Here is a 72,089-nt window from a genome sequence, read left to right as displayed (position 1 = left end):
ACAGGTTCTCTTTGGATTAACTGTTAATGGAAAAAGATGTCCTCAACTTAATAAGGGTTGATCACAGCTCTTACCATCCTTCAAAATTATGGCTGTTGGGATGATCTCTGCAGACCTTCCTGCTATAACACTTTGTGACCAAGTGTAAGAGACCAAGGTCTCATGGGCAAGGCCTGGAGCCCTAGCCCCAGCACTGTGGTCCAGGCTATCCTGGGTGGTCCCATGTTTGAGCTACTCTTCTTCCTGTTTGTGTACCTACTTCCAAGAGAGGAAGTGTCTGGCTTATGCTTGTGTGGGTCTTTCTCCCTAGATTTGATTGTGCTCTGGAGATTCTTCAGGAAGGGATGAGTCAAATCACCTTTCTGGTCCGAGAGGCTGAGATTCCTTGAGATGCTTGTGGGTAGAAGAGAAGCCAATAAGTGTCCCCACTTCGCAAGTGGAGAACATGAGATCCGGGAGGCACAAAAGAACTCATTCTGGGATTATAGTAAATATATGGGAGGGGTGAAAATAGGTCCCATAATCCAATCTGCTGAGGATGGATGGTGGAGGGCTAGACAGAACCAGCAAAAAGAGACCTGAGTCTCCGGGCCAATATCTTCATTTTATGGGATCTTGAAATTCAGAGAGGAGTAGTGATTTGCTCTCCTATGCTAGTGAAAGTCTCTGTGTGTGGATTCAATCTGATCCTTTGTGCTTCTACTAGACATATAGTCAGCCTATTTCCAAAACAACAGCATTCCTTCCAGGGTCCTATAAAGCCAAGGGACATGGGCAGGGCCAATATTACCTTCCCCACACCCATCTGCATCAACCCCATATCCAAAGTCCCCAAAAATCAGGTCAGCAAATAAGTAAATTTCATCTAAGTAAATAATCACAAGGTGTGTATTTTAAATTCCTAGGCCAGGAAGGTCACAGAATAATCTAGAGGGAAGACACTAAGCAGAAGCAAATGCCATATAGCTGGAATAATTGACCAACTATAAGAAAGAAAAAATAAATCCCAGATTGCAAGTCCATATTACCCAAAGGAGGATCTCATTGATGTAAACAAAGTATATAGTTTTTCTCTAATCACGTTTTTCTGTTTGTTTCCTTTCTGGTGAACATTTCCATCCAGTTGATCACATGGTTCATGAAAGCCCAGCTTTAAGACAGATTCCTGGCCTCCACTTCCAAAATTGGTGCCCCTAAGATCCTCTTCTGTAGAAAGTCTGGAGTCACCACTATAAGGAAAACATGTGGCACACTCTGGTGCTCTGGGGAGTGGGCTAGGGCTGTGCTCGTTGGAAGAGTGTTCTGGAAAACGTTCATTGAAACTCAAGATGTTTGTGCCATTCGGACCAGGCTATGAAAATCAGAGGGACTCTCCATACTCATGTCATTAAATATAAGCCCTAGTACTGACAGAAGCCCCCTAAAGCTGGTTGACAGCGAGCAGGAGTTATAAAATTCCCCCAGTGACCTCAAGATTCCTGCCTTGAAGAACACAGCACCCAACTTGGCTCTTTGTCCGACTTTCCTAATGGCATCTGTTCAGAAGAAGCTTTCTTCTGTCCTGCCAATTAACAGGGCATGTTGCCTGTTGGGGAAATTTACTCCCGGGCGCTAGGCAGTGAGAGACACAGGGTCAGCTCATATTGGGTGTGAGCATTTCAGAACCTCGATTTACAGTGTCTGGTGTCTTTGGATGGAGGAATGCTCTGTAAATCAAGCCCTTCTCACTTTGTCAGCCCTGTGTCAGTGTTTGCTGAGGCCTCAAGTCAAAGGCAAGTTGGAACAGTGTGGAGACTTTGGCAAAGGGCTTGCTCCCCCATCTCTAGCTCCCCATTCTAATGAAACAATTCTAGGGTGAGGTTGGCCCTAGGAATTATTTCTCTGACTCATATTCCCTTTGCGCTTTTCACACACTCAGAATGCAGCTACTCTGAGTCCCTCATAGCCCAGGGCAGAGAGAGGCCAGGGTTCGGGCAAAGCCCTCTTGGGGCCCACTCCCAAGGCTGAGAGGACATACAGGGAGGTGTCTCTCCATGCCAATTTCTTTCAGCACCCCCAGCCATTTGGGGACACCATTGCCACACATTCCGTGAAGAAGCCACAGACTGGTTCTAGCTCTCAAAGGTGGGAATAGGCCTACTTGCGATTTTATTTACACTTAAACATGTTTGATGGAAATATTACAATAATTTCACATTGCCTCTCATTACTGAAGCCACGAAGGGTATCCCTTTTGTAATGCAAGCCGTAATTTCTTTTATCATGCAGAAAGGTATGCTTGTTATTACATTCGTAAGTAGAGACCAAAGCTGCTAGAGAATTGGGCCAAGCAAGAAGGGATGGGGGTGGCTTGGCTTTGGCCCTTGTTGCTGGAAAGAGGAGTGGGAGGACCCCGCAACCTTAGAGCTTTAGGTGAACATGAGAGACACAGATCCTGGCCCAGAAAAGCAGCTGAGTCTGGGGGCATCTTCTTCCGTGTTTCGTCTTTGATCATCTAATTCAGCAAATGTTTCCTGTCTTGGCACAGAGAGTACAAAGATGGTGTAGACAAAGTACCCATTTTGAAGCAACTCACAGTTCAGTGGGGGAGGCATACACAGAACAGCTTCCCTGTGATGGCTAAATGCCGAGGCAGGTGTGTTCATGGAGCACTGGCTTTCCCTTCCCAAGTACACGGGCGGTGACACATCATGCACAGGCACACACGTGTGGGCACCACACATGCTCACTCAGAACACAAACTCTGTGGTGTTAAATATCCCCCTTCATGACTGGAATGGCAGGAATAATGCAGGTGGAGCAAGAGAAGTTCTGGCAACCTTGAGAAGGAGAGTTTGCACAAAAGCCACCTGTGTTCTGCCACTTTCTTGGAGGTGTTCCCACTCCTGAAATTGCACAAGTGCTGGCTCCGTCCGAAACAAAAAAGTGAGTGTATCAATCCTGTAAAATGCACCACGCACTGCCTCCATGTGGCAGCTGCCCTGTTTGCCCACGCTCCCTGGAGAATAGAGACGACAGGTCATCAGCTCTCCAGGGCTCAGGATTCCCAAATTCTCTGCCCTGCTCCTTGACTGACCTTCTATGACCTTGAACAAGCCTCTGCCTTACTGTGCCTTAAGAGTTCTTTGAATAACGAAGTGGAGAAGTGGGGTTTTATCGGAAAGCAGATGTGGAGTATATTAAGAAGATGAGGCCAGGTGGCATTCATTCATTAACTTGTTCTCTCATTATATTTGCATTTCACAATTATATTTGGGCGTGTGTTCTGTGTTAATATGTTGGTGCACAAGTCATGGATGTGCAGAAGACAAAGATGAATAAAATGTGCCTGCCCTTCAAGTAGTTTGCCCTCAGTGTGAGAGGCCTAAAGTTAATCAATGTTCAACAGTCCGAGGAGGAATGACATCAGTGCTTTAATAAAAATGCATCAGTAGAATTTCTGGCAACAAAACTTGATTGCACTGACTTGGGCTCCCTGCCCCTCATTTCATCTACACCTAGAAATGCTATCTAAACAAATGAACAAGAGAAGGAACTCAAACCCAGAGAGGGGGAAAAGTGGGAGCTAACGTCATAATGGTCCAAGAGGTTCTTCAGGCCTGCATTTAGGCCCCAGAAACTGTGGACGCATGTTTTTGTTTTTTTTTTTTCGTGTTTACACTGGTATAGTTTAAATGGTCTTGAGCGTGCATAAATTTGGAAACTACAATTGAATTCCCATCCCCTTAAAGCCCAGTGACCTAAAGAGCTTCCCAACTCCTGGAAAAGGAGCTAGGAAAACATCCATCAACCTTGGAAATGGCAAGGGGCCTTGACATTCTCTTGAGGCTTTGCTGGAGTTAAACAAACAAACAAACGTCATCTATGAGAAGACTCCAGGCCTGTGCCGTGTCAGTGTGTGAGGTCTAGACGGATGCTATATATCTAGCTAGAAACCCCAAACCAAGACATCAGCATAACATAAGACATACATTTGACACCATTGAAATCCCTGTGGCTCCAGTAGAAGCAACTGAAAAGTCACTTTATAGAAGCACTAAAGCCAGAGGAGATAAGATTCCTCTAGGGGAAAAAAGTTGTGCTAAAGATAAGCTCATAACCAAAATTTATAAACCATATGAAGAAACAAATCACCATGGGGTGAGGGAGCATATTGGTGTTAAGCACATGCACCAAACAGACTTAGCACCTCAAGAACTGGAATGATTACACAATTTGAAAAAGATGATAATAGATGGATGTTTAAACTGATCAGACAGATAAGAATGGAAGCTATAATCACAGCAGAAGACAGTTTGGAAACAAAAGTCAGTTCAATAAAGAACTACATAATGTTCTTATGAGTGAGAAATACAGTCCCTGGGGCACCTGAGTGGCTCAGTCGGTTAAGTGTCTGACTTCGGTTCAGGTCATGATCCCACCCTTCACAAGTTCAAGCCCCATAACAGGCTCTGAGCAGACAGCTCAGACAGCCTGGAACCTGCTTCAGACTCTGTCTGTCTGTCTGTCTGTCTCTCTCTCTCTCTCTCTCTGCTCCTCCGCCATTTGCACTCTGTCTCTCTCTCTCTCTCAAAAATAAATAAACATTAAAAAAAATTTTTAAAGAAAAAAGTACAGTTCCTGAAAATTAAAAACTCAATGGACAGGTTGCTTTTAATAACCACATAGGAAAAGAGTGTGCCACTCTCTCGAAAGCTGACATTCCCATATTCTATATCTCAGTAATTCCATTTCTTGGAGCATAACCAAGAGAAACCCAGGAGACACGAACGATGATGTTTTCAGTAGTGCTGCTCATAATAGCAAAAACCTGGAAACAACCCAAATGCTTGTTGACCAAAGAGTGGATAAATAAACTGTGATATAATCACACGATGACATAATGGAACATTATAATGTAGTCAAAACAAATGAATTATAGCTACAGGCAGCACACTGCATGAGTCTTACTTTTTTTTACCTTTATTTATTTTTGAGAGACAGAGACTGAGCACAAGTGGGGGAGGGGCAGAGAGAGAAGGAGACACAGAATCCCAAGCAGGCTCCAGGCTCTGAGCTGTCAGCACAGAGCCCAACACAGGGCTCGAACCCATGAACCGTGAGATCCTGACCTGAGCCAAAGTCGGACACTCAACTGACTGAGCCTCCCAGTCACCCCCTCATGAATCTTAGTAACATAATTGTGAATGAACAAGTCCCAGAAGACTATTTTAGTATAGAACCATTTTTATAGTTACACCACTAAAAAAAAAACGAATAATACACTTTCTAGGGATCCCTTTATTCTTAAAATTTGATTAAAATTTTTTTTTAATATTTATTTTTTGAGAGAGGGAGACAGGGCACGAGTGGGGGAGGGGCAGAGAGAGAGTGACACAGAATCCCAAGTAGGCTCCAGGCTCCGAGCTGTCAGCACAGAGCCCGACACGGGGCTCGAACCTCGAACCCAAGAACAGTGAGATCATGACGTGAGCCGAAGTCAGAAGCTTAACTGAGTGAGCCACCCAGGCGCCCTTGATTAAAAATTTTTTTAAGTAAAGGAATAATAAGCACAAGATGCAGGGTAGTGGTTTCCTTGGTTGAGAGGAAAGCACTAGAACAAAATTAGGTGGAAGTGCTTAGGTAGATTTAAGTTGTTGCTAACATTCTAGTCCCTTTGTGTTTTTTTAATATTATTAATGAATAGATACATATATAAATAAGCAAAAGAGGGCCAGGTATTAACAAATGAAGAAAGTAGGTAATGAACCAAGAATTAACATAACCTAGTTCTGTGACCTGAGATTTTTTAAAACCCGTAGTCAATTAGACACAGCTAAAGACACCTAGAGAATAGAAGCATAGTTGAAATTATACATACAGAAATAAGAAATGAGATAGGGATCGAGAGTGACATGGAGTGGGGTGGGGGGGGAATGCAAAAGGCAGTTGGGATTTGGAGAATAGGATGAACAGGTGAACACTATCAGGCATTCCAGAAGCATAGAGATACCAAAGCATGATGTAGAGAATAAAGGGAGAGAGAAAATGTTCAAGGAGATTATAGCTGAGAATTTCCGAGAATTGAAGAAAAACATAAGACCCTTGGTTGGGGGTGCCTGACTCTTGACTTCGGCTCAGGTCATGATCTCACGATTCAAGGCCCCCTTCAGGCTCCGTGCTGACAAAGCAGAGCTTGCTTGGGATTCCCTCTCTCTCCCTCTCTTTCTGTTTGTGCTTTCTCTCTCTCAAGATAAACATTAAAACAAACACCTTAAATTGAAAAAGTATACCAAATTCCACACAGGATAAGTAAAAGCCAATACTAACTTAGATGTTTAGTAGTGACTTTATTTTTTTTTTGAAGTTTATTTATTTTGAGAGTGAAAGAGAGAGAGAGAGAGAGAGAGAGTATGGGAGGTGCAGAGAGAGAGAGAGGGAGGGAAAGAATCCCAAGCAGGCTCAGCACTGTCAAGCAGAGTCTGATGCAGGGCTTGAACCTATGAACCGTGAGATCATGACCTGAGCCGAAACCAAGAGTTGGATGCTTAACCGACTGAGCCACCCAGATGCTCTGGTAGTGATTTTAAAGGGCATCAAAGACGAAAAGAAAATCTTCAAAGGAGAGTTAACACACCCCTCTTCACAAAGACAGCTAGAACAATAAAGAAACATTAATAGCTGTGAGAACCCAAAGAAAGAAATAATTGTCCTTTTGCCTTTTTTTTTTTAATTTTTTTTTTTAATTTTTTTTTCAACGTTTATTTATTTTTGGGACAGAGAGAGACAGAGCATGAACGGGGGAGGGGCAGAGAGAGAGGGAGACACAGAATCGGAAACAGGCTCCAGGCTCTGAGCCATCAGCCCAGAGCCTGACGCGGGGCTCGAACTCACGGACCGCGAGATCGTGACCTGGCTGAAGTCGGACGCTTAACCGACTGCGCCACCCAGGCGCCCCTGTCCTTTTGCCTTTTATCAAATATGCCAGTGTGGCGTGTGGGCACCCTCAGGTAAGAAAAAGGCCCACTCAATGCCATCTGTGAATATATTTACTGTACCAGCCTTTCAGAGCAGTAAAATCTTGACTGCAGTTAATGATTTGGGGTCCATGTGACCACAATTCAGAATATCTGAAGGGGGTCTTATACTTGAGGCTTTGTAAATAAGCATAAAGGGTTAGACGATAATGATTGACTCCCTACAACTAAAGAATTCTATGTAATATACTATCCTTTTAAAAATTAAGGTTATCCGGGGGCGCCTGGGTGGCTCAGTCAGATAAGCAGCCGACTTCGGCTCATCATGGTTCATAAGTTCAAGCCCTGCATTGGGCTCTGTGCTGACAGCTAGCTCAGAGCCTGGAGACTGCCTTTGGATTCTGTGTCTCGCTCTCTCTCTCTCTGTCCCTCCCCTGATCTCTCTCTCTCTCTCTCTCTCTCTCTCTCAAAAATAAAACATTAAAAAAAATTTTTTTTTAATCAAAGTTATCTCAGGGTGCCTGGGTGGCTCAGTCGGCTGAGTGCCCAACTTCAGCTCAGGTCATGGTCTCGCAGTTTGTGAGTTCGAGCTGCACATCAGGCTCTGTGCTGACAGCTCTGAGCCTGGAGCCTGCTTCAGATTCTGTGTCTCCCTCTCTCTCTCTGCCCCCTCCACCACCTGCGCTGTCTCTCTGTCTCTCTCTTTCTCAAAAAGAAATAAACATAAATAAATAATAAACAAATAAAATTAAGGTTATCTCTACAATAAATCTGAAGAGACATGCAAGATGGGTTTATGATTAATTCCAATCCCTCCTCATTAAGAAACTAGTTAAACTCAGCCGGTGTTTCTAGCTCTGTCAAGATCTCCCCTTGCTTCCTCCTGCCTTGCCTGCCAATCCTATTCTGTGCCCTGTGATGAGAGTCAACATTAGTCTGCACTGGGCTCAGCATTTCCATATATTAGACTGTTGACCAGTTGCAGAAAATTATCATTTTACAGTCTGCAATTTAAGCCCTCAGTTTAAATAAACACAAATGCAACAATAGTATTTTTATAGTCTCAGTTTGTGATTCGATTTTAGAACCTCACACATAGGCGCGATGCCGGAACAAAGGAGACTGAATTCCTGGTGTGTTTTTTGTATTACCCCACGAATAGCTTTTTTCTCCCCTGATTTTCTAAGAAATGGTGGAAGAGGTTTTTGGGGGGGGTTCCTTGACTTCTGTCAGGATATAACTGACGTTCAGGTTGAGTACCACCAAGGCTGAATACAAGACTGTGAAGCAGTCAGATATGCGATGTATCAGCACCAGGAAAGCTCCAGATGAGGCAAGGAATTACTCGTGTAGTGCGACAGAAGGACCATCCCCAACACATCTCTTCTGTCGATATCATTTAATCTGCTTCTTCTGACCTGAAATTCCTGCTACTTGAGACAATGGGAGACAGGACCACCTTGTAACTTCACAAGCATACCTCAGAGACATTGCTGGTTCTGTTCCAGATGACTGCAGTACATAGAATATTGCCATGAAGTGAGTCAAATACTTTTTTTTTGGTTTCCCAGTGCATATAAAAATTATGTTTAGGGACACCTGGGTGACTCCGTCAGTTGAGCATGTGACTCTTGATTTCTGCTCAGGTCATGATCCCAGGGTTGTGGGATAGAACCCCATGTTGGGATCCCTGCTGAGCGTGGAGCCTGCTTAAGACTCTCTCAGGGCACCTGGGTGGCTCAGCTGTTTAAGCGTCTGACTCTTGATTTCGGCTCAGGTCATGATCTCGCAGTTTGTGTGTTCAAGCCCCACCAATGTGGGCTTTGTGGTGACAGAGTGGAGCCTGCTTGGGATTCTGTCTCTCCCTCTCTCTCTGCCCCTCCCCTGCCCACTCTCTCTGTCTCTCTCTAAAAGTAAATAAACAGATAAACTTTAAAAAAAAAAAAGACTCTTTCTCTTCCCTTCTGCCCCTTTCTTCTGCTTGCGTGTGCGCTCTCTAAAAAAAAAAAAAAAAAAAAAAAAAAAAAATTATGTGCAATAGCACGATATCTAAAAGGCAGTGTAAATACCTTAATTTAAAAATAACCTATTTGGGGATGCTGGGATGGCTCATCAGTTAAGTGACTCTTGATTTCAGCTCAGATCATGATCTCAGGTTTCATGAGTTTGAGCCCCGAGTCAGGCTCTGTGCCTGAATCCCTGATGGGGATTCTCATTCTCTCTCCCTCTCTCTCTGCCCCTCCTCCACTTGCACACACACACACACACACACACACTCATTCTCTCTCAAATAAATATACTTTTAAATAAATAAATAAATAAATAAATAAATAAATAAATAAATAAAATATTCCTAAAAATTGCTAACCATCATTTGAGCTCACGGTGAACTGTGATCTTTTTGCTGGTGGAGGGTCTTGCCTGGATGCTGGTGGCTGCTGATTGTTCCGGGTGGTGGTTGCTGAGGGTTGGGGGGAAGCCATGGCAGCTTCTTAACATAAGACAACAATGAAGGTTGACACATCGATCAACTCCCTTACATGAACAATTTCTCTATAGCATGCCATTTTTGGTAGAAGAGACCTGGCTTCTTTCTTGCTTTTCGAAATGCCTTCCTCACTAAACAATCATTAATAGCTCTTGATTTAAAGTGAGAGACAGGTGACTCTATGTTTCACATGTACACTTAGGGGCCACTGTAGTGTTACTAATTGGCCTAATTTCAATATTGTTGTGTCTCAGGGAATAGGGAGGCCTGAGGAGAGGGAGAGAGATGGGGGAACAGCCAGCTGGTGGAGGAGTCAGAACACACACATTTACCAATAAAGTTCACCATCTTACACTGGCGTGGTTCATGGTGCTCCAAGATAATTGCAGTAGTAACAGCAAAGATTCCTGATCACAGATCACCATAGCAAACATAATAATGATGAAAAAGTTTGGAATGTTGGGAGAATTATCAAAATGTGACACAGAGACATGAAATGAGCAAATGCTATTGGAAAAATGGTACCGATGGACTTTCTCAATGCAGAGTTGCCACAGATTTTCAATTTGAAAAAAAAAAAAAAAACAACAAACAAAAACCCCACAATATCTGCAAAGCACAATAAGGCAAAATGCAATGAAACCAGGTATGCTTGTATATTAGAGCCTTGTTATATGACACTTAATCTTGACTTTTTCCCCAAGGCTATTAGGATCTGGAATTTCAGCAACTCTAAGCGCCTTTAAGAGAGGAGTCTGCTGCAAGAAAAAAAAGTTCTGTAACTGTATGGTGACAGGTGTTAACTAGATTTATTGTGGTGATCGTTTTGCAACATATACAAATATCAAGTCATTATGTTGTACACCTGCCACTAATATAATGTTGTATGTCAACTATACCTCAATAAAAAGAGAGAGAGAATGAAAAGGAGAGAAGTCTGAGACCAGAGGCCATGCTGAACACACCATAAAACTTAAGGCCTAGATGGTACTTAAGAAATGATCTGTTCTAGCTTAACCTTTTTGGTTTATAGGTAAAGGAGCTAAAGTCTGGACAGGCAAGTGGTGTATCATTCTTTTCATATATTTCAGAATTTCATTTGCTAATATTTTGTTAAGGATTTTTGAGTCTGTGTTCATGGGGAATATTGCTAGTTTTCTTATAATGTCTTTGCCTAGTTTGGGTATCAGGGTGATTCTGAGTTTACGAGAATAAAAACGAGCTGGAAACTGTTCCATCTTTTTCTGTTTGCTGAAAAATTTGTGTTGAATTCAGAGTATTTTATCTTTAACTGTTAGAATGCATATATGAAACTGTGTGGGCCTGGGGTCTTCTTTATGGGAAGATTTTTAATTACAAATTCAACTTATTTAATAGTTACAGGCTCATTCAGATTTTCTATTTCTTATTGTGTCCATTTTGATAATTAGTGTCTTTAAAGGAATTTGTCTCATTTAGGTTATTAAATTTATTCCAATGAAAGTATTCAAAATATGTCTCATTGCCCCTTTATCATCTCTAGTATTTTCATGATGTTCCCTTTTTCATTCCTAATATTGGTCATTTGCGCCTTTTCTCTTCTTCACCAGTCTAGCCAGAAGTTTGCCAATTTTACTAATCTTTTCCAAGAAATCACTTTTGATTTCATTAATTTTTCTTTTCCATTTCATTAACTTCCACTTTTTGTTATTTTCTTTCTTATATTCACTTTGAGTTTAATTTGCTTGCCTCTTGCTTTTAAAATGGGAGTGTAGCTCATTTCACACCTTCTTATTAATAGCTGAATTTCTTTGTAAGTACTGCCTTAGTGACGTCCCCACAGATTTTTAGGTAGTGTTCTCATTTTCACTTAATTAAAATTTTTTTTCTAATTTCTTCTGTGATTTCTTCTTTGACTCATAGTTTCCTTATTTTTTAAAATGTTTATTCATTTTATTTCTGAGAAAGCAAGAGAGAGAGAGAGAGAGAGAGCATGTGCACACAAGTACGAGAGGGAGAGAGAGAATCCCAAGCAGGCTCTGCACTGTCAGCAGGGAGCCTGACTCGGGGCTAGATCTCACAAACTGAGAGATCATGACCTGAGTGGAGATCGAGTCAGATGCTTAACCAACTGAGCCACCCAGGCACTCCAACCCATAGGCTCTTTAGAAATATGTTGTTTAGGGCCCTTGGGTGGCTCATTTGATGAGCATGGGGCCTGCTTAAGATTCTGTCTCTCAATCTCTCTCTCTCTCTCTCTCCCTCTGCCCCTCTCCCCCGCTGGCACTCCCTCTTTCTCTCTCTCTCTCTGTCTCTCAAAAAAAAGTATGTTGCTTAATTTTTAGATATTTTGGGGAATTTTTCAAACATCTCTTTGTTATCGAATTATAATTTTAATTTTGTGATCACACATGATTTCAGCCCTCTTAAATTTATTAAGAATTGTTTTATCAGCATATGATTAATCTTGATGAATATTCCATGTGAACTAAAAAAACGTGTATTCTACAGTTGGATATATTGTTTTTTAAATATCAATCAGGCCAAGTTCACAGCTGGCACTGTCAGGGCTCCTACATTCTTAGTGATTTTCTGTTTACTTGTTCTGTCAGTCACTGAGAGAAGAGCTCGAAATCTCCAACTATAATTGTAGATTTACCTATTTCTCTTTCTGTTCTGTCAGGTTTTGCCTAATGTATCTTGAAACTCTGTAATTAGGTGTATATAAATTTAGAATTATGTTTTTTAAAAACTAATTTGCACAGTTATCATTATTTTGTCCTGAAATTATTTATTTCATTGTCCTGAAATCTACTTTGTCTGTTGGTAATATAGCCAGCCCAGCACTCCTATGATCAATGTTTGTATGGTATATATTTTTCTATGCTTTTGTTTTTTAGCCTCTTTTTTTAAAAAATAACATTTTAGGGGTGCATGAGTGGCTCAGTCGGTTAAGCATCCGACTTCGGCTCAGGTCATGATCTCACAGTGAGTGAGTTCGGGTCCCATGTCAGTCTCTGTGCTGACAGCTCAGAGCCTGGAGCCTGCTTCGGATTCTGTGTCTCCCTCTCTCTCTAAAACGTTAAACAAATTTTTTAAATAACATTTTATTGAGCTATGATTACCATACAAAAAGCTATACATATTTAATTGTATACAACTTGAGTTTGGAGGTAAGTATACACCCATGAAACCATCATCACACTCTGTGCCATAAACATGTCACCTCTAGGTTTCCTCCTGCCCTCCTTATTTATTATTATTATTATTATTATTATTATTTTGTGGTAAGAGCACTTAACCTAAGATCTACTTTCTAAGCAAACTTTAAGTCTGCAGTATTAACTATAGGCTCTATGCTGTACAGTGGATCTCTGGGTGCTGTTCCTCTTATATAACTGAAACTTTATACCCTTTGACCAATACCTACCTGTTTCCTTCCCCTGTCCCCCAGGCTCTGGAAGCTGCCCTTGTACTGTCTGCTTCTATGAGTCTGACGATTTTAGACTCCTCGTGTATGTAATGTCATGGTATTTGTCCTTCCATGTCTGGCTAATTTCACTTGGCATAATGTCCTCCGGGTTCATCTATGTTGTCACCAATGGTAAGATTTCCTTCTTTTTTAAGGCTGAGTACTATTGTTTGTAGACTACATATATTCCATTTTCTTTACCCAGTCTTCTTCAGCGGTCATAGATTTGCTTTCATGTCTTGGCTACTGTGAATTAATGCTTCAGGGAGCACAGGGCTGCAGATATCTCTTTAGGATCTTGATTTCAGTAACCTTTTTTCTTTATATTTGAGTACATTTTCTTTGTATCTGAGTACATTTCTTATAGGCAGGACATACTTAGGTCCTGCTATTCTAACAAGTCTGACAACCTGCCTTTTGTTTGAACCAGTTTTGGACCTTTAGTCGGTGAGGGGCACTGGAAGGGGAGGGTGTTAGTGCCTCTGTCTCCTAGCACTTCCTCACCTTCCCTGGTCTGTGTATCAATGTTCCTAACACTTAACTTTCATCCTGAGAGTTTTCTCAACACGTATGACATCCAAATGTGTTAACCCAGCCTGCACTAATGACCACATTGGTCTTTTCCTGTGTACACGGGGCCCTAGAAGGCCTAGAGAATATGAGCTGTGAATTACTCCCGCTGAGCACATTCTTGTATCTTTCTGGTGCACAAGAATAGATACTAGCCTGAGTTGCTCAAGGCTAAGAGAGGCTCTGCTTCTAGCCAGCTGTGTCCCCTCTGGCAAGTCCTTGACACTCTAGATCTGACTGTCCTCAAATGTAAAATGAAGAGGTTGCACCAAAGGACCTCTAAAGCCTCTCCCAGCTCTCATCTTCTATGGAATATTAATTCTTCTTAAGGATCAGTGTAGGCAGGGAACATGAACTAGAAATTTCTGAGAATCAGCTAAGAGAAGTGCTACAGAGCCACCAGTGAGGCTAGGAGTTGGGCCTTCTCTGCCCCATCGCCCCTAGGCTTCCTTTTTCTACACTTTGGCTCAGTGGCATCTGTGACATCAGGTTCTTGCCAAGGTAGTTTGACATTGACACCAGTACATCCCTGGGAATTGGATGAGTTGGGCTCAGTATCTCCCTCCTCTTTTTTTCTTCTCACTCCATCCCTGCCCTTATCCCACTAGAACCGTGCATACAGTTATTGGAAAAAGTCTTAGGAAAGTAAGTCCAGGTTTCTTAGGCCTTGAGGTAGAACCCATTGGAGAAGCTAAATTACTGAATAACCTGTATCGAGCTGCACTTTCTAATGTGGTAGCCACTGGTCGCATGTGTCCATTGAGCTCTTAAATTATGGTTAGTCCATAGCAGAACGGATTCTCCGGAGCCAGGCGCAGACGACAGGACCATGGAAGAGGGTAGGAAGGGCGGAGAGGCGGTGGGTGCTACACTGACTGGCGGGAGGGAGCCGGGCGGAGGGGTGGCCCGCCGGCCAAGCAGAGACCCTGAGTCTGGCTGGCAAAAGCGGAGGGGCTGGATGGAATGTGTTCAGACAGCAAGTGGAACTTAACATCTGGAAGATTATAAGTTAACAGCTCTCCTCAGAGAGCGGGAAGCCTGGAGGACAACGGGAGGGAGGGTTGTTGAGCCCCGGACAACAGAGCTCAGCTTGGCGGGGAACAAAGGCGCTTGCCAGCGCCATCTCCCTCGCCCATCCCCCCGCCAAAATCCCAAAGGGAACCAGTTCCTGCCAGGGATCTTGCTTGCACCGCACAAACACCCAACGCTGTGCTTCTGCGGATCCATCCCTCTGGCGGCGGGTCTGACTCCCTCCCGCTGCCACAGGGCCCCTCCCGAAGCGGATCACCGAAGGATAAGTGAGCTGAGCCTGCCCCTCCCGCCCCCATGCACCTTGCCAATCCACCCCAGCTAATACGCCAGATCCCCAGCACCACAAGCCTGGCAGTGTGCAAGTAGCCCAGACAGGCCACGCCACCCCCACAGTGAATCCTGCCCCTACAAGAGGGGAAGAGAAGGCACACACCAGTCTGACTGTGGCCCCGGTGGTGGGCTGGGGGCAGACATCAGGTCTGACTGCGGCCCCGCCCACCAATGCAAGTTATTCAAGACAGCACAGGGGAAGTGCCCCGCAGTCCCACACCACTCCAGGGACTATCCAAAATGACAAAACGGAAGAATTCCCCTCAAAAGAATCTCCAGGAAATAACAACAGCTAACGAACTGATCAAAAAGGATTTAAACAATATAACAGACAGTGAATTTAGAATAATAGTCATAAAATTACTTGTTGGGCTTGAAAACAGTATAGAGGACAGCAGAGAATCTATTGCTACAGAGATCAAGGGACTAAGGAACAGTCAGGAGGAGCTAAAAAAGCTATAAACGAGCTACAAAATAAAATGGAAATGACCACGGCTCGGATTGAAGAGGCAGAGGAGAGAATAGATGAACTAGAAGATAAAATTATGGAAAAAAAAGAAGCTGAGAAAAAGAGAGATTAAAAAAAATCCAGGAGTATGAGGGGAAAATTAGAGAACTAAGTGATGCACTAAAGAGAAATAATCTACACATAATTGGTATTCCAGAGGAGGAAGAGAGAGGGAAAGGTGCTGAAGGTGTACTTAAAGAAATAATAGCTGAGAACTTCCCAGATCTGGGGAAGGAAAAAGGCATTGAAATCCAAGAGGCACAGAGAACTCCCTTCAGATGTAACTTGAATCGATCTTCTGCACGACATATCATAGTGAAACTGGCAAAATACAAGGATAAAGAGAAAATTCTGAAAGCAGCTAGGGATAAACGTGCTCTAACATATAAAGGGAGACCTATAAGACTGGTGACCGATCTCTGTACTGAAACTTGGCAGGCCAGAAAGGAATGGCAGGACATCTTCAATGTGATGAACAGAAAAAATATTCAGCCGAGAATCCTCTATCCAGCAAGTCTGTCATTTAGAATAGAAGGAGAGATAAAGGTCTTCCCAAACAAACAAAAACTGAAGGAATTCATCACCACTAAACCAGCCCTACAAGAGATCCTAAAGGGGATCCTGTGAGACAAAGTACCAGAGACATCACTACAAGCATGAAACCTACGGACATCACAATGACTCTAAACCCATATCTTTCTATAATAACACTGAATGTAAATGGACTAAATGCACCAACCAAAAGACATAGGGTATCAGAATGGATAAAAAAACAAGACCCATCTATTTGCTGTCTACAAGAGACTCATTTTAGACCTGAGGACACCTTCAGATTGAGAGTGAGGGGATGGAGAACTATTTGTCATGCTACTGGAAGTCAATAGAAAGCTGGAGTAGCCATACTTATATCAGACAAACTAGACTTTAAATTAAAGGCTGTAACAAGAGATTAAGAAAGGCATTATATAATAATTACAGGGTCTATCCATCAGGAAGAGCTAACAATTATAAATGTCTATGCGCCGAATACGGGAGCCCCCAAATATATAAAACAATTACTCACAAACATAAGCAACCTAATTGATAAGAACGTGGTAATTGCAGGGGACTTTAACACTCCACTTACAGAAATGGATAGATCATCTAGACACACGGTCAATAAAGAAACAAGGGCCCTGAATGAGACATTGGATCAAATGGACTTGACAGATATATTTAGAACTCTGCATCCCAAAGCAACAGAATATACTTGCTTCTCGAGTGCACATGGAACATTCTCCAAGATAGATCACATACTGAGTCACAAAACAGCCCTTCATAAGTATACAAGAATTGAGATCATACCATGCATACTTTCAGACCACAATGCTATGAAGCTTGAAATCAACCACAGGAAAAAGTCTGGAAAACCTCCAAAAGCATGGAGGTTAAAGAACACCGTGCTAAAGAATGAGTGGGTCAACCAGGCAATTAGAGAAGAAATTAAAAAATATATGGAAACAAACGGAAATGAAAATACAACAATCCAAATGCTTTGGGATGCAGCGAAGGCAGTCCTGAGAGGAAAATACATTGCAATCTAGGCCTATCTCAAGAAACAAGAAAAATCCCAAATACAAAATCTAACAGCACGCCTAAAAGAAATAGAAGCAGAACAGCAAAGACAGCCTAAACCCAGCAGAAGAAGAGAAATAATAAAGATCAGAGCAGAAATAAACAATATAGAATCTAAAAAAAAACCAAGAGTTGGTTTTTTGAAAAAATAAACAAAATTGATAAACCTCTAGCCAGTCTTCTCAAAAAGAAAAGGGAGATGACCCAAATAGATAAAATCATGAATGAAAATGGAATCCCTCAGAGATACAAGCAATTATCAGGGAATACTATGAAAAATTATATGCCAACAGACTGGACAACCTGGAAGAAATGGACAAATTCCTAAACACCCACACACTTCCAAAACTCAATCAGGAGGAAATATAAAGCTTGAACAGACCCATAACCAGCGAAGAAATTGAATCAGTTATCAAAAATCTCCCAACAAATAAGAGTCCAGAGGGGAGTTCTACCAGACGTTTAAAGCAGAGATAATACCTATCCTTCTCAAGCTATTCCAAAAAATAGAAAGGGAAGGAAAACTTCCAGACTCATTCTATGAAGCCAGTATTACTTTGATTCCTAAACCAGACAGAGACCCAGTAAAAAAAGAGAACTACAGGCCAATATCCCTGATGAATATGGATGCAAAAATTCTCAATAAGATACTAGCAAATCGAATTCAATAGCATATAAAAAGAATTATTCACCATGATCAAGTGGGATTCATTCCTGGGATGCAGGGCTGGTTCAACATTCGCAAATCAATCAACATGATACATCACATTAATAAAAGAAAAGGTAAGAACCATATGATACTGTCAATCGATGCAGAAAAGGCATTTGACAAAATTCAGCAAACTTTCTTAATAAAAACCCTCGAGAAAGTTGGGATAGAAGGAACATACTTAAACATCATAAAAGCCATTTATGAAAAGCCCACAGCTAACATCATCCTCAATGGGGAAAAACTGAGAGCTTTTTCCCTGAGATCAGGAACACGACAGGGATGTCCACTCTCACCGCTGTTGTTTAACATAGTGCTGGAAGTTCTAGCACCAGCAATCAGACAACAAAAGGCAATCAAAGGCATCAAAATTGGCAAAGATGAAGTTAAGCTTTCACTTTTTGCAGATGACATGATATTATACATGGAAAATCCGATAGACTCCACCAGAAGTCTGCTAGAACTGATACATGAACTTAGCAAAGTTGCAGGATACAAAATCAATGTACAGAAATCAGTTGCATTCTTATACACTAATAATGAAGCAACAGAAAGACAAATAAAGAAACTGATCCCATTCACAATAGCACCAAGAAGCATAAAACACCTAGGGATAAATCTAACCAAAGATGTAAAAGATCTGTATGCTGAAAACTATAGGAAACTTATGAAGGAAATTGAAGAAGATATAAAGAAATGGAAAAACATTCCGTGCTCATGGATTGGAAGAATAAATATTGTCAAAATGTCAATACTACCCAAAGCTATCTACACATTCAATGCAATCCCAGTCAAAATTGCACCAGCATTCTTCTTGAAGCTAGAACAAGCAATCCTAAAATTCATATGGAACCACAAAAGGCCCCGAATAGCCAAAGTAATTTTGAAGACCAAAGCAGGAGGCATCACAATCCCAGACTTTAGCCTCTACTACAAAGCTGTAATCATCAAGATAGCATGGTATTGGCACAAAAACAGACACAGACCAATGGAATAGAATAGAAACCCCAGAACTAAACACACAAACGTATGGCCAACTAATCTTTGACAAAGCAGGAAAGACTATCCAATGGAAAAAAGACAGTCTCTTTAACAAATGGTGCTGGGAGAACTGGACAGCAACATGCAGAAGATTGGAACTAGACCACTTTCTCACACCATTCACAAAAATAAACTCAAAATGGATAAAGGACCTGAATGTGAGACAGGAAACCATCAAAACCCTAGAGGAGAAAGCAGGAAAAGACCTCTCTGACCTCAGTCGTAGCACTTTCTTACTTGGCACATCCCCAGAGGCAAGGGAATTAAAAGCAAAAATGAACTACTGGGACCTTATGAAGATAAAAAGCTTCTGCACAACAAAGGAAACAACCACCAAAACTAAAAGGCAACCAACGGAATGGGAAAAGATATTTGCAAATGACGTATCGGACAAAGGGCTAGTATCCAAAATCTATGAAGAGCTCACCAAACTTCACACCTGAAAAACAAATAACCCAGTGAAGAAATGGGCAGAAAACATGAATAGACACTTCTCTAAAGAAGACATCCGGATGGCCAACAGGCACATGAAAAAATGCTCGACGTCGCTCCTCATCAGGGAACTACAAATCAAAACCACACTCAGATATCACCTCACGCCAGTCAGAGTGGCTAAAATGAACAAATCAGGAGACTATAGATGCTGGAGAGGATGTGGAGAAATGGGAACCCTCTTGCACTGTTGCTGGGAGTACAAATTGGTGCAGCCACTCTGGAAAACAGTGTGGAGGTTCCTCAGAAAATTAAAAATAGACCTACCCTATGACCCAGCAATAGCACTGCTAGGAATTTACCCAAGGGATACAGGAGTACTGATGCATAGGGGCACTTGTACCCCAATGTTTATAGCAGCACCCTCAACAATAGCCAAATCATGGAAAGAGCCTAAATGTCCATCAACTGATGAATGGATAAAGAAATTGTGGTTTCTATACACAATGGAGTACTACGTGGCAATGAGAAAGAATGAAATTTGGCCCTTTGTAGCAACTTGGATGGAACTGGAGAGTGTGATGCTAAGTGAAATAAGCCATACAGAGAAAGACAGATACCATATGGTTTCACTCTTATGTGGATCCTGAGAAACTTAACAGGAACCCATGGGGGAGGGGAAGAAAAAAAAAAAGAGGTTAGAGTGGGAGAGAGCCAAAGTATAAGAGACTCTTAAAGACAGAGAACAAACTGAGGGTTGATGGGGGGCGGGAGGGAGTGGAGGGTGGGTGATGGGTATTGAGGAGGGCACATTTTGGGATGAGCACTGGGTGTTGTATGGAAACCAATTTGACAATAAATTTCATATATTGAAAAAAAATTATGGTTAGTCCTGAGATGTGCTATAAAACGTGAAATACACACCAGATATATAAGACTTAATGTGAAAAACTATGTAAAATATGTCAATAATTTTTATATTAATAGCATGTTGAAATGATAATATTTCTTATATATCAGGTTAAAATATAGCATGAAAATTAATGTCTTCTGTTTCCTTTTCCTTTTTAAATAAGGCTACCAGAAAAATTTAAATTATGAATATACCTCATAATTCTCATTGGACAGCACTACTCTCTAGAGTACTGAATTTAATACCTTTTGGTGAAAATAATAAATCTATTTACAAAGGGAATCATCCTGTAATTGGACACTTATTATCCATTATGTAACTTCAGCTAACTCTATAAATTTTTTTCATCCCTCTCTCTGATAGAATTAAAAGAAAAAAATCAACCCAGCCAAAGTGAATAAATCTTTTCATGTTTCTTTTTTCTTTCAAATCATTGGGGATTTGGGGCAAAGACAGTGATAGCAGGATGCTGGATATGTTAGCAAAGACTGCGCCTTGGGAGAAGTTTGGATTTGCTTGTTATCTAGGACAGGGAAATTTGGCCAGGAGCCATTTGTTCACCCAGAAAATAAATTGCAAAAGCACCTGTATACACCTATAGCTTCCCCATCTGTACTTTGCTGAAGTTAAAGACACACATATACACATTTAATTGATGATGTCATATATCAGTGTGAGGCAATTTTCCTCCTGCCTCTGTGTTCCCTATTATCATTATCATTGATACCGCTTCTCCTGTCCTTTCTGTGTCTTGCAAATTTTGTGAACCAGACACATGGTCCCTCACACTGCAGCTCCTTTAGAAATCACAAGGCTTGCGGGAAAGGAATTTGAAACTGGATTCGCATCCTGAAGTGTTAAGAAAGTAGAACGTGAGGGAGAAATGGGACGTGAGGGGGCCTGAGGGTAGGAAGAACAATTTCTAGTTCTCTGGTTAAGACGTCTTTGGGGCTAGAATGACTTCTGTGTCCAGAAGGAGCTCTCAGAATGATGAGTGTTGACTCTCTTTCATTCTGACAGAAACACGGTCTTGGGTGAACATAAACCCTTCAGGGAGGTGTCTCATTCCCGATCGCAGGGAATAGCGTTGGGCATAGTTAGCGGGCACCGTCTCCTCCTCTTCCTCTTTACCCTAATGACATGTTCACTCCTTCATCACAAACGTCCAGAACAAGGCAGGCATGGGCTCACTAGGTCTGGGAGGAGAGAGCAAGACACTGGCTGTTACCTAATCCCTTTGAGCGCTCTGTGGGGGCAGAGCTACGAGAAGTCCACCCAGTCTGTGCTTCCAGGGAGAACTGACTACTTCCTGGTGAGAAGCCAGTCTTTGCTTGGATTCTCACCACATTCCCTAGGGACTATGGCAAGGGCCCCCGATCTGGTTGCTCTGCCTCCAGTATAACCCACTCTGAACCACCCGTTACAGTGGACTCAGAGGGATCTGTGAGGGATTTGGTCGTATCATGCTTGAAACCCTTCAAACAAGCCAGTATAAGTTTTAGGGAAAAGTGTGAAACTCATAACATGTCTGACTAGGCCCTCCACATCTGGTTCTTTTCTATTTCTCTAGCATCGACTCTCACCCCCTGCCGCAGCCTTCCATAAGACACCTTTCTCTCTTCCTCTGGCTTTTTCTGATACTATTCCTTCCCCCTGTATGTTTGGTTCAATTTTATAGGCACTTATTGAGCATTTATTATGTCTCAGGCACTGTTCTGAGGCCACCAAGATGAAGAGGACAAGGCCCCTGACCTCAAGAAGCTTATAACACCCAAAATGTTCTTTCCTATTCATCCAGCTGACTATAGCCAGGCATCTTGAAGGCCCACCCTGTGTCACACCAGCCTTAAAGGCTTTCCTGGTCTTGCTGAGACAAAACTGTCTCTGTGCTTATTTCTACAATATCTAGAACAGTGCTGCACAAAGAGCCAGCCCCCTGTGAAATAAGGAGCTTGTGCCAGAATTTAAATCAACATACTGCTTCTTATATCCAGCAAGCCTTAATGTAGAAATGTCAGCTGAACTAAGCAATGTACTTAATGATACTTTCCAGTAACAAACACTTTGCAGACCAACAATTGGTGGATGGACCCGAGAAGGAGAGAATAAAAAGAGAAAAGGTAGGATTCTGAAGACGTAGTTGCTGGGAATTTGGAAATTAAATAATACAACAAAGAGTTGAAGCTGATAGTCAACAAAGAAAATAAGATGGAATCCTAAAAAGTAGTTCTTAGGAAGACAGAAAATAAAGGAAAAAAGGAACAAGGAACAGACGGATAAATAAAAAGCAAATAGCAATATGATAGATTTAAACCCAAGCAAATCAATAAATATATTAGATGTAAGTCATCCAAACAATTCAGTTAGAAGATTGTCAGTTATGACAATTAAGAGATTGTCATATTGGATTAGAAAAAAAGACCCAATTTATATGCTGCCCACAATAAACCTACTTTATTTTTTTCTTTTCAAATTTTTACTTAAATTCTAGTTAAGTTAACAGTGCAGGGGCGCCTGGGTGGCGCAGTCGGTTAAGCGTCCGACTTCAGCCAGGTCACGATCTCGCAGTCCGTGAGTTCGAGCCCCGCGTCGGGCTCTGGGCTGATGGCTCAGAGCCTGGAGCCTGTTTCCGATTCTGTGTCTCCCTCTCTCTCTGCCCCTCCCCCGTTCATGCTCTGTCTCTCTCTGTCCCAAAAATAAATAAACGTTGAAAAAAACAAAACAAAACAAAACAAAACAAAAAAAACAACAGTGCAATTTAGGTTTCAGGAGTAGAATTCAGTGGTTCATCACTTAACATACAACACCCAGTGCTCATCACAGCAAGTGCCCTTCTTAATCCCCATCACCCATCTAGCCCATCTCCCCACTCACCTCCTTCCATCAACCCTCAGTTTGTTCTCTATCTTTTTTTAAATGTTTATTTATTTTGAGAGATAGAGAGAGTGTGTGTCTGTGTGTGAGTTGGAGAGGGACACAGAGAGAGGGAGACAGAATTCTAAGCAGGCCACACTCTGTCAGAGCAGAGCCCAGTGCGGGGCTCAAACTCACAAACCATGAGATTGTGAGCTGAGCTGAGATCAAGAGTTGAACCCTGAACTGACTGAGCCACTCAGGCACCCCTGTTCTCTATCTTTAAGAGTCTCTATGATTTGTCTCCCTCTCTCTTTTTTTCTTTTTTCACCCTCCCATATGTTCATCTGTTTTATTTCTTAAATTCCACATATGAGTGAAATCATATGGTATTTGTCTTTGTCTGACTGACTTACTTTACTTAACATAATACGCTCTAGCTCCATTTATGTCATTGCAAATGGCAAGATTTCATTCTTTTTGATGGCTTAGTAATACTCCATTGTATATATAGACCACATATTCTTTGTCCATTCATCACCTGATGAACATTTGGGTTTTCTCCATAGTTTTACTATTGTTGATAATGCTGCTATGAACATCAGGGTGCATGTACTCCTTCAAATCTGTATTTTTGTATCCTTTGGGTAAATACCTAATAGTGCAATTGCTGGATCATAGGGTAGTTCTATCTTTAACTTTTTGAGGAACCTCCATAGTGTTTTCCAAAGTGGCTGCACCAGTTTGCATTCCCACCAACAGTGCAAGAGGGTTTCCCTTTCTGTGCATCCTCACCAATCCCTGTTGTATCTTGTGTTGTTAATTTTAGTCTTTCTGACAAGTGTGAGGTGGTATCTCATCATGATTTTCATTTGTATTTCCCTGATGATGAGTAATGTTGAGCACCTTTTCATGTGTCTATTAACCATCTGGATGTCTTCTTTGGAAAAGTGTCTATTCATGTCATTTGCCCATTTCTTTTTTTTTTTAAGTTTATTTATTTATTTTCAGACAGAGAGAAAATGAGAGTGGGGCAGGGGCAGAGAGAGAGAGAGAGAGGGAGAGAGAGTCCCAAGCAGGTTTGCTGCTGTCAGCAGAGCCCCACAATGGGGCTCAAACCCACAAACTGTGAGATCATGACCTAAGTCAAAATCAAGAGTCAGACGCTTAACTGACTGAGCCACCCAGGTGCCCCCATCTGCCCATTTCTTAACTGGATTATTTGTTTTTTGGGTTTTGAGTTTGATAAGTTCTTTATATATTTTGGATACTAACCCTTTATCTGATATGACCTTGCAAATATCTTCTCCCATTCTGTTGGGTGCCTTTTAGTTTTGCTGATTGTTTCCCTCAGTATGCAGAAGCTTTTTATCTTGATGAAGTACCAATAGTTCACATTTGCTTTTGTTTCCCTTGCCTCCAATGATGTGTCTGTTAAGAAGTTGTGATGGCGGGCCAAGGTCAAAGAGGTTGCTGCTTGTATTCTCCTCTAGGATTTTGATGGTTTCCTGTCTCACATTTAAGTCTTTCATCTATTTTGAATTTATTTTTGTGTGTGGTGTAAGAAAGTGGTGCAGAAGAAACCTACTTTATTTTTTTCTGCTTATCAGTAATTATTTTTTGTTTCAGGAATAGAATTTAGTGATTCATCATATACATATATACCCAGTGCTTATCCCAATAAGTACCCTCCTTAATGCCTGTCACCCATTTAGCGCATCCCCCACCCAATACCCCTGCAGCAACCCTCAGTTTGTTCTCCGTATTTTAGGGTCTCTTAAGAAAATTATGGATTTTTTAATGTTTATTTATTTTCTCAGAAGAAACCTACTTTAAACATAAATACACAAAGAAGTCAAAAGTCAATGAATAACAAAAGGTATACCATACTAACACTTATCAAAGTAAAGCTGAAGTGAGTATATTAATATCAGACAAAATAGATTTCAGAACAAAGAATATCACCAGGGATAATGAAGGTCATTTCACAATGGTAAAGAGATTAATTCATAAGGATTACATCAAATCCTAAATGTTTAGTCCCCTAACAATAAAGCTTTAAACACGAAGAAAATAACTGATTGAATTTCAAGAGCAATAAAAAAGTTTATAATTATACTTGGAGGTTTCAACACCCTTCTCTCAAGAACTGATGGAACAAGTAGACAGAGTATCAGTAAGAATATAGATCTGAACACTTTCAACTAACTTGACCTAAATGACATGCATAGAACACACCATCCAACAACTCCAAAACACATTCTTGTTGACATTTACCATGGTGGATCATATTCTGGGCCATCAATACACTTAAAAGGACTCAAGTCACAAAAAGTATATTTTCTGACCACAATGGAACTAAATTCAAAATCAATAACAGAAAGCCCTCTGGACAATCCCCAAATATTTGGAAACTAACTAATGGACCTATAATGGAATAACCCATAGAGTAAAATAGATCAAAAGGAAAATTAGAAAGCATTTGAATAGAAGAAAAGCGAAGAAAACAGTACGTCCAAAGAGCAGCTAAAGCAGTACTTGGTGGGAAATATTTAGTACTAATGCCTCCGTTAGAAAACATAAAGGTCTCTAATGATCTCAGCTGCTATCTTAAGAAACTGGAAAAAGAAGAACAACATTTTAGCAGGTAGAATCCACCAATATATAAAATAGATAATGACTGTGGAGTTTAAACCAGGAGTGCAAAGTTAGGTTAACATTTGAAAACAAATCAATATAATTTACCCTATTGATAGATTTTTAAAAACCATATCATCATCTCAATATATGCAGATTTTATAAAATTTTACATCTATTCCTCAGCAAGGTGGCTAGGGTTAGATCATACAAGATCTTGTAAAGACTGGCTTTATCTTTCTCCCAGTGTCATGAAATGCCTTTAGGGGATTTCAGGAGAGGACTGACATTGTTTGCATTTAGATGTTTATGGATCACACTTACTGTTGTATTGAGGGTACACTGGGGGGGGGAGGAAGAGTGAGGGTCAAGGACAGAAGTAGAGGAGAGGCATTTACAATGATGCATATGGTTGATGGCAGTGGCAGTGGAGGTGATGAGAAGTGTAAGATTCTGGATTCTATTTTGAAGGATTGAGTTGAATGTGAGGCATATACAAAAGAGATGAGTCAAGGAAGATCCCCATGTTTTTGTTCTCAGCAAATGAAAGGGTGATGTTACCACTAACTGTGATGGTGAAGACTACAGGGGGAGTAGGTTCAGGGAAGGGAAGTTTCTGATGATCAGGAGGTTGTCTCATAGACATTCAGAGGAAATGTTAAGTAAGTGGTAAGAAATACGAGTCTAGAGAGTAGAAGTCCAAGCTGAAACCTGAAATTTGAAAGTCATCAGCTTATGAATGATTTAACATTACAATAGAGGGTGAGATCACCAAGAGAGTTACTGTAGGTAGAGAAGAGGTTTAAGGACCTCTTGCTTGCATGGGCACCCAACACTTAGAAGTCAGGGAGATGAAAACCTCCCTCCCTCAGGATGCTAGCCCTTAGCGTATGCCAGTCACCATGATAAGCACTTTGCATTGTACAGTTCACTTAATGCTCAACCTGTACTATTATAATTCCCATTTTATAGATTGTTGAAATCGAGAGACAGCAAGTTTAAGTAACTTGCTAAGAATGAGAAATATTGTAAGAATCAAAACAAACAATATTGAGAAAAAGACAAAAGGACTCAGACATGTGGAGAGGAGCACTGAGAAAAACTGACTCACACTATATCCAGGCAAATGGGATGTGCTGGTAGGGCTTGTGTTACTTCGTTTTAAGAATAAAATCTATGGCAACTATGCCAAGATGTTAAAGCAAGAATAGAAAGGAAGGAACATCATGGGAATGGGTAACGAAGGATCCATTCTGGAAGATAACATAACCCTAAGAAACAGGGAAAAACAAAACAAATGTTTTATTCTTAAGGGAAGAAAAATAAGAAAAACATGAATTCTATGAAGCAAAAATAAGTAATCCGATGAGAAAATGAAAGGAGATGAATAATGGCCATAACAGAGCTAAGAAAAAACTGAAGAGCAAAATAATGATTACAGAGTTAACAAATAACTTTGAAACAGCAAGAGATAAAATTAACATATCTAAATACTGAATCCTTCCCATTCCAGAAAGGACTGTGATAAGTCACAGAAAATGCATGGGGAAAAAGACAGACTTGAAGTAGCCAGCAGGAATATAAAGGATTGATAGAGAATGAATAATGATCCAATATATTCGATGGTTATTCGTGTCCCCAGAGGAAATACTACAACACGTTAAATAGAAAAATTATTTACTAATATTTAGAACAGGAAGAAAGATGTCAGGAAACTGAAAGGTACATTGCGTTCAGGAGAAAAGTGATACAAAATGCTCAACTCTGAGACATGTCTTGATGAATTTGCTACACTTCAGAGTAAGAGAAAAGGGTCTTGTGTACCCAAGAACAAAAGGTAATTTACATATACTGGTGGGAAGCTGAGTGGGAGAGGACACTGAGAATCAGGCAGCACTTAACCCAAGAAGGTGGTAGAACAATGTCTGTATAGACATGGAACAAGACAGGAAAGTAACATGGAACAAGAATTTTCCACCAGAGAGGTCACTGTGAATCAGAGGCGGTGGACAATGTCAAACATATAAAAACTCAGGGAACATAACATCCATGAGCCCTTCTTGTAAAACGAAACACATTCAACCAAGATATGAAACAAAACAGTTTAGAAATGGACAAGTACTGGCATCAGAATTCTTCTTACAAAGGGAACTTTCCTTAGGAAAAAATACTTTGATAAGCTTCCAGGAGCAATATAGTATTTCTCACCTTCGCAGACTCTTCCATATCTGTGTATTATCTCTGCTGTTATTTATTTAAATTGTTTCTTTAAAATCGCTCACTTCTCAATTTAGATTCATTTGTTTATAAAGTATAGTTGCTATTATAAGCCTAAAAGAAAAATTGGCATCACTTACAATAAATGGGAGATAGCCAAGCATGAAAATAAATTCAGCGAAGCCCAAGCAATGTTACTACCGTCTCACCAGATCCTCTTGCCAGCTGTCAAAGAGCTGAGCCTACATCCTGCTTTCTCTTTGATAAAAAGGGAGACTGTTGTTACAGGCTACATACTCATTCCCACCAAACTGAGACTTTGTTTTTGACCACTTACCCTTATGGATAAACAAAGTGTAACATTTCATTATATGATTAAATTTCATTTAATGCCATGTGCTTATATCACCTTAAGTCTCTGCCTTTGGGAAACACGGGTTGAGGATGAGACCCTGTGAACACAGCACATGGAAAATTATCCTGCATGGGACAATAAGAGGAAGGTGGTCTTGCTCCTCTGCAGGGAGAGATGAGAAGCTGTAAAGGAAAAAGAAACCAAATGGGTGTCTTAGTTACCTGGGACAAATTACATAATGAATGGCCACAAACCTGGCAGCTTAAAATGATATGTATTTGCTCTCTCACAATTTTGGAGGTCAGAAGTCCAAAATCAAAAGGTTGGCAAAGCTGTGCTTCTTCCAAAAGCTCTACGGGAGATTTCTTCCTCTCCTCTCCCACTTTCTGGCGGCTCCTGGGGTTCCTTGGCTTGTGACTGCGTAACTCTGATCTCTGCCTATCTTCTCCTTCTCCCTATGTGTCTCTCTCCCGGTTATCTCATATAAGGACACTTGTCATTGGATTAATGCCCACCTGAAGTGCCAGATGGTCTCAAGATCCTTAGCTTAATTACATCTGCAAAGACCCTTTTTCCAAGTGAGGTCCAGTTTACAGTTTCCATAGGGTTGGAACATACATACTTGTCTTGGGGGTGGCCACTGAATACACTACAGTGGACAAGGAGATAAAAAGAATCAGTGAGGTACTTTTAAGATGGAAATTTATTTGGATGAAATTCTCTGGTGGCTAATCAGCAAAATGGTATTTGAGCATGGGGATCTCAAATGCTCTGCTTGACATTATTTAAATTGCTGGAATATAAAATCCTCCTTTCTCTTCCTCTAAATTTTCTGTCCAGCTATTACAAATACACACCCACACACACAACTTTTTAAACTCTCCTGTCTGTATGTAGGTATGTATATTTTTATCTCAATTTTATCTCAAGGGCAAGTTTAAGTAGATCATACTCTCCCTTTCATGAAATGCTATCATTAGTGGTCTGTGCAAGACCCCATTTTGTCTAATTCTGTTCCTTTTTAAAAATTTTTTGGGGGGCACCTGGGCGGTTCAGTTGGTTGAGCGTCCAACTTCGGCTCAGGTCATGATCTCATAATTTGTGACTTCGAGCCCCGCGTCGGGCTCTGTGCTGACAGTTCAGAGGCTGGAGCCTGCTTTAGATTCTGTGTCTTTCTCTCTCTGTGTACCTCCCATGCTCATGCTCTCTCTCTGTCTCTCAATAATAAATAAATGTTAAAAAAAATTTTTTAATTAAAAAAAATTTTTTTAATTTAATTTTTTAAAACAATTAATTTAATTAAATTTTAATTTACTTTTTAAAAAATAATTTAATTTTTTAATTAAAAAAATTTTTTTAACATTTATTTATTACTGAGAGACAGAGAGAGACAGACAGAGAACAAGCAGGGGAGGGGCAGAGAGAGAGGGAGACACAGAATCTGAAGCAGGCTCCAGCCTCTGACCTGTCAGCACAGAGCCCGACGTGGGGTTCACACTCACGAGCTGTGAGATCATGACCTGAGCTGAAGTTGGACACTTAACCGACTGAGCCACCCAGGTGCCCCTACTCTGTTCTTTTTTTTCTTTTTTCTTTTTTTTTTTTACTCAACATTATATCCACATTATTACATGTATCTCAAGTTTATCTTTTCCAAATACGAGACAGTATTCTATCATATACATATAATGCATTTTATTGCTACTAGTTTCCCATAGATGGACCCCTAAGACATTTCCATCTCTTGGCTATCACAGCCAGTGCTGTGATAAACTTGCTCTTGAAGTCTCCTTCTGCCCTCATGTGTGAGCTCTACTGTGGAATTGCTTGGTCATTAGGTATATGCACACTTAAGTTCAAGAAAGCTAATTCTCCAAAATGGCCGCCCCAATTTACACTTGTACCAGCAGCACATTAGGGTTTCCATTTCTCCACATCCTCACCAGCACTTATTATTATTATTATTATTATTATTATTAATGTTCACTTAGTTTTGAGAGAATACGAGCGGGGCAGGGACAGAGAGAGAGGGAGACATGATCTGAAGTGGGCTCAGCATTGACAGCAGAGTTCACCAGCACTTATCAGTATGTGGCATCATAATTTTTGCCAGTCATGTGAGTTTAAAGTATCACCTTATTCTTAAGTTTGCATTTCTCTGATTATTAGTAGGATCATACATCTTTTTATATGCAGACTGTCTCGGACTTCTGATAGTTCAGCTTATGATTTTTCAACTTTACAATGATGTGACAGTGATATTCAGTGGAAACCATACTTTGAATTTTGAATTTTGGTCTTTATCCAGGCTAGCTGGTAGGCTATGGTACCATAGTCTCACAAGATGCCAGGCTGCTCCTAATCAGCCACGTGATCACAAGGGTCGACAACCAATTCATTACAGCCATTCTGTTTTTCACTTTCAGTACAATATTCTATAAATTACATGAGATATTCAACACATCATTATGAAATAGGCTTTGTGAGATGATTTTGCCCAACAGAAGGCTAATGTAAGTGTTCTCACCATGTTTACAGCAGGCTAGGCTAAACTATGATATTCAGTAGGTTAGGTATAATAGATGCATTTTTGACTTAAGATATTTTCAAGTTACAATGGATTCATTGAAATGTGACCCCACTGTAAATTGAGGAAGATCTGGTGAATCATGTTTCCTTTTCTGTGTATTACCTATACATATGTTTTTCCTAGTTTTCTTTCCAGTGTCCACATTTTTCTGGCTCATGTGCCAGATCTTAACCCTTTGTTACTTTTGATCAGAGAAAATATGTTCTGGTTTATCAGCTTTCTATTGATGTCTCATGACATCCTATGCTGAAGAGAAATCTTTCATTTTAATGTGTTCAAATAACTCTATTTCCCTCTTTATGTATTGTGTTTGGGGAGTCCTCCCTCCACCCCAATGTCAAAAGTTTACTCTTCTGAATTTTCTCTCATTAGCTTTGTAGTTAGGCCTTTTATATTTAGATGTTTATTCCATTTAGAATCCTTACTTTCTTATATATGTAAAGTAGGAATACCAGTTAACTTTTGCCATATAAAGAGCAAATGTTCCCAATGCTATTAACCAAATAACCTATTCTAATGTTTTAAGGCTTTTTTCCAAAAGGATTATGATCTTTTAGAAAACAGTTTCTACTCATAAATGAATGAAGAATAAGAAGAGAGAGAGACTCCCACGCTGGCCCAAAACATGAAATAGCAATTAACAATAAAAACAAATGACCAAAGAATATTTTCAAACTCACTAATAAACAAGTAGCTTAAAATCAAAACGACAAAGAAACATCACTCTCATTTCTCAAATTGGCAAAGATTAAAAAATTAAAATAATACTTGATGTTGCAGCACAGCTGGGAAAATAGGTATTCATAATCTACTGGTGGGAATCTAAATTGGCAAAAAACATTTTGGGGGGTATTTGGAAATATTAAATACCTTTGACTTGTGACTACATCCTTGATTTATTAATTTGTCATAAGAATGTAACCAATGGAGGGAACACCTGGCTGGCTTAATCGGAAGAGCATGCAATTCTCAGGGTCACAGCCTGATCTCAGGGTCATGAATTCAAGCATGCATTGGGTGTAGAGATGACTAAAAATAAATAAAACTAAAAAAAAAAAAAAAAAAAGAATATAACCTATGGAGAAAATCACAACAACATCCATGCTACCAGAGGATGGATGAGGGGAGAGGCTACTGAACTTTGACATGTAAGGAAATATCTGTATATATATTTTGTTTTTTTGTTTGTTTGTTGGTTTATGAGAGCTGAAAGAAAAAATGCCATCAACCAGAAATTTCATACCTGGCAAAACCATCCTTCAAGAATAAAGGGAAGGGGCACCTGGGTGGCTCAGTTGGTTAAGCATCTGACTTTGGCTCGGGTCATGATCCAATCGTTTATGGGTTTGAGCCCCGCATCGGGCTCTGTGCTGACAGCTCAGAGCCTGGAGCCTGCTTCGGATTCTGTGTCTCCCTCTCTCTGCCCCTCCCCTGCTTACACTCTGTCTCTCTCTCAAAGATAGATATTAAACATTAAAAAAAAAAAAAAAAAGAATGAAGGGAAAAGGAGCACCTGGGTGGCTTAGTCAGTTAAGCATCCGACTCTTGATTTTGGCTCAGGTCATAATCTCACAGTTGGGTTCATGAGATCAAGCCCCACATGGGCTTTGTGCTGACAATGCTGAGCACACTTAGGATTCTCTATCTCTCCTTCTCTCTGTTCCTCTCCCATGCACATGCAGGTGCTCACTCTCTCTCAAAATAATTTAAAATAAACTTTGAAAAAAATCCCTTTAAAAAAAGAGAATGAAGGAAAACTTAAAACATCCACAGACAAACACAAGCTAAGGAAGTTGATTATTAGAAGATCTTTTAAAACCCTTTAGGCTGGGGACACCTGAGTTGCTCAGTTGGTTAAGCATCTGTCTCTCGATTTCTGCTCAGGTCATGATCTCGTGGTTCATGTGTTCAAGCACTGAGTCAGGCTCTGCTTGCAATTCTGTCTCCCTTTCTCTCTGCCCCTCCCCATCTCTCTCTCTCTCTCAAAATAAATAAACATTTAAAAAAACAACAACAACAACAACTTTAGGCTGAAGGGTGCCTGAATGGGTCAGTCAGTTAAACCTCTGACTCTTGATTTCAGCTCACCTACTCTCACTGTTCATGAGATCCAGCCCCACATCAGGCTCTGTGCTGACAGCTCAGAGCCTGCTTGGGATTCTCTCACTCTTCCTTTGCTCCTCCGTCCCTCTTTCTCTCTCAAAATAAATAAACATTAAAGAAATCCTTTAGGCTGAAAGGACACTGGCAATAATTCAGAGCCATATGAAGAAATAATGAACACTGGTAAGGTAACAGCATAGGTAAATACAAAAGTCAGTATTATTTTCCTTTTTGCTTGTAACTGCTCTCTTTTTCCATATGATTTAAAAGGCAAATACATAAAAAATTATAAACTGATATTAAGCAAAAATGTATGTAGATTAATGTGACAGCAGCAATATAAAGGGGAGGGAGAAAGACATATAAGAGCAGAGTATTTGTATACTATTGAAACTAAGTTGGTATTATTGAAACTAGTTTGTTAAAGTTTAAGAGGTTAATTGTAATTCCCAAGGCAATCACAAAGACAATAACTAAAAAGTATACAGAAAAGGGGAAAAAGGGAATCAAAGTAGTGTACTAGAAAAAATTAAAAATCAACTAAATATCAAAAAGGGCAATAATGGAGCAGTTGGGGGACAAAAAACACATAAATATACAGAAAACAACTAAATGGCAGAGATCAAGTCCTTTTGTTATCAATGATTACTTTAAATGTAAATGAATTAAACTCCCCAGCCAAAAGGCATAGATAGGCTGTGCTATAGACAGAATGTTTGTGTGCCCCCAAAATTTGTATATTGACATTTAACTTGTAATGTGATGGTATTCTCAGGTGTGGCCTTTGGGAGATGATTATGTCATGAAGGTGTAGCCTTCATTAATGAGTTTAGAGACATTATAAAACAGACCCCAGAGATCCCCCTCAACCCTTCCGCCCTGAGGACACAGTGAGAACATGCCAACTATGAACTAGTAAATAGACCCTCACCAGGACCAAGTCTGCCAGCACCTTGATCTTGGACTTCTCAGCCTCCAGAACTGTGAGAAATAAATTTCTATTGTTTTTAAAGCATCAGTTCTAAGGTATTTTGTTATAGTAGCCCAAATTGACTAAGACAGGCAGATGGATAAAAGTCATGATCCAAACGTATGCTGTCTACAAGAAACTCACTTTATCTAAGGACACAAATAGGTAGAAAGTGAAAGGTTAGAAACAACATCCTATACAAATAGTAACCAAAAGGGAGCAAGTATGGCTATACTAATATCAGACAAAATAGACTTTTTTTTTTTTTAATTTGAGTGAGAGAGGGAGCGGGGAGAGGGAAAACAAGAAAGAATCTTAAGCAGGCTCCATGCTCAGTGCAGAGCTCAACGTGGGGATCAATCCCACAGCCCTGGGATCATGACCTGAGCCAAAGTCAAGAGCCCAATGCTCAACTAACAGCCACCCAAGCACCCATCCAACAACAAGATAGACTTTAAATCAAAGTTACAAGAGACAAGGAAGGAATTTAGTGATCCATCATTTACAAAGAATGCCCAGGGCTCATCACAAGTGCCCTCCTTAATGTCTATCACCCATTTAGCCTACCCCCAACCCACCTCCCCTCCAGGAATCCTCAGTCTGTTTTCTATGGTTAAGGGTCTCTTATGGTTTTCACCTTCCTCTCTGTTTTTATCTTATTCCTTCCCTTCCTCTATGTTCCTCTGTTCTGTTTCATAAATTACACATATGAGTGAAATCACATGGTATTTTTCTTTCTCTGACTGACTTATTTCACTTAGCATAATATACGTTCCATCCGCATGTCATTGCAAATGGCAAGATTTCATTCTTTTTGATGGCTGAGTAATATTCCTGTGTGTGTGTGTGTGTGTGTGTGTGTGTGTACATCACCTTCTCTTTATCCAATGGACATTTGGGTTCTTTCCATAATTTGGCTATTGTTGATAGTGCTGCTATGAACATTGGGGTGCATGTGCCCCTTCAAATCAGTATTTTTGTATTCTTTGGGTAAATACCTAGTAGTGCAATTGCTGGGTCATAGGGTAGTTCTGTTTTTAACTTTTTGAGGAAACTGCACACTGTTTTCCAGAGTGGCTGCACCAGTTTGCATTCCCACCAACAGTGTAATAGGATTCCCATTTCTCCACATCCTTGCCAGCATCTGCTATGTCCTGGGTTGTTAATGTTAGCAATTCTGGCAGGTAGGAAGTGGTATCTCACTGTGGTTTTGATTTGTATTTCCCTGATGATGAGTGATGTTAAGCATTTTTTCATGTGTCTGTTAGCCATTTGTATGTCTTCCTTGGATAAATAACTGTTCATGTCCTCTGCCCAATTTTTAACTGGATTATTCATGTTTGGGGTGTTGAGTTTGATAAATTCTTTATAGATTGTGGATACTAACCCTTTATTTGATATGTCATTTGAAAATATATTCTCCCATTCCATAGGTTGCCTTTTAGTTTTGTTGATTTTTTCCTTCACCGTGTAGAAGCTTTTCATCTTGATGAAGTCTGAATAGTTCATTTTTGCTTTTGTTTCCTTTGCTGCTGATGATGTGTGTAGTAAGATGTTGCTGCAGCCAGGGTCAAAAAGGTTGCTGCCTATGTTTTCCTCTAGGATTTTGATTGCTTCCTATGTCAACATTTAGGTATTTCATCCATTTTGAATTTATTTTTGTGGATGGTGTAAGAAAGTGGTCCAGTTTCACGGTTCTGTATGTCACTGTCTAGTTTTCTCAACACCATTTGTTGAAAAGACTATCTTTTTTTCCATTGGATATTCTTTCCTGCTTTGTTGAAGATGAGTTGACCATATACTTGTGGGTCTTTTTCAGGATTCTCTATTCTGTTCCATTGATCTATGTGTCTGTTTCTGTGCCAGTACCATATTTTCTTGATGATTACAGCTTTGTGATACATCTTGAAGTCTGGGATTGTGATGTCTCCCACTTTGTTTTTCTTTTGCAACATTACTTTGGCTATTCAGGGTCTTTTCTTGCTCCATACAAATTTTAGAATTGTTTTTTTCTAGCTCTGTGAAAAATGCTGGTGTTATTTTGATAGGGATTGTGTTGAATGTAAGAAGGACATTATATTCATAAACAAATTAATTCCCCTGGAAGATATAACAATTATAAACATATATGCACTAAACATCAGAGCTCATAAATATGTGAAGCAAACATGGGCAGAATTGAAGGGATGAATAGATGACCCTACAATAATAATTAGAGATTTCTATACCCCTCTTTCAATAATGGGTAGAATAACTAGACAAAAGATTGATGAGAAAATAGAGGATTTGAATGACACTATAACCCAATTGCACCTAACATACACAGAACACTCCACTCAAAAACAGCAGGAAATTCATTTTTCTCAAGGCACATGGGAGCAGTCTCCAGGATGGACCATATTCTAGGCCACAAAACAAGTCGTAATAAATTTTAAAAGACTGAAATCATACAAAGTATCTTTTCCAATCACAATGGAATGAAATTAGAAACCAATAACAGAAGTAAACTGGAAAATCCACAAATACATAGAAATTAAACACTTTTTTTTTTGTGAGAGAGAGAAGGGGAAAGAAAGGGGCAGAGGGAGAGAGAATCTTAAGCAAGCTCTACACTCAGTGCAGAGCCTGATACGGGCTCAGTCTCATGACTGTGAAATCATGAGCTGAACCAAAATCAAGAGACAGACAACCGACTGAGCTACCCAGGCACCCCTTAAACAACACACTCTTAACCAATGGATCAAAGAAGAAATCTCAAGGGAAATGAAGACAAGTACACAAATACCAAAACTTACAGTACACAGTGACAAAGAGGATCACTAAAGCCAAGCTAAGAGGGAAGCTCATAGCTGTAAGTGCTTACATTAAAAAAGAGAAAAGATCTCAAAAACCTAACCTTATGATTTAAGGTGTGTTGTACAAACTAGAAAAAGAAAAACAACTTCTGGGACTAAAGTTTAAGATGCCTTACAAGGAAGGAAATAATAAAGATTAGAGAAGAATAAAATAGAGAGTGGAAAAACCAAAAAGAAAACCAAGGAAACCAAAAGTTGGCTTTTCAAAATATTAGCAAAATTGACAAAGTGGGAACATTACTACTGATTTTACAGAAATAAAACAAATTAGATAACCTAGATTAAACAGATTTCGAAAAGCACTACCAGAACTAAATCATGAAGAAGTAGAAAATCTAGGGGCACCTGGGTGGCTCAGTAAGTTAAGTGTCTGACTGTGGCTCAGGTCATAATCTCACAGTTTGTGAGTTGGAGCTATCAGCACAGAGCCTGGAGCCCGCTTCGAGTTCTGTGTCTCCTTTTCTCTCTGCCCCTCTCCCATCCCTGCTTACATTCTGTCTCTGTCTCTATCTCAAAAATAAATAAAGATTTAAAAAATTTAGAAAAAAAATAAATAGAAAATCTAAGTAAGCCTAAAAGTAGTAAGGAGATTTAATCAAAAGTTAAAAACCTTCAAATAAAGAAAGAACGGATAGCTTCATTGGTTAATTCTACTGTATATTTAAAGAAGAATAAATACCAATTCTTCTCAAACTCATCCCCAAAAAATGAAGAGGAGGGATACTTGCTGACTCATTCTATGAAGTCAGCATTACCAAGCTAGATGAAGACATCACAAGAAAAGAGAACTACAGACCACTATCTCCTCTTAATATAGATGCAAAAATTCTTGCCAAATACTATCAAACCAAATTCAGCAGCATCTTTAAAATATTATTCACCATGAACAATACAGGTAAATTGAACTTCATCAAAATTAAAAACTATGCATGTCAAAGGATTCTATCAAGAGCATGAAAAAAACAACCCACAGAAAGGGAGGAAATATTTGCAAATAACTGATCTGGTAAGGGTTTAATAACCAGAATAAGAAAAAAACACCTCCTACAACTCAATTAAAAATGGGCAAAAGACTTGAGCAAATGTTTCTGCAAAGAAGATACACAGATGGCCAATAAGCACATGAAAAGATGGTCAACATCATTAGTCACTAGGATGCAATCAAAACCACAATGAGACACTGTTTTGCACCTACTAGAATGGCCATAATTTTTTTAATGGAAAATAAGAGTTGGCAAGAATGGGGAGAAATTGGAACCCTCATGCTTTGCTGGTGGGAATGTTAAATGATATAGCTACAGTGGACAAAATCTGGCAGTTCCCCAAAAAGTTACACAAAGAATTACCATATGACCTGGAAGTTCCACTCCTATGTATGTACTTTAAAAAACAATTGAAAAGAGGAACTCAGGGGCGCCTGGGTGGCGCAGTCGGTTAAGCATCCGACTTCAGCCAGGTCACGATCTCGCGGTCCGTGAGTTCGAGCCCCGCGTCAGGCTCTGGGCTGATGGCTCAGAGCCTGGAGCCTGTTTCCGATTCTGTGTCTCCCTCTCTCTCTGCCCCTCCCCGTTCATGCTCTGTCTCTCTCTGTCCCAAAAATAAATAAAAACGTTGAAAAAAAAAAAAAGAAAGAAAAGAGGAACTCAGGCAGATCCTTGTATGCCAATGTTCACAGCGGCATTATTCACAATAGTTGAAACGTGGAAACGATCCAAATGGGTGGCTTGGTCAGTTAAGCGTCCGACTTCGGCTCAGGTCATGATCTCACAGTTCATGAATTCGAGTCCTGCTTTGGGCTCTGTGCTGACAGTTCAGAGCCTGGAGCCTGTTTTGGATTCTGTCTCCCTGTTTCTCTGCCCCTCCCCCACTCACACTCTGTCTCTCTGTCTCTCAAAAAAAATGAATAAACATTTTCAAAATTTTAAAAATAAATAAATAACATAAAAATATTTTATTTAAAAATGTGTAGAATAGGGAAATTCATGGAAACAAAGTGGATTTGAGGTGATGGGAGTCAGGAAGAGCTATTGCTTAATGCATACAGAGTATCTGTTTGGGGTGATGAAGTTTTAGAAATATTTTGAAATAGTGGTGAATGTTGCACAATATACGAGTGTAATTAATGCCACTGAATTGTACCCTTAAAATGGTTAAAAGGGCAAATCTTAGGTTATATATATTTTACTTCAATAAAAAGTAAAAAGGACAAGAACCATATGATCCTCTCAATAGATGCAGAGAAAGCAGTTGACAAAATACAGAATCCTTTCTTGATAAAAACCTTCAAGAAAGTAGGGATAGAAGGATCATACCTTGAGATCATAAAAGCCATAAATGAATGATCCAACACTGATATCATCCTCAATGGGGAAAAACTGAGAGCTTTCCCCTTAAGGTCAGGAACAAGACAGGGATGTCCACTCTCACCACTGTTATTCAACATAGTATTGGAAGTCTTAGCCTCTGCAATCAGACGACACAAAGAAATAACAGGCATCCCAATCGGCCAGGAGGAGGTCAAACTTTCACTATTCACAGATGACATGATACTCTATATGGAAAACCCTAAAGATTTCACCAAAAAACTGCTACAACTGATTCATGAATTCAGCAAAGTTGCAGGATATAAAATCAATGCACAGAAATCAGTTGCATTCCTATACACCAACAATGAAGCAACAGGAAGAGAAATCAAGGAATCAATCCCATTTACAGTTGCACAAAAAACCATGAAATACCTAGGAATAAATCTAATCAAGGAGGTGAAAAATCTATACACTGAAAACTATAGAAAGCTTATGAAAGAAATTGAAGAAGACACACACAAAGAAACGGAAAAAGATTCCATGCTCCTGGATAGGAAGAACAAATATTGTTAAAATGTCGATACCACCCAAAGCAATCTACATATTCAATGTAATCCCTATCAAAATAACACCAGCATTCTTCACAGAGCTAGAACAAATAATCCTAAAATTTGTATGGAACCAGAAAAGACCCCGAATAGCCAAAGCAATCTTGAAAAAGAAAACCAAAGCAGGAGGCATCACAATCCTGGACTTCAAGCTATACTACAAAGCTACTATCAAGACAGTATGGTACTGGCACAAGAACAGACACTCAGATCAATGGAACAGAATAGAGAACCCAGAAATGGACCCACAAACCTATGGCCAACTAATCTTTGACAAAGCAGGAAAGAATATCCAATGGAATCAAGACAGTCTCTTCAGCAAGTGGTGCTGGGAAAACCTGACAGCGACATGCAGAAGAATGAACCTGGATGACTTTCTTACACCATACACAAAAATAAACTCAAAATGGATGAAGACCTCAGTGTAAGACAGGAAGCCATCAAAATCTTTGAGGAGAAAGCAGGCAAAAACTGCTTTGATCTTGGCCGCAGCAATTTCTTATTCAACACGTCTCAGAGGCAAGGGAAACAAGAGTAGAAATGGACTATTGGGATCTCATCAAGATAAAAAGCTTCTACATGGTGAACAAAACAATCAACAAAACTACAAGGCATACTACAGAATGGGAGAAGATATTTACAAATGTCATATACAATAAAGGGTTAGTATCCAAAATCTATAAAGAACTTATCAAACTCAATACCCAAAAAACAAATAATCCAGTGAAGACATGGGCAAAAGACATGAATAGAGACTTCTCCAAGGAAGACATCCAGATGGCCGAGGGACACATGAAAAAATGCTCAACATCACTCATCATCAGAGAAATACAAATCAAAACCACAATGAGATACCACCTTACACCTGTCAGAATGGCTAACATTAACAACTCGGGCAACAACAGATGTTGGTGAGGATGTGGAAAAAGAGGATCTCTTTTGCACTGCTGGTGGGAATGCAAGCTGGCACAGCCACTCTGGAAAACAAGATGGAGGTTCCTCAAAAACTAAAAATAGAACTACCCTATGATCCAGCAATTGCACTACTAGGTATTTATCTAAGGGATACAGGTGTGCTATTTCGAAGGGACACATGCACCCCCATGTTTACAGCAGGGCTATAACATGATACATGATATGTTTGGCTATATCAACAATAGCCAAAGTATGGAAAGAGCCCAAATGTCCATCAATGGATGAATGGTTAAAGAAGCTGTCATATATATATATATATATATATATATATATATAAACAATGGAGTATTACTCAGCAATCAAAAAGAATGAAATCTTGCCATTTGCAACTACGTGGACGGAACTGGAGGGTATTATGCTAAGTGAAATTAGTCAGTCAGAGAAAGACAAATATCATATGACTTCACTCATATGAGGACTTTAAGAGACAAAACAGATGAACATAAGGGAAGGGAAACAAAAATAATATAAAAACAGGGAGGAGGACAAAACATAAGAGACTCATAAATATGAAGAACAAACTGAGGGTTACTGGAGGGGGGATGGGAGGGGGGATGGGCTAAATGGGTAAAGGGCATTAAGGAATCTACTCCTGAAATCATTGTTGCACTATATGCTAACTAATTTGTATGTAAATTTTAGAAAATAAAATAAAAATAAAATAATATAAAAATAAAAATTAAAAAAAAAATAGAGTGATGGCCCTCCACAACAATAAAAGGAAGAATTAGTGATACAACAACTTGGATGATTGTCAAAAACATAATGTTAACTGAAAGAAGACAGACACTAAGACATTTAGAGAAAAGGAAGCATGTGATTCCATCTGATACAGGAAAAATACTCCTGGCCGAGTCAGGGGGTGAAAGGAGATTGAATACAAAGGGGCATGAGGATGATGGAAATATTCTATATTTTATCAGTGATGGTGGTTTCATGATGATTTACATTTGTCAAAACTTGGTGAAATATATACAGCTAAAAAGATCAATTTTACTCTATGTAAATGATACCTCAATAAACCTGACTTTTTAAAAAAAATTTTAATGTTTATTTTTGAGACAGAGAGAGACAGAGCATGAGCAGGGGAGGGGCAGAGAGAGAGAGGGAGACACAGAATCTGAAACAGGCTCCAGGCTCTGAGCTGTCAGCACAGAGCCCAACATGGGGCTCGAACTCACGGACCGTGAGATTATGACCTGAGCTGAAGTCAGACGCTTAGCCAATTGAACCACCCAGGTGCCTCATAAACCTGATTTTTTTTTTTTAAATGCAGAAAAGTTGGCATGTGCTTTAGGAAAGCTATGGATCCACTAGTCCAAACTCAGTAGTTAATCTGTTCCTTCAGTTGGACTCTCTTCTTATACAGGCCTAGCAGCCATGCCCACTGATAGGCATGAGTTTCAAAACCATTGCCTGGATGACATTGTTTTACTTCCAGCTCTTGAAACCGGGCTAATGGGGACCTGCCAGCTGGCAATGGAGGAGAAGCAGAAGCGATGGTTTGTTGGAGGTGGTAGGGACACAGAAGCAAAGGTGGAAATGGCCTGTCCCCACTGCAAGGCCAGAGCTGGGCAGGGAGATAGTGGGGGAGAAAGGGGCCCTGAACACTCCTGTTCTAACTTTCATACTCCCTCTGCCAAGAAAAAGGAAATTCCTCCCTTCTAACAATCCTGCATCAAAAGAATCTTTGGCACCTGCTCCTGGCAGTCAGACGTGAAAGGAGGGTGTCTCCTGACTGAGGTGTTTGTCTCTGATACCCTTAGAGATGCACTTCCGGTGACAGGCAGGCTGCCCCAGCCTCCTCCTGATGGCCTGTCACTGACACTGCACCCAAATCCGGCCACCCTGCCCAGGAAAGAGCACTGCCTGCCTCCTCCTGCTGTCCTCCCAGAAGGCTCATCCAGGCCTGTCACTTGTTTCCTATCCCTATCGCAATCCTGCCAGCCCAGTAGGGGTTGTTGGGAGCAGACCATGGGCGTGACTCACCGTGGAGACCGCTCTACTGTTGGTTCCAGCCAGGAGAAGTCATTGCCTTGGAAAGAGCTGCACTCAGCTCCCATGGGCGAGCCAAGGAATTCGGCCATCTCTCCCAGTGCCCCTGGCTCTCATTTCCAGATGCACCTGGGGACCTGGGTTTGCCTCTGGGGCAAACTGGGAAAGGACAGTGAGGAAAATGAAATGTTAGCCAGGGAGCCATGGCACTTTCTGTGATAGAGAAACTGGTGAAGAGTTTGCTTGGGGTGGTCTGCATCTAACACCTTGGAATTAAGAATACGCCTTTGAAACACCCCAATCCAGCCACTCATCTCACCCCTAAAGCAAAGATATGCCCAAGGGTCATGGCGGGTGTGTGGCAGCACCAGGACTAGAAGGAGTTCTCCTGGCTGATCTTACCTCTTCTCAGAACGCACCAGTGGCTTCCCTCTTGTCCGAGAATAAAATCTGAAGTCCTTATGGTGGCCTCCAAGGCCCCACATGATCCACCTTCCTTTCCCCAACCCCAAACCTCTCTGACCTCCCCTTGTCCCCCCTGCCCCCACCCATCCCACTGCACTAGCTGCTCCCTGGGCACCCGGACCTGACTCACACCCTGCCCCTCAATCTTGGTGTCACTAGCTCCTCACCTCCTTCAAGTCTTGGCTAAATCTCACCGTTCCAGTGGGGCCTCTTTGGAATCTCATTTAATGATTCAACCAGTCACCTTGCGTCTCTGCCACTCTAATCGCCCTACCCAGCCCACCTTTTTGTTTTTCCCAGTACTTCCCACCTAACATACCCCTCAATGTCCTTATTTATGATGTTTCCTGCTATTGCCTGCTTCTGCCACCAGAATGTCAGCTCCACAAGGGAGGGCACCATCTGTTTTGCGCACTTCTGTGACCCCAGCATCTATGGGGTGCCTAATGCAAATAGTATTTGCTTAACGAATGATTAAATGAACTTTTTTTTTTTTTAATTTTTTTTCCAACGTTTATTTATTTTTGGGACAGAGAGACAGAGCATGAACGGGGGAAGGGCAGAGAGAGAGGGAGACACAGAATCGGAAACAGGCTCCAGGCTCTGAGCCATCAGCCCAGAGCCTGACGCGGGGCTCGAACTCACGGACCGCGAGATCGTGACCTGGCTGAAGTCGGACGCTTAACCGACTGCGCCACCCAGGTGCCCCTAAATGAGCTTTTTAAAGTGTGCCTGTGCTATATGTTTACTTATGTTTCTAAATTTCCCCCAAAGGCTTAATATCAAATGTACCAAAAAATACACCTGCTTTTTCAAATTTGTCTGTCTGGTCCCTCCAACCTCCACATTAGGAGTTGAGGGCAGCGCCCACTCCCAGCTCCCTGCTTAGGAGGCCGTGGGAACACCCTACAGCCTAGTGGGAAACCAGTCCTTACCAAAAGCTTAGCTGAGCTTACCACAGCTCAGACAGGTACCAACCAAACAGAAAATAGCTCCTGCTGGCCAAAGACCTGTACACTGAAAACTATAAGACACTGATGAAAGAAATTGAAGAAGAAACAAATAAATGGAAAGATCTTTAGGGGAGCCCGGATGGCTAAGTTGGTTAAGTGTCTGACTTTAGCTCAGGTCAATATCTCATGGTTTGTGAGTTCAGGCTCTGCATTGGGCACTGCTGACAGCTCAGAGCCTGGAGCCTGGAGCCTCCTTCGGATTCTGTGTCTCCCTCTCTCTCTGCCCCCCCTGTTCACACTCTGTCTCTCTCAAAAATAAATAAACATTAAAAATTAAAAAAAGAAAGTTCTCTGTAGTCATGGATTGAAAGAATAAATATTGTCAAAATGTACATACTGCCCAAAGCAATCTACAGATTCAATGCAATCCCTATCAAAACTCCACTGGCATTTTTCACAGAAATACAACAATCCCAAAATTTTTGTGGAATCACAAAAGACCCCAAAGAGCCAAAGCAATCTTGAGAAAGAAGAACAAAGCTGGAGGCATTATGCTCCCTGATTTCAAACTATATTACATAGCTATAGGAATCAATATCATATGGTATTGGCATTAAAAATAGATACAAAGATTAATGGACAGAAGAGGGAGCCCAGAAATTAACTCACACAAAAATGGTCAATTAATTTATGACAAAAAAGCCAAGAATATGCAATGGGAAAAGGACAGTCTCTTCAATAAATGGTGTTGGGAAAACGGAACAGCTATGTGAAAAAGAATAAAACTAGACCACTGTCTTACACCATACACAAAAATTGACTCAAAATGGATTAAAGGCTTTCATGTAAGACCTGAAACCATAAAACTTTTCAAAGAAAACATAGGCACTAAGTTACTTGACTTTGGCCTTTTTTGGATCTGACTCCAAAAGCAAAAGCAACAAAAGCAAAAATAAACAAATAGGACTACACCAAACTAAAAAACTTTCGCACAGCAAAGAAAATCACCAACAATGTAAAAGACAACCTACTAAATGGGAGAAAATGTTTGCAAATCATATATCTAAGGGCTTCATAATCATATATATAAGGGCTTCATATCTAAAATACATAAAGAATTCATACAACTCTATAGCAAAAACAAAACAAAATAATCTGATTTAAAAATGGGCAGAGATCTGAGTAGGCATTTTTCCAAAGAAGACACACAGATGGCCAAGAAGCACAGGAAAAGATTCTCAACATCACTCATCATCAAGGAAGTGCAGATCAAAACCACAATGAGCTATCACCTCACACATGTTTTTTGGCTATCGCCAAGAAAACAAGTGATAACAAATGCTGGTGAGGATTGGAGAACAGGAAACCCTTGTGCACTGCCGGTGGGAATGCAAATTGATCCAGCCACTATGGAAAAGAGTATGGAGGTTCTTCAAAAAATAGGATCTAGCAGTCCCACTTCTGTGTATTTATCCAAAGAAAACAAAACACTAGCTGAAATGTATGTTCATTATATATGCACCCCATGTTCTTATATTTTCAATAGCCAAGATATGGAATCAGCCTAAATGTCCACCAATGGATAAATGGATAAAGAAGATGTGGCATAAATGGAAAGCTATTCAACTATAAAAAAAAAAAAATGAAATCTTGCTGTTTGCAACAACATGGATGAAACTGGAGGATGTTATGCTAAGTGAAATAAGTCAGAGAAAGGCAAATACTGTATGATTTTACTTCTATGTGGAATTTAAACAACAAAAACAGCAAACCAAGCCTGTAGATACAGACAACAGACTGGTGGTTGCCAGAAGCAGGGGGTGGGAGAAATAGGTAAAGGTGGTCAAAAGGTATGAACTTCCAGTTATGAAATAATGAAGTCATGGGGATATAATGTACAGTGTGGTGTCTATAGTTAATAATACTATATTGCATATTTGAAAGTTGCTAAGACAGTAGATGTTAAGTCCTCATCACAAGAAAAAAATTGCAATTGTGTATAGTGATGGAAGTTAACTAAATCTAGTTCTGCCTATATGCCTGCTCTCATCAAATCCAAAAAACCAGTAAGTGTGAAAATACACACACACACACACGCACACACAGTTCCAAGGGGACTGAAACACCCTAAGAATGGAGGCTCTGCCTGGCATGAAGAGAACACTGCCCTCAGTGCACCTGGGTTTCCTTCTGAGTTTTCCCATCTTCAGGCCCTCGGCTCTTACTCCCCTTCCCCCCACGTGGATTACATTGCCTCTTTCCTGATGCTCCTGGGCTGTCCAGCTTTGCTGCCACACAGCCCAGCGATCAGACAGATTCATCCACATCCAGGAGCTTGAATGGTACACAAGATCATGGAGAGAATACCGAACTGAGAGGTAGAAGACCTGGAATTGAGGCTGATGACCGTGGGCAGTCTTTCCTCCATCAAATGGAAAGTAGATGATGGTGCCTGTCCTCCAGAAAAGTCACGAGGATTCATGAGGCGTGTATGAAGAAGCACCTTATAGACCACAAAACAGCAAAGCAAGGTTAGCTGTGATTGGCGATTTTTACGGGATGCCTTGAAGTGAGGGCACTGCCTGTCTGGAATTCGTTTCCAACTGTGGAATTTTAGGTGTGATTGAATCTTGGTGAGGAAAAGACTTTGGTTCTATTGGACCTCCTTGATGTTTCTCAAATTGCCTGCTCACCCATTTTGCCAAGGGGTAAAGACGGGTTTGGAAAAAAACCGCTCTATCCTGTTCTTTCCCATCTGAGACAGGCTGGGAGTAGCCAGCCAGGAGCCCCGAACAAGCAGCTCTTCCTGACCTACAGGGGACTCAGATGCCTTGCTCCCTCAGCCCTGGCAAAGGAGGTGGCTGCGGCTGCCTGAGAGGAAGGTGGACCCCATGATTTATCACAGGGACGCTAGCTGGAAACAGAGCCCCAAATAGTTTGTTATTTCAGGTCTGGATTCTCGGTCTCACTTTGCACCTTCGGACTTGGCCTAAATGCTGGGCAAACTGTGTGCAAACGGCTCCTGGTGACCTTGGGGGAGATAATGGAACTACATGCAGAAGTCCCAGGGCAGGTGGTATCACCCCGCTAAGAGCACACTCCATGCCAGGACTGGTCCAGCCGGAAGAGCTCCCTCCCAACTCCCTGTGTGGAGTGACCCTTTGGGGTGTCAGGTACCCCAAAGGTGGCCTTGACCTCTGAGGACAGCTGTTGGCTTCTCCAGGCACTGACCGAAGGGCATACAGTTTGCAAGGAGGGAAGAGTTCGTGCCAGGCCAGGCTCAACTGGGCCCCCTTGTGGTCAGAGGGTTTATTTGCAGGATGGGTGGGTTCAAGAACTAAAGGAACTTACTCCCTATGTGGGAATTAAATCCATTAATGTCACTCCTTTGAGAGGCCTGCTCTGGCCAGATTATGTTGGCGCTATGACAAGCTGTCATAGCGCAGATGTCTTCCTTCACCGTATTCCTCCCAACTGTAATTATTAGTTGCTGGGGAGATTACCATCCAGTGTCCACCTCAGTGAAAGCCTCCACCCCTCCCATAAAGTCAGGTTCGAGCATATTATCTGTGCTCCTAAATGACTTTTTTTTAAGTATTTTTTTAATGTTTTTTATTTATCTTTGAGATAGAGGGAGAGCGTGAATGGGGGAGAGGCAGAGAGAGACAAAGAGAGACAGAATCCCAAGCAGGCTCTACACTGTCCACACAGAGCCCGATGAAGGGCTCGAACTCACAAACCATGAGATCGTGACCTGAGCCGAAGCTAGGTGCTTAACTGACTGAGCCACCCAGGCTCCCCCTAAATGACGTTTTTGAAAGGATGTGCTAAAGTCTCAGGTCTCCTGGCTCCACTGCACCAACACCCCTTCACCTCAGGAGAGCTAGACCCTTGCAAAGAGCGGAGGCCAGCAACGCGGGCCTCTCCCTGCCACCACTTCCCTCTAAAAGGCTGACTCCTTAAGGTTTCCAGCCACATACCACCGCTCATGGCAAAACACTAACATCCACAAGGCTGGGGTGTGCCGCGTTCATGTCTGCACCTTCTGGTGATCCCTACAGGCCCGGCACAGAGTGAATAGTCAACAGAAATGAATGAGTGAGTGGATGAACGTCAGGCCCTCGTCAGAGGCTGGCGACGCAAAGATGAAGACAGTTCTGTCACTTCTCATACACTTTTCATAGTGCAGCTGTGCTAGAGCTCACGATAAAACAGCCGCCATTGTGTTAGCAGGTCAGCCAAGGCTTCACAGAGGAGTGAGTGGAACAGTCTGGAGAGAGGATTAGTAAAGCCAGGCAGTGGGCGGGGGGTGGGGGGGTGGGGGGTGGGGGGGGTGGGGGTGGTTCTTGGCAGAGCAGAGCCATGTGTACAGAGGTGCAGAGGCCCAGGGGGCAAGTGCAGAACTTACTGTGGGGACCTCGGAGCACCTGGTGGGCAGTACAAGATTGGACGAAGAACGCAGAGGTTCCTGACCACCTCGGAATATCAAGCAAGGGATAGGTTGAGGGGCTGTGGAAGGATTTTAGGCAGAGTATGGGAAACCCTCAGACTTTTTACCGAGATGATCTCTACGACAGCATGATACAGACGACTAGAGAGAAGCATTTGGAACAGGAAAGGACCTGGAGCTCAGTTTGGAGATGGGCAGAAGTGGGGTGAAGGGGAACAAGAGCCAAGCAATCCAGATCTTCCTGCCACATCTTGACCCCCAAATCCTCACTCACTGAGCCTTATCCCATCGAAGGACAGAGAGACCCAGCTTGCTGATCAGACTCCACACATCTCAGCAATTTCCTCTGACCAAGAGGGATGTTTCAGAAACCCTACATTTGTTCCGAAATAGCCTCTAACAGGTTTGTCCTCAGTCAAAAGAGGAACCCCCCCGTGCCTCCCTGACCCCATTTTGAGCCCACGTGCCCAGTGCCTGCCACCTGCCGAGCTCATCTGCGACGTGCCAATGTTTGTCCCAACTTGCCTCTTTTGGGGTCAGAACTGCAGACCTGGGATGCAGGTCGGGTTCTAGAGCGTTGCTCTTTCTGTACAGGGGCTAGAAAGACTGAAAGAGAGAAAGGTAGAAACTCCAGGATTTCTGAGTGTTTCTGACAACCCTGAACGAAACTGCTAAAAGTTATTCCTTGCTTCCTGAGTGATCTCACCCTTTCCCTGGAGACGGACTACAAGACCTCCGCGCACAGGTGGGGAGCGAGCAACGGCTGAGATTACTGAAGAGATTAATTTCCCCATACAGGGCAATTTTTTCCCCTTTTTGCATAGGCAGCACGTCAATAAATAATTAATGCTTGTTAATCTTATAGCTATCTCTCCCGTTGTAAAAAATTAATTGGTCTTCCATCATCTATTGCACTGTCACCTGGAGGCATCTGGCCCCTGTCCACCACCTGCCCAGACACGCTCCTCTTGCTGCTTGTTGGTGTGCAGTCACACTCTGCAGTTGTGCCCAGCCCCCGGGTTCAGGGCATGAATGGGAGCACACAGGGCTGTGGCAGGCAGCTCCGGGAGAGCCTCGAACAAACACCGTCTCTTTCTTCCAGGGAGCTTGAGGAGTCTGCAAGCACTCCTTCTCACATCTCCTCCCTAGCTGCCAAGACTCTCCTCTCATTTTGCAAGAGAGGTTGAGCAAGATTACTGATGGGGTGGGGGAGGAGCACCATCTCTCTCCGGGCCCCAATCTAGGGACGTCAGATGGCCTGGGATCTCTCTCTGGCCTTTGCCACTGAACCTCAGTATGCCTGAGCATGACTGTCATATCCACAAGAGGTGAAATGGGGAGGGCCAGGAAGGGAGGGCTTGGTTTCTCCAGCCTTGACTACTACATTTTTCCCTCTTTTAACTCATAAGTCAGTGGTAGCACCTCCTCCAGGAAGGTCTCCTAGATTAAACCAGTCTGACATCCCCATCCCAATGCCTGACTCACCCTTTCTTCTCAGTGCCTTTTCGTGATCCTAATAATAGAGTTCTGTTGATTACTAGCTGTCTCCTTTGTTTTCTGAAATTAGAACTTAAGCCCCGGTAGGTAGAGCAGTAGTTATATTTGCTCTGTTACCAAATATACCAACCCATGTATGGCTGCAAAGAGCCATATAGGAGAGGTGGGTGCATCAGCTGAAGAAAAGGTCATTGAGAGCAGACCATGAATCAGCACCTGGAATTGTCCCTCTTGGAAAGCTATGTAGCTAGCCTGTGGGGCCAGGCACAGCACTGCCACGCAGTCACTCACTGAGTCCCACCCCCTACTACTTCTGCTACTTATGAGTAATGTCATTTAAGCTTCCAGCCCCAGGATCTCTGAAAGATGCCTCCCCCATAAGGCTGTTGTAGGAATGACACGAGATGGTGCATGTGGACCATGTCTGCAAACTGTAAAGCGCTACGCAAGGATGACGATCTGTTGTTCTCATCATCTGTGTGGCCCTGTCATCCTAGTACCCCGACCTGGAGCCTTCTTCAGAGACACCATCCTGTGCAGGTAAACACCATCCTTGGAAGCAGCATCTAACTGCCTCAAGTTTGATTCACCATCCCTCCCTCTAGTTTCCTAAGGTAGTTTGATGCTAGAATACTACTATATTGAGCTAGAATGATCCCTTGAGGTCAGCCGACTCCTCTTGTCACAGGTAGGAAAAGTGACTCCATGCTGCCTGACAGGGGGGTCCTTAATAAGAGCATTTTTATTGCATACTTATCTTGTGCTAGGATCTCTGCTAAGCACTCTACATGGATGGTCTAACTTAATCCTCAACAACTCTGCGGGGTCAGTACAGTTTTTCTCCTCATGGTGTACACAAGATAACTGAGGCGTTAAAGGTCACCAACTCAAAGCACCAAAGCCAGATTCTAGGTGATTCCAGAGCTTTTGCTCTTGCCCACACTGTGTGCCTCTACACACTGTCTTCTCAAAGGCTGACTCTCCCTAGTAAAGAAACTATATGAAACATACCCTATTAGTCACAGAATTCACTGAAGAATAAAGCAACTTCACGGTCACTCTCTTCTTCCTCTCCCTTCCCTCCTTTTCCGGAACAAGTCAGTCTGAAATCCATGAGTGCAACTGAACAAGACAGGCTTCCATGTCAGAGGATGGGGGTGTGATGGCCCAGAACAGAGGTGGTCGGAGCCCAAGCAAGGTGAAGAGGGCGTCCATGTAAGGGCTACCTGGCACAGCAGTATAAGAGCCAAAACAGGTAGAGCATCGCCAGGGGACCGGCCCAGCTGGGTGCCTAAAGAAAGCATCCATGCGCCCATGGACCAGCGTGGAATGTTGGTGCCCAGGCAGAAAGTGGAGGGATTTTTATTTTTGTTTTGTTTTAATTTATGTTTATTTATTTATTTAGAGAGAGAGAGAGAGTGTGCCAGCGGGGGTGGGGGACAGAGAGAGACAGGGAGAGAGAGAGAGACAGAATCCCAAGCAGGCTTTGCAATGACAGCGTGGAGCTCGACATGAAGTTCCATGACAAGACCGTGAGAGCATGATCAGAGCCAAAATCAAGAGTCAGATGCTTAACGGACTGAGCCACACAGGGGCCCCAGAAAGAGGAGGGATTTTGCACAGTGGGACACACCAGCCCAGGATACCATGGTATCCTGTGGTATGATGCCCTGTGGTAAAGAGGGCATCCTGTGTGAATGGCTGTGGTGGTGCTAATGGGAGATTTGCTAATGCAGATAATTGATTAAATAAGTAAATATATTAAAGATAATGGGAACCAAGTCTTTCTCTATCAGCAAGGAGAGTTAAAGACCCAAAATGAGAAAAACAATTAGAATGAACTTTGCAGTTTGGGGTTGGAGCTGGAGTGTGAATTCACGGATTTCAATACGTAGTGGTCTTGCTTAAGGGTACTGTAACTACATGGGATAATTCTGCTTCTTTGGGGGAAATCTTGTTTGTCCTGCGGTATTGGAAGTCTAGATTCAGGGCAAATGATCTATGTATCCCTAAAGATGCTGGACCAATGGCTAGGTCATGATCTCATGGTGAGTCAGGGAGATATGGAGCCCCACGTCAGGTTTCAAATTGGGCTCCTCACTGGTCGTGGAGCCTGCTTAAGATTCTCTGCCCCTCCCCTGTGCACATGCACATGCTTGTGCTCTCTCACCCTCTCTCAAAAAAAAAGAAAAAGAGAAAAAAGAAACTGGGAAGAAGAAGGGGAAGAAAACAATGACAACTTGACATAATTATGGTATCTCCTTCTTAGGCATCACAGACAGTATCTTGTCTAAATTCCTTTTCCAGATACCACTGGATCTCAGTAGTTCCACTGGGAACTACCCAAATGGCAAGATGGCTGCAGACTATAGCACAGACTCATGTGTCCAATGTAGAAAAAGTGGACTGAACAATTCAAAAATTCCACATGTCCTTTAAGGGTCCGATACAATCATTCCACACCATTAGCAGAATTCAACTGTGTCTGTCACATAAAATATTTGCCCATCCCCAAGAAAGTCCCCAGCTTCCCAAGGCTACTAAGGTGTAAGGGATTGCACCACATTGGATAGAAACTTGCCAAGAAGCCCCACCCAAACTTCCATCCACAGTCCCTGTCAGGAACTGCATTAAAAGTTTTAGAATATTCAAAGATGGGATTTTGAGATGGCCTTTTAGGGCTCACAGAGCACTCACTATACTTGAAGAGGAAGACTATGGCAAGGAAGGCAAACAGTAGTGCTTGAATAAAGGTATGAAATTAAGAATGTGAAGGTGTATCCAGGAAATAATAAATAAATAGTCCAAGATGGCCCAAGAACAGGGCACCACATAAGATTTTTCTATGTAGCTTTGAGAGCAAATACAGTGAGGAACTAAGAAGCTAAGGGCTAAATGCAGGTTTGTACCTCTGAGAGATCTTGCCGCCACAACACAGCATAAAAGTCACAGAGACATTTTATTTTTATTTTTTTTATTGTTTTTTTTATTTTTAAGACAGAGCATGAGCAGGGTAGGGGCAGAGAGAGAGGGAGGGAGACACAGAATCTGAAGCAGGCTCCAGGCTCTGAGCTGTCAGCACAGAGCCTGACGCGGGGCTTGAACTCACGAACTGTGAGATCATGACCTGAGCCGAAGCCGGACACTCAACCGACTGAGCCACCCAGGCGCCCCCACAGAGACATTTTTTAAGGCATTAGCATGAGGAAATGGCTTGCGGAATTCATAATCTCCTATACCTACCTTTTGCCTCTAAATGGGACTTCGCTGGAGACAATGCCTTGACCTAAAAGAATGAATCCATAGTGGGAATACTGAGCTCCAAGTTAGGGCAGTAGAGGTAAGGATTACAAGACAGGTGAGCCTGTTAACATCCCTCAAGTGCCAGCATATTCTACCTGCATTTGGCAATCACACTGAGCATGGGGTCAGGACATCTGAGTTCCAGACCTGGCTCTGCCACTTGTTTGTAGTGTGGCTTTGGACAGACCTCTTAACTTCTGTGAATCGTGAATTCCTTGCCCATAAATTGCAGCTAGAGTATCTGTCCTGCTTATTTCGCAAGATTTCTGTAGATGAAGCAATGCACAAAGTGCTTTGTCAACTATTAAGCATCAGTGAAAGGTAATGTGCTATTATTATGACTCTAGGTAGCCATAGTCCTCCTCTGTTTTGGGCCTCTTGCCCTTTGCAGGCTGACCACCTCTCCTTCTTTCCGTGGGACATACCCTGAGTCAGGGGTGGTCTCTCTCCACTGAAATGTCTGCTCAGCACCCCATCTCTTAGAGTCAACCATGAAGGGGTATCCGTGACTCTCATCTGGGGCCCCCAACCAAGAACACTTGAGTCCCACCCACCTTAGGCCACCACACATTCTAGGGGAAACACCTTGGTCTTGTTTGGCCCCAAACTCACAGAGCCAACCAAACTATGACAGGAATAAAGTCCTACTTGGTGAATTTGGGTTTTGCTATTCTTCTGTAGTGGTTGATGCCATAGCTATGGCTGTGCCATTGTTTATCCAGACTATTAAGGCTCTATTTTCCATAAGATGTTTTTCTTATATTCCATCCAGAACTGACTTGTTCAGAGCTCAGGACTGCTAAAGACAGCAGAGCCAAGCCAAGGACCTCCCAGCGTTTACCCAAGGAAAACCCATATTAAGGGAGAACCTTAACGTACGTAGGTGCTGAAAGAAAACAAAGTCAGTTCTCACCCATCTCCCTACTCAGACCCCCATGACCAAGTGTCTTTCTTTCTCCCAAAGAGGAGATCATAGATTATGAAATGCCTTCATGGAAAAAACAGCCGCAGGGCACCAGCGTAATGGGATTGTATCCAAAATCATTATGTCATGAAAAGTTGCTTTTCCCAAGTACGCACAGGCTGTTTTCCAGCGTTCATCCCAAATCACTTTTTATGGGGAGATGGGGCTGAGGAGGCGGTTTATAGCCAGAGAGATGCACAATCCCCCAATTCATCCCTTTTGGCTCTGGATCCTCTCATGTTACAAAGGGTTAGTCCCCAGCCCCAAGGCACTATGCTCTCCTCCTGGCCGTGTCTCCCGTCATCCCTTTTTACGTATTTAGAGGCACTCTTGATAAGAGATTTGCTGAACTGGTGTTTGCATTTGTCCTACTTCACAAAGCCTTGACTAGAGCAAGCCCTCTAAAGCTGGGGCGGTGGGGGGGGAGGGGTGGTGGTGGTGAAAACAATGTTATCTCTGTACAGGACATGCAGTAGTCTGGGTACCCCAGGAAAGGGAGACGATGGTGTGATGTAACGTCACGGACACTAGTCCGGGAGTTCCGGTTCCAGCTCTGTCATGAAACAACAGCTCACCTACGGGATCTGGACGTAGCACCGAAACGATCTGCCAAGTTCTATATAGTGAAAAACTTCAGTGAGTCCCCGAAAGGACTGGGTCTTGCCACTGTCAGCCTGATCGTGCTGAACAGAACACACTTGAGCATGATGGAACCCTGACCGCTTTTCAGGAGCCAGCATTTCATTTCTGTTCACAGAAGAGAGGTAAGGACTGTGACGGAAGGAGGGGTAGGTGGAGGGAGAGGCAGGTGCAGAGGACTGGAGATAGTCATTTTCTTCAGATGCCTGGGGAGATAACTGGTCCACCCAGTTTAGGGGCCAGTTCAAATGGCCTGGAGCTAACTATATGAAAATCAAGGGAAGGGGTGGAATCTTAGGAATGAGGCCACTGCCTACTCACCTGTAACAGAGAAGATCATAGTAGCAATGGGTCCTGAGACAGCTGTGTGGGTAAAGGGTAGCCTGAGTACAGGGAACAAAGCTGAGTAACTATGAGAGCAAGAAGAGTTGCCTCTTGGGGCACCTGGGTGGCTCAATTGCTTAAGCATTTGACTCTTGATTTCATCTCAGGTCATGATCTCACAGTGGTGAGATGGAGCCTCGTATCTGGCTCTGTGCTGGGCATGGAACCTGCTTGGGATGCTCTCTGCCCCTCCCCCGCTTGCATTCTCGTGCTCTCTCTCACTCTCTCTCTCAAAAAAAAAAAAAAAAGAGCTATCTCTTTACTGCCTCACCCACATGAAGATTGCCAGGTTCCAACAAATTCTGGATTTTTGTATTTGATGGTAGGTTAATTTTCATAATCCTGAAGAAATGTATAAACGTGAAACAGATGTCCAGATTTTGTACAGCTTTAAGAAGCAAGGATCTGATTGCTCAGTATCTACCTGTGTAGACTATAGCTTTAATAACCTTCTAACCCATGGCCAAATCCTTCTGGGGATCGCGTCTATGGCAATGGGGAATTCCCAAAATTAACTCAATCCAGCCTCCACACAAGATATTAATATGAATGCCATGTTGATACGATCAAGATAGCGTTAATAAGTTTCCTGGTTTCAACACTCCAGCAAGAGTAGGGGAAGTCCCAGGCATAGAACAAAGTTCAGTTGCTTTACTTCCCACTTTCATATTGTTCTTCAAATAGTCCTTGTCCTCTACACCTAGAGAACCCAGACTTGCCCCCAGTGGGGGACCCTCGGAGAACCCTTCATACGGAACAGAAGGATCGGGCCCCTCAAGGGGGCTGGAGATCATGCAACACTAGAGCCAGGGGGCAACTGAGTCAAACAATGGTCAGTTCAGTTCCAAGAGTAGCACTAACATTTTGGTATGTATTTCCCACCAACAAGGACATTTTCCTACACAATAACAACTCAATGTAAACATCAGGAAATTAATCATTTACCTTACTATCATCGAATCCCCACACCCATCCAAGTTTTGCCAATTGTCCCAGTAATGTCCAGGACAGCATGTGGCTTTAGTCATCCTGTCTCTTTTCTCCTCTTTAATCTGAAACATTTCCGTGGCTGTCCCTGACTTTCGTGGCCAGGGTACCTATGAAGATTATATGACAGTTATTTTGTAGACCGTCCCTCCATTTGGGTATGTCCAACGATTCCTCATGATGAGATTCAGGTGATGCATTTTTTGGCAAAAATGCCCCAGAAGTGATATTAAGTTCTACTTACATTCTACTAGTGGGTACATAATTACACTTTGCCTTATTACAGCTGATGCTAAGTCTGACTACTTGGCTAAAGCAATATCTGCCAGGCTTCTGCACTATTAAGTTGTTCCTTTTCTCTTTGTAGGTAGGAGACTATTTGAGACTATAAAAATACTCCAATCCACATCAAACTTTCACCCACTAGTTCTAACATTCATTGATGTTTCTTGGATGAATTCAAGAAATTGTGCCAAATGGTGACATTCTAATTTCATCTTTCCTTCTAAGTGTATTAGCTGGCATTCCACTGCAAGGAGAGGCTTTCTCTTCTCTTCATCTGCTTATTCCCTTTAATAAGCAAATAAGGAGTTCCTACAGACTCCTGGATTCAACTTTATTCAATGGGATATAATTGGTTACTAACATTATTCATTTTCATGTTCAAATTATACCAGATTTGGTCATGGGGAACCCCATGGCTTCTGGCTTCTGGGTCCTCTCTACCTGTGTCCATCGCTGTATGAGCACTTCCTTACTTTCTAGCACAAGGAGATATTCCAGGATCATTATGTCCTTTCTCTGCCACACGCATGAAATCTTTCATTTCCCCAAGGAGCCCTGGCTCATTTTCGTGGAGAATGGAATTTAGAAACTAAGATCTGAGCTCTCAGTGTGCTTACTGCTATTAGGGTGTCACTGTTCTCAGGACCTCTCAGTGTTGAGAATGCGTGCCCGCACGCACATGCACACACCACACAACACACAACGCACAACACACACCTTTAATCTGTTGTGGCAGGAAGATCAACAGCTGCGTATGGGTGGTCAGCAGGGATGGGAAAGAGGAACTATAAAGGGGCACGAGGAAACATCTGGGGTGATGGATATATTCACATGTCTGATTTCAGCAAAATGTACATTTTAAATATGTGCCCTTAATTATATGTAAATTACACTTTAATAAACCTATTAAAATGTTGACATCCCCAGATTCACCATACGAGGTAAGCAGTATTCTATGGATATCTAACACCAGGGCTTCTGAAGTATCACTTAAAAAACAGTAATGAGTAGAATTTTAAATCAAGAAATTCCTCCTAGTTTCAACAAATGTAAAGTATAAGTGATTTTTATACCTCTGTAAAAATGTTTACTAAATTCATATGGAATGTGAACTTTGTTTCTTTGGAATTTTTATAATGTTTAATAAGTGGAAATCTATTCTGAGTACAAATTTTTATTCTAAATATAAGTGAATACTCTGGTTTCTCTTCAGATCATACAAATGTTTCACTTTTTACTAAATATAAGTGAATTCTCTAAAACAATGATAATGAGCAAAATCAATAGTAACTATGTAAGAAAAATCATTTGCATGCATGAAAAACATTTAGTAATTTCTCTTTTAAGCTCTGTGACAAAAAAAAATATGCACTTAGAAATATACTCAAAAAATCCTGAGGCTCCTGGCTGGCTGAGTCAGCAGAGCATGTGACTCTTGATCTCAGTGTTGTAAGTTCAAGCCCTATATTAAGTGTACAGATTACCTAAAAATAAAATATTTTGGGGAGTCTGGGTGGCTGAGTCGGTTCAGCATCCAACTCTTGATTTCAGCTCAGGTCATGATCTCACAGTTCATGAGATCAAGTCCCGTGTCAGGCTCTGTGCTGACAGTGCAAAGCCTGCTTGGGATTTTCTCTCTCCCACTCTCTCTGCCCTTCATCTGCTCAGGCTCTCTCTCTCTCTCTCTCTCTCTCAAAATAAACATTTAAAATAAATTAAAAAAAATAAAATCTTTTATAAAAAATCTTATATACCCTTTGACCCAATAATTCCACATCTAGTAATTTATCCTAGGAAAGAAATTAGAGAAACACCGAAAGATATATGGATAAGTATATTCATCACGATATTATTTATAATATGAAGAATTGTAATCAGTCTAAATGTTTGATAAACTATGGTGCAACAATACAGTAAAACTGAAGTGAATGTTAAACTGCTAAAAATATTTAATGGCATGGAGAAATGTCTGTTATATATTTTAAGTGAAAAACAATGTGAATATAATATCATTTTTCTGGATGGGGGAAGAAACAAAACATATTTGCATATACATATGTGTGTATGTTTAATTTATGTGTGTATTTTTTACATATGTTAAATATACCAAAATGTCGATGGTTGTTACTTCTGACTGGTAGGGGTGTGAATATTTTTCTTGGTAGTTTTCTGTATTTTCTAACTTTTATCCAATTATAGGCATGTATGTATGTATCTGTAGGAACCCACCATCCCTTATCTATAACTCAGAAATCCAAAAAAAAGCTTTCAAGATGAAAAGTTTTAGTAAAGTGAGCGCCAACTCGTTTTGCAACAAAAACCTGGCCTGAATTGACATGAAACTTTACGTAGTTTATAAATATTCGTCTTTACCTAGTCTATATTTATCCCATATTGTGTGAACATGCTTATATTTCACTGCAGAAAGGATACTGCCCAAACTCCTGGAGGTGCTACATAGTATTTGTACATGTATTATTCTAACATTCAAAAACATCTGAACCCTGAAGAATCTGTCCCCAAGGATTTCAGATAAGGTATTATGGAAAATATTTTGTGATTAGGGGAAGAAGGAGGGAAGGAAGGAAGGAAGGAAGGAAGGAAGGAAGGAAGGAAGGAAGGAGAGGGGAAAGGAGCGAATCATTTATTATCTGGGTGGAATAGATAAAAGTCCTAGAAGGGGTGTCCAGGGCAAATTACATGCAATAAGAAGTTAAAACGTAATTTTGCTGTTGTTTCTGCCAAAGCTCTTCAGCCAAAGGCCACAGCAACGCACAGGTTGGGCTGGATACCTGTCACAGGGGGGAAGAACGTGCATGTGAGGGAACCATGGAGTGTCTCAGTAAGAGGACGTCAGAGCTTGCTGTAAGATTTAGCCTTTTATTCTGTGATTGGCAAGAGGGCTGAAGGGAGGAGGGGTTCATGCTAGAGTGGGTGCTTTCAGAAAGTGGGTGCAGTTGTATGACCGGGTATCTCAGTAAATCTTATCTAGCGGAGGGGAGGCCGGAATGAGGATAGGGCTGTCATTGGTAAAGTAGCAGTCATTTCCTGCAGCCAAGAGAGGGTGTGTTTGGTATTTGCATGAAATGCAGTGACTTGTTTTTGTCTGTGCTCAGACACGGTTGTAAAGCCACCTCGCTCTGCCTCGTTTTATCATGGTCTCAGAGCACTCTGAGATTGGTACTAATGTCCAGTGGGAGAATAACGTGGCCCAGCCTTGAGTGCCAGGCCAGCTCCTGAATGTCAGGGGCTGTGCTTTTTTTTTTTTTTCTTTCTCATCTCAATGTCAGCTGAGGCCCAGAGCTGTGGAAAAAAGGGTATCAGGGGCCCCACATTCTAAAGAGGGAGTGACTGGGGTGACTGGGTGGCTCAGTCGGGCAAGCGTCCGACTTCGGCTCAGGTCATGATCTCCTGGTTTGTGAGCTCGAGCCCCACGTTGGGCTCTGTGCTGACAGCTCAGAGCCTGGAACCTGCTTCGGATTCTGTGTCTCCCTCTCTCTCTGCCCCTCCCCCGCTTACACTCTGTCTCTCTCACTCTCTCAAAAATAAATAAACATTTTAAAAATTTTAAGAAAAATAAAGAGGGGATGACATCAGCATAGAACTTGATAAACAGGACACAAATACCAATCCAGTAACCCTGGGCCCATCACCCACTTGAGTCTTGAAGATCAATAGGCATAGATTGGAGCCAGGAGTTTGTTGGAAAGAATATCACTCATGGAGGCAGGAGGTGTTTCCCCTCACCCTTAGCCACAAACCACAAAAGCGTTCAAAGGTGAGAACCTCAGGAATCTCTAAAGGTGAGAGGACAGCCAGATCCCAACTGCAGAGAAGGGGCAGAAGGGAGACTGGGAGAGAGCCGTGTGAGCCCGAGGACTACCTTGAGTCACAAGGACCACCTCCAGGGCAGAGGAACCCCAACAGGCACTGTCTGCTGAGGAGGGGTCACTGGGAGCCAGGGGGTGAGAACACAGAGTGGGGGGCACCTAGGTGGCTCGGTCGGTTGAGCGTCAGATGTCAGCTCAGGTCATGATCTCAAGGTTCATGGGTTTGAGTCCCGGATCAGGCTTGCTGCTGTCAGCACAGAGCCTGCTTCAGATCCTCTGTCCCCTTCTCTCTCTCTGACCCTCCCTGCCTCATGCTCTCTCAAAAATAAATAAATGTTTAAAAAAAAGAGGGGGTGCCTGGGTGGCTCAGTCAGTTAAGCCTCTGACTTCGGCTCAGGTCATGATCTCATCATTCGTGGGTTTGAGCCCCGCATCAGGCTCTGTGCTGACAGCTCGGAGCCTGAAGCCTGCTTCGGATTCTGTGTCTCCCTCTCTCTTGCCCCTCCCCTGCTCACACTGTCTCTCTCTGTCTCTCAAAAATAAATAAATGTAAAAAAAAAAAAAAAAAAAAAAAGATACAGGTGGGCTGACCGGACCCAGGACCCCAGCACAGAGACCTCCAGGGAGCCATAGAAACCGCTCTACCGTGAGCCAGGATGAGTTCAGCCACCATTCCAGAGGCCACCAAAACCAGATTATATCCTGCTTCCCTTCCTCCACTTCCAGAGAAGTCAACAGCAGACCTGTGAGTGGGGAAGGAAGAGGGGAAGGGAAAAGAAAATAGTGAGAAAGCCACGCATGCCCTTCCCCTCACCCATCTCCCAGCCTGAGACAGGTGCATCCAGGGGCAGGGACAAGCTCTGGGTCAGGCCAGAGACTCAAACTTGAATTACTCAATGGACTGGACTCTGTGATAGCTCCAAAACAAGATTTTTTAATATTTGAGAAGGACCAGAAAAGCTACAGGATCAACCAACGACATCTGTAAGGAGAGGAAATAGAGATTCAGACAAAAACAATGGTGTGAAAGAGTAAAGTTGCTTTCTGCTTGTGCCCAACATGTGTGGCTTGTTCAGTAAGTCGTTAACAGTTATGTGGCCACATTTTTTTTAAATTAATAGCCTTTTGGGGGACAGTTTTAGGTGTGCAGAAAAAAAATTGAGCAGAAAATGCAGAGAATTCTCATACCCTCCCTCTCACCCTGCCCCACCCAACCACCCACAATTTCCCCCATTATTAATATCTTGCATTTGTGTGATGAGCCTGCAATAGCGTGAGGCCAATAAACCAAGATTGATACATTATTACTGACTAAATCCACAGTTTACATTAGGGCTGATTCTTTATGTTGTACATTCTATGGGCTCTGGCAAGTATATATCCCAAATTCTGCATTCTACAGTTTGTCTATCCATTTACCTATTGAAAGACATCTTGGTCAATTGCAACTTGCAACAGATATGAATACAGCTTCTATAAACACTGGTGTGCAGGTTTTTGTGTGGATCTAGGTTTTCAACACATTTGGATAAATAACTAGTAGCCCCATTTGTCAAAGACTTTGTCGAGCTTTGTAAGAAACTGCCAAACTGTCTTCCAAACTGGCTGGGCCATTCTGCATTCCCACCAGCAGCAAATGGGAACTCCTTTCACTCCACACCCTCACCAGTATTTAGTCTAAACCGTGGTTTTGACTTTAGCCATTCCCATAGGTGTTTTGTTAGTAGATTTTTTTATTTTATTTTAGCCATTATCATTGTTTTGCTAGTAATTTTTTTCTTTTTTTTTTAACTGTATTTATTTATTTACTTATTTATTTTGAGAGAGACAGAGAGCAAGAGCTGGGGAAGGGCAGAGAAAGGGAGACAGGGAATCCCAAGCAGGCTCCATGCTGTCAGCATGGAACCCAACGTGGGGCTCGAACTCACAAACCGTGAGATCATGACCTGAGCTGAAATCAAGAGTTGGACACTCAACCAACTGAGCCACCCAGGTGCCCCTTTTGCTAGCAAATTTTTAAACCAGCTTTCCAGCAAAGGGGAAACTCCAGAGGTCTCCCAGTTTTCTTGATGGAAATGCTCCCACCAGAGCCAATGTAAACAACCAAAGTGATGTCACTGAACACAGAGTACAGGAGTGGGTGCATGTACAAATGCTCAGTACAGAGAGTGGGCTTAACCATTCTTCACAAATCTTTCTGTCATCTTCTTGGACTGGATGGCCACTATTCAATCGTGAATTTGATGTCCTAGTGCTCAGAGAGGGGAAATCATGTAAGCAGCTTCCTGTACAGAATGCAGGATAGCAAGTGGGCATTTGGCCATCACTAAGTCATTCTTATCAATGTCTGGTGCTACAGAAGGTCTTCCAACCTCTATAAAATTTTGCCCCAAGTTATCTACAAAGGTTTATGCTACCAAGACTCTGTCACCCTATACCTTCCCTCTGTTGAGCTATTTGGGGGAAACTCTTTCTTCTCTTTTCTCCCTCACCTTTCCTCATTTGTCCTGCCCTCGTTGAAGAATTTAGTTGGTGACCATTTGATGGAATAGTTTAGCTGAATACTGATCTAGAAGCCATGAGAAGACCCCTGACCCCTTGCCCCAGCCTCCTATTCTGACCCCACACACACACACACACACTCCTCTCAGCTCCCCTTATAACTATTCTGGGATCATCCATTTTATCTCCATGGCCAATGAGGTTTCCACGGCTTCTAGGAGGACATCTGATAGAGGTGTTAAGCTTTCTGAAATAAGAAGACAATTGTATGTACACAGGATTATTTTTTAAAACCTCCATGAGGGTTCAGTTATGTAACTGATTCCTCTCTTCCTCAAGCATTCTTTCTTAGTCATCAATAATTGGAGTTGGTAATGATCGTTCAATGATTTAGTGTTCAGCAATTATTTGATTAAGGCTAAATTTAGCCTTTATGTGTGAGATGATGCTTTGAAGTGTGACCAAGGCTCTGCAAGAATGAAGCAGGTGCAGACATGAAGTCAAAGCAGGAGTGTGGGAGCCAGACTCCTGGGTGACAGTAATCCTAATCCCCTTGCATAGAGGAAAACTTTAGTGCAATTAACAGACAGGAGTAATAGGGGTCATCATCCCAGATAAGTGAAGTAATTTGTCTAAAAGGAAAATGGTGGGGCACCTGGGTGGCTCCGTTGGGTAAGCATCTGACTTTGGCTCAGGTCATGATTTTACAGTATGTGAGTTGGAGCCATGCTTCAGGTGAGCTGGAGCCCTGCTTTGGGTGAGCCCCACTTCTCTCTCTCTCTCTCTCTCTCTCTCTCTGCCCCTTGTGGGGTGCTGTCTCTCTTCTGTACCCCTCTCTCACTTGTGTTCTCTCTCAAAAAATTAATTAATTAATTAATTAATTAAAAAATAAAAGGAAAATGGCTCCCCATGGACCTGAAGTTCCCTGCTGGCATCCTCTGCCCCTTCTAAGTGCCTTGCATTGAGCCCAGCTCTCATCTTGGGCAGATTGTGCAACCCCTGGAGATTAATTTCCTCATCTGTTAACTGAGACCACAAGCCTTTCGTGATGGGCAGGTGGTCTGGCTCAGAGGGCACAGCCATGGTTGAAAGCAGGCAACAGGGAATTTAAGACTGGTTTTGTCACCATTGGTGCTATGTGACCTTGACTGAGCAAAGCATTTAATTTGAACCTATTTCTCTCTCTCTCTGCTAAATAAGGGCAGTGATGATGATGATGGGCTAGTAAGTTACAAGATGCCCACTGTAACTCCTAGCCCATAAATGATCTGTTAAATCTGATCTGAACCCCAATTTCTTGGCCTACAAGGGTGCACAGCCCTTTCCACCATTTCTGTGAATTCCTGTGCCTCCCTTTTCAAGATTCTCCTGCCTCCAGGTGTCTGTTGGTGCCTGTTACCTCTGTCGTGCCCCCACACCATCCCAGATGTGAGTCCAGCCCCCGACTGCCATGAAAAATATACTTGTATACAAGCACCTAATCGATTCAGAGAAATTCAATATGGAGCAGCTAGCCAAGGAGTGGGGGGTCACTTCATACTCCTTCTCCTCTACCTCCCTAGCATAATATACAAACCGTCCCCATGCCTGTGCAGCATCCAAGTCCCCCTAAATTTCAGCTTCTGTTCCAAAGTACAGATCAAAGTATTTCCCCAATAAACGAGTTTTCTCCTTCTAAGGGAAATGCTGGTCAATAAACTTTTCCCCATTGGATACAGTTATAATTACTTGCACAGATTCACTCTGTTTATAGGGCACTTTAAAGGCCATTTCATTCAAGCCTCACAACAACCCTGAGAAAGTGCGATTTTACACATGGGGAAACTGAGGCTCAGAGACGTTAAATGACCACCAACATTGCACACCTGGGAAAGGTTGGGCCTGAATTCAACACCAAGCTGATTCCAAAGCCTGTACTTTTCCTTCTATCACCTGGTCTTGATTTCGGATGCCAAGGATCCCCTCAGGACTCACCAAGGTGATCACCTGCTCCCGGGCAGACATTGGCAAGCCATCCTCTCCCTGCCAAGAGGACAGGAAACCTTACCTCTATATGCGCCCCCCCCCCCCCCCCCGGTGGAAAGCCTTGTTGTCTCACCACCAAGGAAGCAGCAACAATCTTCAAAAGGCCTTTCCCAGGAGCAGAAGGAAACACGCTGCTGAACAGAGGACACAGGTCAGGAGGGAGACATCTTCTCTGGCTTTTCTCCTTCCTGTATTTGTTCTTCCACGTCCCTAATCAAGCCCCTCACTCCCTCCTCCCTCAACCCCAACGATTCCCAACCAGGACATCCATGCCCTGCCAGCAAGGTGAAACTCGTGGTTTGGGACACAGGGAGAAAGCAAGAGGCAGACATGGCCCAGGAGTCCGGGCAAGCACAAGAGGAAGGTGTGGGATCAAGTCCGAGTCAGGCTCTGGAGGTGCAACCCAGGCCAAGACAAGTGACGCGATGGGAGCAGAGTACCACAAGTACATGTTATATGTAAAACCATTTTAAGGATTGACAACTAATTCTCAGGTAACAAGGATAAAGAGGAGAGAAGCAGGAACCTATCTTAGCAAAATATACCTCAGAAATCTGTTTGGATTTGGAAAGCAACGTGCCCCAGACTGGAATTTCACTCTCTGACCAAGTTGGGCTCAGGCTGGCAATAAAATGCAGTTATAGCCTCCTGAACACACTCCCCACCAGCTGACCGTGGCGGGAGGTGGCGGAGAAATGTGCTGGGCGGTCTGGGTAAATCAGCTTTGGATTAAAGATTGGCTATGGATAATATAGAAAAGAAATACCAGCAAGAAGTCCACAGTTGACAATGCTACCTAAAACATGGAGGCGGGGTGGGCAGGGCTCAAGGCGAAGGCCACTCCCCTGTACAAAAATGAAGAGCCTTTTTAGATCATCAGGTAAATTATTCCACCCTTACATTTACACAGCACTTTACAGTTTAGCCAACAGTTCCAAGGACATCGTTTTATTTAGGAGACTAAGTAGTCTAGACTCTCGAGTTAAGGTGCTTTGTTTGAACACCAGCCACACCACATGCTCTTATGTGACTTTATGAAAATTATTTTCTTCCCTACGTCCTGGGTTCCCCGTTCATGCAATGGAGACACTTTTTTTTTTTTTTTTTAATTTTTTGAGAGAGAGAAACAGAGTGAGAGTGGGAGAGGGGCAGAGAGAGAGGAAGACAGAATCCAAAGCATGCTCCAGGCTCTGAGCTGTCAGCACAGACCCTGACCCGGGGCTCGAATCCAGGGACCGTGAGATCATGACCTGAGCCGAAGTCTGACGCTTAACCAACTGAGCCACCCAGGGCCCCACAATGGAGATACTTAAGGATTCTCATCTCACGGGGTTCTTATGGGGACTCAAAGAGATACCCATTCATTCATTCAGCGGAGTTCTGAGCAACTCCTCAATGCCAAACACCGCTCTAAGCATGGGGAGCCAATTATGTCAGAAGATTTCTCTCTAGAGTGTTCTCTCCAGTGGGGAAGACCGAAAATTGCCATAACGAATGACTGTGCTGTCATATAGATCAGGGAAAGGCGAGCTAGGAACACAGTTGAGCCGGCTGAGTGGGACCACAGGGCCTGGCACCTCAGAAGCGCTCTGTCTCTCAGCGACACGAAGCAGTAGACAGGCTTCCAAACTACATTTTTTACAGGTGAGCCCCTGAGACTCAGAGAGGTTGATGACCTACCCAGGACCACACAGGTCACAAAGGCCAAGCCACGACTCAGAGTCTGCCTTCTGACTCCTACTCCCAGGCTCACTCCCTGCCTCTTCTGCTGCTCCATGAGGAGGAGAGAAGGCCAGGGGTGGTGAGGCTTGGAGGGGACCCACTGACAGAGAAGCTACTGTCACCGCAGCTCTGACCCCTCCCTCCACGCCCAATGAGCCTCCAGAACTTGCCCAGCAGGACACTCCGGGGCCGCTGACAGCAGGGGCCAGCCTAGGCCTAGCGCCTGTTAGGAGGCCTGTTCCCAAAGGAGACTCCTAGAGAAGGGTTCCCACGGTGTGGAGCCTGTCAGGGTGCCAAGGGGAAACACACCAGCTTGTTTTATCGACTTTCCAAGCAGTTGAGGCCTCCAGACCTGTGGTTAGAAGACAATGAACAGAAGGCAGCGAAGAGGCTGAACTGGCAGCCTGCATCAGTGGGGTCGGGCAGCCCCCCCAGGCATCGTCTTCTCTGGGGCCTGGGCAGCCACGGTACATGATATCTGCCTCCTGCGGTCTCCTGGAGTCATGGGCAGGGCTCCAACGGCCAGGCCTGCCCAGCAGCCTGTCTGCAAACAGGCAGGGAGCACACTTGGTGCAGAAGGGACCCATCTGGGCTAGAGCTCCAACAGGCCTCAAAGCCATCCGTTGTCAGGCCAGACCACAGCTGTGTGGGGCTGTGCCTCATGCACAGACTTGCAGCCCTGCGTCTCCACAGCTGGGGCCATCTGACTCTCACTCACAGGCCAGGCCCCACCTGCCCGGAGGATTAATCTAAACACACAGGGAGGAAGCACTGTTACCCTCGGCAGCGGGCCCCAGCCAGGGACCTGACACCTTGCTCCTGCTTGTGACTGACTCTATTTTTCTCTGTGCCTTCATAACTTGCTGACCCTTCTAGGAAACCCTGATTCAACTAGTCTTGCTCTTTCCAGACCCCTCTTCCATTCATTTGAGTGTCACTAGTCAAAGTGACTAGATTCCAAGATACATGTTAAGGTCTGGGTTTCCTAGCTCCGAGAACAGTACGAAGGTGGTGTTACAAATTCAGTTTTATAAATATCTTTTTTTAGCTTTATTACAAAAATCCAAACAACAAATTGTGTGCACAATTAAAATTAATAGTTCCCAAAAGGGTGAATGAGATGCCGCCTCACACCTGTCAGAATGGCTAAAATGAACAACTCAGGCACCAACAGATGCTGGCGAGGATGCAGAGGAAGAGGAACCCTCTGGCACTGCTGGTGGGAATGCAAGCTGGTGCAGCCACTCTGGAAAACTGCATGGAGGTTCCTCAAAAAATTAAAGATAGAGCTATCCTACAACCCCAGCAATGACACTAGTAGGTATGTATCCAAAGGATACAAAATTGATGATTTGAAGGGGCACATGCACCCCAATGTTTATAGCAGCACTATCAAAAATAGTCAAATTATGGAAAGAGCCCAAATGTCTATTGACTGATGAATGGATTAAGGAGATGTGGTGTGTGTATATATATAATGTATATATATAACAGAATATCACTCAGCGATCGAAAAGAATGAAATCTTGCCATTTGTAACAATGTGGATGGAACTAGAATGTATTATGCTAAGCAAAATAACTTAGAGAAAGACAAATATCATATGATTTTACTCATATGTGTAATTTAAGAAACAAAACAGATGAACATAGGGGAAGGGAAGGAAAAATAAGATAAAAACGGAGAGAGGGAGGCAAACCATGAAAGACTCTTGAACACAGAGACCAAACTGAGGGTTGGTGGAGGGGTATTGGGTGGGGGATGGGCTAAATAGGTGGTGGGGATTAAGAAGGACACTTGTGGGGATGAGCACTGGGTGTTATATGAAAGTGATGAATCACTAAATTCTACTCCTGAAACCATTATTAACTTGGATTTAAATTAAAAAAATTTTTTAAAGGTACAAACTTGCAGTTAAAAAATAAGTCCTAGGGTGCCTGGGTGGCTCAGTCGGTTGAGCGTCCAATTTCGGCTCAGGTCATGATCTCACAGTTCTTGAGTTCGAGCCCCGCATCGGGCTCTGTGCTGTGTTGCATGTCTTCCTCTCTCTCTGCCCCTCCCCTGCTTACGCTCTGTCTCTATCTCTGAAAAAATGAATAAATTTTTTTTTTAAGTTTTTAATAAAAAAACAGTAAGTCCGGGGCGCCTGGGTGGCGCAGTCGGTTGAGCCTCCGACTTCAGCCAGGTCACGATCTTGCGGTCCGTGAGTTCGAGCCCCGCGTCAGGCTCTGGGCTGATGGCTCAGAGCCTGGAGCCTGTTTCCGATTCTGTGTCTCCCTCTCTCTCTGCCCCTCCCCCGTTCATGCTCTGTCTCTCTCTGTCCCAAAAATAAATAAAACGTTGAAAAAAAAAAAACAATAAGTCCTGGAAATATAATGTACAGCATGGTTACTATAGTTAATAAAACTGTATTGTATATTTGAAAGTTGCTAAGAAAATAGATCTTAAAAGTTCTCAGCACAAGAAACAATAAACCTCTGTAACTATATATCCTGATAGATGCTAAGTAGACTTACTGTGGTGGTCATTTCACAATATATACGGACATCAAATCATTAATTACATTGTGCACCTGAAACTAATGTAATGTTATATGTCAGTTGTATCTCAATAAAGCAATAGCTTCCCCCACACTCTTCCTAATTAATCTCAATCCCCAGAAATATCCATTCTTAACAGTTTGGTATGTATCCCTCCACTCTTTTTACATGCACACTCACAGTCCACATAGAATTCTTTTACACAAACAAGAACATATTATACAAAGTGTTCTGCACCTACATTTTTTTTAATGTAGCAAGGGCATTTTCCTATTCAGGACACGTAAAGAGCTAACTTGTTGCTTTAGTGTCTGCTATAGTATTTGTTGCATAACGTTTAATCATTCCCCTGTTGATGTACAATTAAATTGTTTCTAATTATCCACTGCTACAAATAGTACTGCAATAAACATCTTTGTGCGTACATCTTTTTGTACTTCTGTTTTTCCACAGGCTAGTTTCCAAGAATTCTTGCTATTCCGTTTTATTTTGCATTCTTTGCTGATTGGTGAGGTTGGTGCACTTTCCTCTGCTGGTTGGCACTTTGTAGCTGTCCTGTGAATTTCTTGCCTGCATACTCTGATGCCTGCAGGAACACTGAACTCTCCAGACTTTTACTTCTACAATCCCTCTGTCTCCACCACCACTGACCCTGACCTTCTATTGCATCAGCCCAGAGTGGAATCGACGTTTCCTATACCTAGTTTGGTTCTAATAGGCCTACAATAAAATCACATGCCTCTCATAAAGCTCCCTGAGGTGGAAGGACCCACTGTTCTCTTGCCCAATCGTGCTCACCTTCAGAACCATGCAAAGCCTAAGTCAAAGCCGACTCCACTATCAGATCCAGCTGATGATGGAGGCAGAAGGCTCTGGAAGTCTCAAGGAGATACATTATCACGTGAGGATGAGTGTCCCAAATGGAAGATGAGGCTTCAGGCGGGGACTGTGGAGGAACATGATGAGGGATTGGAGAGATGTTCAGAATGAGAGCAATGAGTTTTGTCCTGGGACGTGTCACAAAGTCCTGAGTGATGAGGTCTTATCCCATCCCTTCTTCCCTCACACCTACTAGGAGGCAAAAGGTGGTGGGTAAGTGACATAACCACACCTGCCCTAATTCTCAGAGGAGGTGGTGTTCTGTAACACTCTTGGAACCCTTTAAGAAATGATATGCTTGACCTTGAGAGGACAGGTATGGTGGTATTTGGGATAAGGGGGCAATACCCATGCTGAGCAAGCATCAGCCCTTCCCCTACAGCAGAGATGATGACAGACCTTAAGGCCCAATCCACCTCCTCCTTCCTGCCCCCCACCAGAAGCTGGTAAAGGACAACCCCCCTACAGGACAGAAGGACCTGATGCGTAAGTAAAAACATACAAATTGAGCAACAAGAAAACTCCCATGGTCCTACCATTCAAACCTAATCTCTGGTAGGATTTTGAAAAGTTCCATCTAATCCTGTGTGGTCCCCTCTGTTCCATACCTTTCCAGGGGCTGTGGGACTGGCTCTTGCACTGAACAAATGACCAGCTCTCCCTGGACTGTAGCCGAGGCAGGTGCTTGGATAATGACCTTGGCATTGTTCCTGGGCCACTGTGGACAAATTTGGGATTGTGTGTCCTCAAGGCTGATGCTCCATTATCTCTTCAAACATGTGAATTGCATATATTAAAAAGTCGCTCTAGTTCTAGACAACATCTAAATAAGGAGAAGAATTAACATATGGATAAATTTCCACATGCCATCCTCAGAATGACCTTCAGTGGTAGGTATTATCATCATCCCCACTGACAAATAAGGAAGTTGAACTTCAAAGACATTGGGGAACTTGCCGAGGTCGTGTGGCTGGTAAGAGGGAAGGCATGGGTTCGAGCCCAGGTCTTCTCATTTCACGTGCAGAACTGTTTCCATCCCACCAAGTTCATTACATCATCTGTCAACCATCGTCCAGGTGGTAAGTAACGAGCAAAACTAATTTGTTATACTTTCCCCATCTCTCTGTTCACATAAATACTCACCCCAAGTGGGCACTGGAGAAGGAGTCAGAGGAAGGATGGGGAAGTCAGCCCTAGGCTGAAGAACAGCCCACACATTAGGATTTACACGAGTGGGAGTGCAGGCTGCCAACCCACACTTGGGATGGTGGACAGAGGGGAGGCTGTTTGATCGGACACCTGCTCCCCCCTTCCCAACACCCTTGTCCGCGCTGTCTTTAGAATCAGCAACACCCTAGACAGCTGAGGTGTGTAGGAAAAGAGAAACCAATTCAGAGTCAGGGGAAAAGTCCAAAACCAGCCATGCTGAGATGGGGAGACTTTACAGAAGGATCAGCCACCTCATGCCACACATGTGACAAGAGAAGTCCCTCACCATCGGGGCTTGAGACTGTTGATTGGCGGACAGGGGTGTGCTGGTGAATGTTTAACAACCAGCTTTTGAGGAAAAATAGAAGTCCTGAGTCGTGGAAGCAGCTGCTTGATTTCGATGCTGTAAATCTCCCCCCACACCCATAGCCAGTGTCAAACTTGAATGTGATGTGACTGGTCGTGGATTTGGGAAGAGATTCAGCGACTGGCTCTCAGCTCTGGCAAGCCCGTGCCACTGGCTCCGGCACACCTCTGGCAGCTTTGAGGGGTCTGCAACCAGGGATGAGGAATTAGCACCTCGCATGCCCCTTTGGAGGCCATAGTCTTCTCATCTGTCCTTCTTCACTCTAAATACAAGATCATCTATACCCACAGGTGAGGAAGCATTTGAGACACAAATAAGGAGAGGGCAAAATGGCTGCTAGCTGAGAATATTCTGCTGTTCAAAAAAAATTTTTTTTAACAGATCAAGCCGATTTCTTTTTTTTTTTTTTTAACGTTTTATTTACTTCTGAGAGAGAGAGCATGAGCAGGGGAGGGACAGAGAGATGGGGGGGAGGGTGGGGGACAGAGAATCTGAAGCAGGCTCTGCACTGATAGCCGAGAGCCCGATGTGGGGCTCAGACTCACGAACCATGAGATCATGACCTGAGCCAAAGTCAGAT

The 72,089-nt window shown here is 42.5% G+C and overlaps 2 long non-coding RNA genes across 2 annotated transcripts; one reads left to right on the top strand and one right to left on the bottom strand.

Moving 5' to 3' along the window:
* The first annotated feature begins 54,599 nt into the window (after positions 1 to 54,599).
* Positions 54,600 to 67,420, top strand: LOC147576859 (uncharacterized). Its single transcript, XR_015241210.1, has 4 exons — positions 54,600 to 54,904; positions 58,860 to 58,972; positions 59,183 to 59,300; positions 66,437 to 67,420. It is a non-coding gene; the product is annotated as an uncharacterized LOC147576859 (long non-coding RNA).
* Positions 67,421 to 68,284: 864 nt separating this feature from the next.
* LOC147576858 (uncharacterized) lies at positions 68,285 to 69,996 on the bottom strand. The gene is made up of 2 exons (XR_015241473.1): positions 69,853 to 69,996; positions 68,285 to 68,598 (listed from the first exon to the last, which is right to left on the bottom strand). It is a non-coding gene; the product is annotated as an uncharacterized LOC147576858 (long non-coding RNA).
* Positions 69,997 to 72,089: the final 2,093 nt, after the last annotated feature.

The sequence above is a fragment of the Puma concolor genome, chromosome D1, assembly GCF_028749965.1.
Source record: "Puma concolor isolate L17-30 chromosome D1, mPumCon1.1.hap2, whole genome shotgun sequence".
Lineage (NCBI taxonomy): Eukaryota > Metazoa > Chordata > Mammalia > Carnivora > Felidae > Puma > Puma concolor.
The sequence above is the reverse complement of the archived record's forward strand: the minus strand, read 5'-3'. Positions and strand labels throughout refer to the sequence as shown.